Raw genomic sequence first — 72,089 nt, forward strand, 5'->3', positions numbered from 1 at the left:
AAGGTGCAAATGTAAACCTTTGGTAGGTTTCCTTACTCAGGAGCAACTATTTCTCACCGGTGGCAATGGATGGGGAAGGGTAACGTCCCCAAAGGACCTAATGCACATTTATCCAGATGTGGTACCCGAGGGAGCAATGACTGCACTCTGGAGTATGTGCCCTGGTCCTTTATCTCCCAAGTATTCAGAAGCCCCTGCTAAATCTCTTTCTCCTCCCCTCACCCAGATGATTTTCTTGGCATTTCTCTGGGCTCACTATTCCGGAGAGATTAGACTTTCCGGACCCTCAAGTTGTGAGGAAAATGTTGTGAAGTGTGAGAGGTAGTGGGATGAGCACCGGGCTTGGGGTCAGGGAACTGTACTCTAGGCTCAGCTCTGTCACCAGAAGGCGATGTGATTTCGACCCAGTCACTTAACCTTTCTGGGCCTGTTTCATCTGATGGACAACCAGGGAGTTGGTCTAGATCAACTTTCAGGTCCTTTCCAGCAGGAACTTCTAGATTCCATGATTCCATGAAAAATGGCTTCTGAGCCACTGAAAGAGTTCTCACAAAGTCCATACATTTTTATGCCATAGGAGAGGCCCTTGGCCACCATTAAGAGCTTATTGACTCAGATTACATACACTTCTAACAACACTGGTTTCACAAATTCTCAGACCACATGGGTTAGAAGCAGCAAATTAAAAAGGGAGGGGAAGAGCCGCAAAAGGTAGACACCCTGACAGAAGCCACAGCCGACACTGTTTTCAACTGAACAAACCCTGACAGAGTGCCTACCATGTGCTGGGTGGGCCCCATACTTAAGTGCTGGAACATAAAGATGAGCAAGGCAGCCCAAAGGGTGAAAATCCAGGGAGATGACAAAGTTGCGGGGGGGGGGGGGGGGGGGCAGAAGAAAAAAAATAAAAACAAAAAATCCCAAATACAAAAACGAAAACAAAGTAAAAAAGGGAGGGGTAACATATCTGCACATTACAGTTTCGGTAGTCTTTACTGATGATAGTCACCAATTCAGAAAAGGCTGAAATGGAGTAAACTCGGTTTAAGAAGGCAGAGAGAGCTGTCTCCTGTAGGTTTTAAAAAGACGTCCTTCAAAAATGATAAAAAACGGTTTAAAAAAAAGTTTTGGCACTTAGAGGGGTAAGCTGGCTGTGCGTTCACCCCGGCAGGCAGGCGGCTGTTCAGTGCCCGGCCACCCCGGTGAGCTGAGCTGCCACGGAATTGTGAACTGCTTTGGGACACTGGGCAAAGGCGTGTCCTCGCTTGCCACAGAGGTTGCACACGATGCCCTTCCGGCAGTAAGGGCTCAGGTGCCCCTCCTCCCCGCACCTGAAGCACCTGTCCTGCGTGCAGCTCCCGCTCATGTGGGTCCGGGAGCCACATTTAAAGCACGTCTTGGGCTGCCCCTTGTACCAACTGTAGCCCCTCTCGGCCCCGAGGAAGAAGGCCCCAGGCAGGTGCCTGACCCCGCCCTCCCCCTGGCGCAGCTCGATCTCGCACTTGTACTCCCCGGTCCAGATCCCAAACCTGTCGGTCACTTTCACGGGCACGGCGAGCACGTCGCAGTGGCGCTTGAGCCAGGTCACGATGTCCTCCACGTCCACCGTCTCGTTCCGGAAGAGGATGAAGAGCGTCTTCAAGCTGGACTTGCTCCGCCCCAGCACCACAAAGTTCTCCCAGCAGTCCTCCTGCTCGCGCTTCTCCTCGTAGACGCGTAGGAACAGGGCCAGCTTCTCGGCCGAACGGAAGCTCACGTCGAACTCGCGGCTCCCGGGGATCTGGATGACCGCGTAGATGTCGCTCGGGTCCATGCCGATGGAACGTAGAATGAGCGCGCCCACCACGAAGTCCCGGGTCGGGCAGGCGCCCTCATCACCCTGGAAGCAGATACGCACGAGGAAGCGACCCTTGCCCGGGCCCGCCGCAGGGCCAGGTGCCGCTTCCTGCTCATCCTGGGGGGGCCGCTCGGCCGCGTCCTCGGCCACGCCGGGCCTGGTAGGGGCCGCCATGGCCGCCGTCTCGGCTTTCTTCCTCCTGCCCGCCTCGGCTGCACCCTTCTTCTTGCGGGGGTCCGCCGCCTCGCTGGCCGGATCTCTCCGGCGGCCCTTCGGGTCCCCGCGACCGGCCGGGGGGAAGTCGCCGAGGCCCGGCGCCGGCAGGCCTGCTGAGGCGCCAAGCCCGCCGCTCGCGCTACCGCTGCTTTCCTCCTCCCGCCGCGGAGGCCGCTGCTCGCGGAACTCGCCCTTCTTCTCGGCCAGGTTCTTCACCACTTGGGCCCAGCCCATCTTCTCGCGGCCGCCCTCGGGCTCCTCGCCTCGAGCTGCTGGACGCGCCGCGGGCAGGAGCTGCGATCGCCCCCGCTTCTTCTCCTCCTCCGCGCCGCCGCCGGTGGCCATTTTACCTCCTTCCCAGGATCCTCCACTCGCTCCCGCTGCCTAAGAGCGCCCATCGCGCGCGCCCGCCCGGGGCTGTGGGGGGTTTTTTGGTTTTTTTTTTTCCTTTTTGAAATCCGACGCTTCTCTCCCCCGCCCCCGCCCCCAAAGGTATTTATATGCGGCGCATATTGGCCAGAGCCGGCCCTGAGCCCCCCTGGTAACGGTTGCACCACGTTTCTGCCAGCGCTCCCTCCAACCCCACCTCTTCTGTGCGGAAGCGGGATGGGGAGTTTGGAGGCTCGTCCCTTTCCCCTGCGCGGGTTTGGCAGCCTCGGGCCTCGCTCTCGAGGATTTGTGATTTCGCAAGCGGTCCTCGATGATTTCATTCGAGCAGCATTACTTACTAACGGCTCACAGCCTGAAGGCGGGACAGAGTTGAGGAAGATCTCGCCCATTTTGTTTTCCTTTTTCTACCTCTTGTGTTAAAACCTGTCTCTCTCCACAAACCGTAACATAATGCATTATTTTCTCCAGCGTTGGATTATGAACATTTTCAAGCATACAGAAAAGTTGAAAAAGTTTCACAGCGAACATTTTATCATTAACTTTTTTTTACCACTTCAACTTTATCAAAATTTTCCTATACTTTATCGCACATGCATCCATAGCGTTATTTATTCATTAGTCCTTATTTTTACACATTTCCAAGTACGTCATGTTTTATTTTTAATATTGCATTATTTTTATTTTATAGAAGATCTCCATCTTATTAATTACAACAATTATATTGAGCACTTTTTAAGAACATGGTAATGTGCTAAGCACGTTGCAAGCTTTAACACTTGGACAATCTTACAAAACGATGCTGTAAATTATACCCGTTTTACAGATAGAGAGTCAAGGGCTTGGAAATGGGTTACATCACTTGCTGAAGGCACATTAATAGGCAGCTTCAGGGCCTCACTTGTAAGTGGCTTATCTTTCTTCAACCGCTTTGCTTCTGAAATTGTGGATCAAGAACTCTGCATCAGACTCTCCAGGAAACCTTGTTAAGGAGCAGATTTCCAGGATAAAATCAGCACTGTGTAGCCTTTCTATTCTTCCCCCATCTGTCTCAGTTTATACTTTGGAGGTATTAATAAGTGTTGGATGGTTAACACGTGGGTTTAACCTCACTCCTGTCTGCTGCTTTGTTTTCTTTATCCCTATCTGTGTGCATTTCATGGTCCTTCAGTCACCTTTCCATGTTCCTTGCGGGGAGAGGGGGGAAGGTGGGTTCCAGAGTTAGGAATACCCATGGTTGAGTCTAGCTGCTTCAAATCTCAGCCCTGTCATACCGGGCTGTAGCCTCAGCTTGCTCATCCTTATCAAAGAACATTAATATCTACTCTTAGAAGATGATAGGGAAGGTTTAAGGTTATTCCTCCTTTCTGTGGATGTTGGATTCTTTCCTATTTCTCTTTTAATTCTGTTTACTGAGCATTTTGGAGAAAGATGTCCTTGTAAGTTCCTGGCTCATGATTTTTTTCCTTCACCCCAATGCCAGGTATCAGTCTCAGGGAAGCCAACATCCCTGACTCTCGTCCCATTTGGAACTTCCAGTTCCCTCATTTCGTAACATTGTCCACAGACACCCTTTCACCCACTCACTTGCACGATCGTACTCAGAACCTCCATAGTCAGCCTTCTCTGACACCATCCCATTGAGGGTCTGGGAAGTCTCCTTATAGCCCAGCAAGGGTAGAAGTCTAGGCTCCCCCTCAGTCTTTTACTAGTATGTGTCGGGGTGTGGCCTCAGGTTTTTCTGTAGTGTTTGGCTGGAGTTGCACGGCTATTGTCTAAAAGTTTTTTGCTTTACTAGGCTGCCCCTTTTCTTGTTCTTTGGCTAAAGAGGGCAGCCTTTTGTTGTGGCTCTTTTTGTCTGTTCCTGTTGGTCTTTCCAGATTTCTGCTTCTTCAGCTCCAAGTTTGGGATATATGAGGCAAAAAGATAACCTAGGCAACTTACCACCGTGTTGTTCCTGGTGTACGGAGGTCCATAGCTTGTTTTTTTTTTCTTTTCTTCACCTCTGAGTCTTCTCTTATTTGTTTTACCCAAATATCTATGGGTTTTACTTGTACTTGGTGGGAGGAATACGGAAAAATATGTATGTGCCATCTTCCTTGAGCAATTCATGTTTAAAATTTGTATTTTTTTACATTGTTGTGATAATGCTGTACATACCATCTCGTGTCTTTTTTTTTTCATTTAATATTATATTTTAAGCATTTATATTGTTATATACATAAAGTGGTGTGCTGGTAAATATTTAACAATTGGGTCCCCAGAAAATTGTGTGTATGTATATACACATATATGTATATATAGATTTATTATAAATTTCACTTATTTTTGTGAATTTACACGTGATAATTAAATATATAATTTTTTTTGGTAAATTCTATACAACCAATTATTTCTTACAAAAAAATTCCTTGATTTTTGCAGAATTCTTGTATCTCTAGCCAAGCTGTGGTTGCAGTTGATGGAGTGTTATTCTGTCCTGAATGTTGTTTGATTTTTTTGTGTTAATGAGCAAGACAGAAATGAAACAAGGACATATGCTGGAACTCAATGGCAAGATAACTTCTGTGTTGAATTGGATAGTAGGTTTTGAATACAGGAAAAATAGTTCCTTATTTTTTATACTAGTCACAATGAAATGACTACAGTCACATCACATGATTAAATTTATTCTGCATTATTTACATATTTTTCCCATCACTTTCTCAAGTCTGGACAATATTTCAACAAAGCAAGAAATTAAGTGCTGATTTGTGATGTTTGCATATTTCAATGGTATAAATACTCCGTATAAATTTTAGGTTCAGCCTACCAAGTTCTAGGAAACCACTGTTTTGGATTGTAATTGGAATTGCATTGCATTTATAGAGTATGTTAGGGAGAATTGCCATCTTGTGATACTGAGTATCCCCATCTTTGGGCATACTTGATTTTCCTTTATTTAGGTCTTATTTTATGAATTTCAATAACATTTTATAGTTTTCTTCATAGAAGTCTTGCATAATGTTTTGTATTTATTGTAAGGTACCATATGGCTTGATTGCTATTGTAAATGATCTCTTTAGAAATTACATTTAAAGGGTAGGAATATAACTGAATTTTGTGTGTTGATCTCATATCTGGCAATAATGCTGAAAAGTTAAAAATTTCCAATGGTTTTTGGAATCTCTTTAATTTTCTAGGTTGACAAGCATATTGTCTGTGAATAAAGAAAGTTTTGTCTCTGTCTTTTCAGATCTTATATATTTTTTCTTGTCTTACTGTACTACCCAGGACCTCTCGTATAACCAACATGTATTGGGCATGTTTGTTTTGTTTCTAACTTTAAAGAGATCTGTATGTATTTTGAAGTGGAGATTTGATTTGTGGATTGGGTTCTGACTCATGTCAAATTTTTACTGGCCTTATCTTCTATTGTTAAGATTTTGTTGGTATATATTTGGCCATCCTTTCAATCAACTCCATTTTCTCAGGTCAAATTTTGCAGCTCCATGTTTTCTATACTCTCTTTCAGTAATTTTTGGTTTTATTTCTTGTTGATTACCACTACTTGTAATGTTCACTGTGAATTGGATAAAAGGCTGAACATTTGTATTTATTTCTCCGCTATTTTTTGAAAAAAAATGTGAGCCACTCCCCTCAGCATTCTTCCGATGTCTAGGATTGGTCTGTTGCAGAGATCACTGAACCAGATGCTTCAAGGGCCAGGCAGGAACCCATGAGCAAAGCAGTCTAGCTGGGCACCAAGGTCATCTAGAGAGGTCACCCTTTACTCATTTATGTCACATTTTCTCCATGGAGGAACACGGGCCCAGGGTTGCCAGATGTCTGCTTTTCCAAGAGAGATCCGAAATCCAGTTTGGCTGTCTGAAACAAGGCCTGAGCTCTGTGGCTCAAACAGGTAAGGGTCTTGTGTCTTTCTTGTGAGGCCTCTTTTCTCTTTCTGTTCTTAGTGTACTGCCTTTCACGTGTGCCCCTCTTTAACTTTTTTAGGCCCCCGCCTTTGAATGTATTCTGCTCCTACACAACCAGCATCTGAGGTTTTCTTTGGCAGACTGCCCTTAAGTTATAACATGGAGCCACTTTTCAGAAGTGCTGAGTAATTGACTGACTGCCTTTGACCTATAGCTGATGGGGGGCAGAGTATGAGAACTGGGCTCCCTGGCCTTAGGTGAGAACAGCTTTGAGGTATAACTACACTCCAGAGATCCCCTGCAGGATCAGGCTGCAGCTACCTTTCATGGGACTTTGCCTGAGATCGCAGCCTTGCTTGGATATCTCCGTTTCCTGGTCCTACTTCCTTTCTTTGCCAGTCTCCCTAGGGAGCACATCCTTAATAAATCACTTGCCTATGAATCTCCATCTCAGGATCTGCTTCTGGGGAACCTAAGACATGTTTCTACTTCTACTAGACTGTAAGCTTGGGAACAGCAGGGATTGTGTGTTTTTGTTTTCATTGTCATAACCTCAGTGCCTCACATAGAACATAGTAGGTGCTAAAAAGATAGGTGTTGAATTTATGGTTAAGTTAATAGAGAAATGGAGGTCGGGGGGTACTGTTTCATTCTTTAGCCATAAACACAGTCTGTTTTATCTTGCTTATTTATTTGCTTTTATACTTATTGTCTGTCTCCCCCACTAGACTGTGATATCCATGAAAGTAGGAACCCTCTGGAGAACTTCAGTACCTTCCCTCTCTTTTCCCATTGATCCCTGGGACAAGAACACTGCCTGGGGATGAGTGAGATGCTTAATACATATTTTTGAATGTATAAATACATTAACCTATTTACTCATTAGTGACTGGGCATTTTAAAACTGTGAAATTTGGAGATTTTTTTTTTGTCACTTTTAAAGGTTATAAAAGAATATGTATTTAGTCAGGGTAGGCTAGATGATACTACAATAACAAACTGTAAAATTTCAATGGCTTAACACAACTAAGATTTACTTCTAGCCCACATTACATGTCAATGGTCCCTCACTGACCCAGTGTAGATATCTTGTATCTACACTGCTTGGAACAGAGGCCTCTGCGGTCCCATGGCAGGGGAGTGGAAGAAAGAGCTGGAAGCACTGCCCCTTAAGTGCTTCTTCCTGAAGGTGACACATATAACTTCTGCTCGCAGCCCATTGGCCGGAATGAATCACATGGACCCATCTAACTGCAAGGAGGCTGGAAGATGTGGAGTGGTACACGGATACTCAATGAGCAGTAAATGTCTGCCGCCTAATTACATTCGTCCTTGTACTTACACCATATTTTGTAAATACAAAATATTTTTGAGCAATACAGTGAAACCTTTAAAATATATGTTATAAATAATAGTATTACATACACATCTAAAATTTAAACAATACATAATGATACAAAGTAAAAAGTAAAATTCCCTAGTCCTCTCCCTTTCTTGCCAATCACATTCTTCAAAGATAGCCATTTGTATAATTTTTTCCATATCCTTTAGATATTTTTCCGGAACTGTATTAGTTATCTGTTGCTGTGTAACAAATTATTCCACACCTAGTTGCTTAAAAAGACAAACATATATTATCTCACAATTTGTGGGTCAGGAAATTGGGTGTTGTTTAGTTGGTTGCCTCAGGCTCAGATTCTCATAAAGCTGCAATCAAGGCCTTTGGCCAGGCTGGAATGCTTGACTGGGGCAGGGAGGGATGTACTTCCAAACTCACTCCTGTTGTTGTTGGCAGGATCAAGTTCCTTACAGGATGTTCCATGCCACATTGATATTCAGAGGGCCGCTCCCTACCTGGCAGCTGGCTTCTTTCAGAGAAAGGAAGTGAGAGGGATAGAGAGCACCAAGGTGGAAGCCACAGCCACTTTATAACTTTACCTCAGAAGTGACACCCCATCTCCTGCTGCATTTTGTTAAAAGGGAGCCACTAGGTGCAGCCCACACTCAAGGGAAGGGGATGGAAGTCGGGGTCATTGGGGCCATCTTAGAGGCTTCCTGCCACACCGACCATAACTGATTTGATCATTAGTCAGAACTGACACCTCAGTCCAGGTTTGTATTGACTTTTAGGATTTGCATTATTTTTTAAGGGTCAGTCAGGAAACTTCAGGGAGGCAGCATGACTGGGGGTGTATCTTGAAAGAAGATGCAAATTTTGGAGAGAAAGAGGGAGAGAATTTATGGGATTAGAATTATTGCTCCTAGTCACAGAGGAGGAATCTAGGTTCAGAGAGGTAAAGTGAGTTGCCCAAGATCACACAGCTAGTAGTGGTTTAGTGACAGATGGAATTTGAACCCATAAACGCAACTTCAAAGCTTATATGTGTAGTAACTGAAGCACTTCTGTAAACCAAGTTGAGAAGGTGGGGAGAGCTACGTATTGCCTTACGGGATTAGTCCCTCTAGGCACTCTGTAGTCGGCGTCGCGTTTCCTTGGAGATAGAGACCTGCGGGAAAGCGTCGGGTCTTGTTGGGAAGCTCCAGCAGCCTTGGTTACCGCGTCATACACGCAGAGACGAAGAGACTGGGGAAATCGAATAGGCATCCCAGAAGATCAGGGCCCTACGGATTCAAAACTCTCTTTCCGTTTTCCCCAATGGCGCGCGTTTTTCCAAAGTGAGTGAAAAAGAGCTTCGCCGATGGTGGAGTGCGCATGCGTGGTCCCGGTCCCGGCTAATCTTGCCTTGGTCAGGTTCTTGCTTCGATTTCACCCAGGGCTGCTGATCCCGCCCTCTCTCCGCCCTCACTTCCATAGCCCCACCTCACCTCGCTCTCTCCTCGCCTTCGTCCCGCTCTTGTTCCTGGTAAAGTGTAGTTTGGGTTTTGAGACCGGTCCTCGCCTGTTTCAAGTTTGCTGTTTGCTGCTCCTTTTGCTGGGTATGATGCTGAAGTTCTTTCCGGCCTCCGCTTCCTTCCAGACCCGACCACCCTGGGATTCGCTCCACAGTCCACAAACACGAGTCTCGGGTGAGTTCGGGAGGGCTTGGGCGCGGGCGGGTAGCTTGCTGACCCTGGGGCTGCAGCCCGCCTGCTCTCAACTCCCACGGCCGCGGCTATCCCGGCTGAGTTAAGAGACCGGAATTCTAGTTCCAGCTGTGCCACACATCTGCTCTAGGGCGCGGGGCAAGCCTCTGAATCACCTCAGTTTTCTCATTACTTTATCCACTGCCTCCTTCCACTACTTTATCAGAATGTAGGGGTATATTATGCTGTTTTCCTATTCATCTCTGCTGCTCTGGGTTCCTGAGGGTGGGTATTGGGTCTTTTCTTTATCTTCTGGTCACAGTTCTTACTTCACAGCCTGGATGTCCTTAGTAAATTCTAGCTGGCTGATGAGAAAGTGATCCTCTCTCGGAATCCTATGGAGGTAGGCTTTATTATTAGATCCAGTTTGTAAATGAGGAAATTGAGCCTCAGAGAGGTAAACTCCCTTGCTTAAAGTCAACGGATGTATCCAAGGGATTGGAGCTGGGATTTGAACCCTCGATGATGTGTGACTGATTGTGTTGTCTGGTAGGATTATGTTCCGTGGCAGCGGTCTACACAGAAAAGCAAGCCATCAACTCTGCCTCCAGTCCAACAAGCCAGCAGCCACAAGGAAGGAAAAATGAAGGGCTTGATCAGTGTTCAGCCAGGTGGGCAGAAGCGCTTGGGGGCTGGTGTGGAGGTTGCGGACAGGATGGAGTCCCTTTTGACACCATTTGTCAGTCCCTTTTGACACCATTTGTGTCAGAGTAGGCTAACTGCTGTAAGAAACAACCCCTACATTTCAAGTGTTAATACAGAAATTTATTTTTCATTTATGACAAAGTGCATTTGTGGATCTGTGGAGGGGTGCAGATTTGTTTTGTTCCATATGGTCATTCAGGAATTCAGGCTCTTTTGATCTTGTGGCTCGGACATTTTATAAGGCCTTGAAGTCTTCTGGATGGAGAATGGCTAAAGAAAACAGAGTGATCACACCAAGTGCTGGCAAAGATACAGAGAAACTGGGTCACTCATACATTGCTGCTGGGAACATAAAATGGCACAGCCACTCTGGTAAACAGTTTGGTGATTTCTTATAAACCAAATGTGCAATTACCATACAATCCAGAAATTTCACTTCTGGGCATTTATTCTGGAGAAATTAAAAATTTATGTTCACACAAAAGACAGTACACAAATGTTCGTTGTAGCCTTATTCATAATACTCCCAATCTGGAAACAGCCCAGATATTCTTCAGCAGATGAAGAGGTTAAACAAGGGGCGGTATATCCATTCCATGGGATACTATTCAGCAACAAAAAGGAAAGAACTATTGATACACTCAATAACTTGGATGAATCTCCAGAGAATTATGCTGAGTGAAAAAGCTGATCCTAAAGAATACATACTATATAATTCCATTTATATAACAGCCTTGAAATAAGATTATAGAAATGAAGAACTGATTAATGGTTGCCAGGGATCAGGATGGTAGGGCAAGGAAGTAGGTGTGTCCATAAAAGGACAACTAGAGGGATCCTTGTGATGGAAATTTTCTCTGTCTTGCCTGTCTCAACTTCAATATCCTTGTTGTGGTATTGTGCTATAGTTTTACAAGATATTACCATTGGGGGAAACTGGGTAAAAGGTACATAGGATCTCTGTATTGTTTTAAAACTACATGTGAATAAAAAATTATCTCAAAATAAAAAGTTTAATTAAAAAAAAAGATAAAACAGGGCTATTACCACTAATGAACATAGTCATTATTAAAGCTACAAATTCTTCCTTAAGTGGTAAAGTTCAACTTATGAATCTTACCATTTTTATGAACACTTGTAAGTGGGATTTTGGAACTTGGTTAATTTAATTCTCCTATACTTTTGAAGCTACATTTAAAAATTTAATATATTCAATTTTATTTTCAAATAATTTACTTTTCTGATTAACAAGACCCTTTGGGTATTTAAATAATTTTTGTAAATCTAATAAATAAGCTAAATATGGGTAATCTTATGTTCTCTTAAAAGTTCTGGAAGTATATACAAACTTAATAAGAGTGTCTTAAACCTTTCAATTTAAAAAAATGTAAATCAAAATCTCATTTACACATTTTATGTTAGAACCACAAGATTAATCTATTAATCACACTGTCTCTTTATTAGAGAAGTAGTGGGTTTACAGAAGAGACATACAGAAAATACAGAGTTCCCATATACCACCCTCTGTACAGTATTCCCTATTATTAATACTTTGCATTAGTGTGGTACGTTTATTACAATTGATGAAAGAATATCATCATATATTAACTATAGTTCACTGTTTACATTGTTTCACTGTGTTGTACAGTCCTATGGTTCTTTTTTTTTAAAATCTTATTCTGGTAATATATATATAACCTAAAATTTTCCCTATTACCCACACTCAAATATATAATTCAGTGGTGTTAATTATGTAAATGATGTTGTGCTACCATCACCACCATCCATTTCCAAAACTTTCCATCACTCCAAACAGAAATTTTGTACCAATTAAGCATCAACTCTCCATTTCTTACTGCCACCATGGCCCCTGGAAACCTATATTCTAGTTTCTAACTCTATGAAGTTGCTTATTCTAATTATTTTATATCAATGAGATCATACAACATTTGTCCTTTTGTGTCTGGGTTATTTCACTCAACATGATGTCTTTAAGATTCATCCATATTGTCATATGTATCAGAACTTCATTCCTTTTTATGGCTGAATAATATTCCATTGTGTGTATATAACACATTTGTTTATCCACACATTTGTTGATGGACACCTGGGTTGCTTCCATCTTTACCAAAAGACATTGATACCCAAAGAATTGAAAATTGAGAATACCCCCAAAAATTGAAGGCAGGGACTCAAATAGATATTTGCACATTGATGTTTTCACAATTGTCAAAAGATGGAATCAATCAGTTTCCTAAAAAACATAATTAAATAGCAGATATAAACAGATAATGAATAAATTTAACACAAAATTTAATCTCTTTAATTTATTCTGTCATCTCGATACCTAAAACTGTACTTCATCTTGACACTTAAGACTAAGATTTCTCAGGGTTAAAGATATTGGTCTGTTAAGGACATAATTAATTTCTTTCTCAAATGAACTGGGTTGCACCTGGAGCAGGGACTTTGGTGAGGGCTGAGAATAGAGCTGCAGTCACCTGAGTGATTAGTCAGATGCTGATATGTGACAGGATGAGAGGAAGCAGGGATTTCAGGAGCTTGCCCTCCAAATGCTTTATTGTAATCTGAATTCTCTTCATATGCTCATTATCAGGGCCACAGCCCTGAGAGAGATTTCGTAGAAATCCATTTGGAGTTTTGCACATCTATGCCTTTGTCTGGCACTGTGGTCCCAATTTTTAGGTCATTTAGTAACAATTGGCATTATATATATTTAGTACTATATATGTGCCAGGCATTATTGCAAACACTTTAATGTATAGTAACTTCTTATTTAATCTTCATGACATCCCTATGAGGTAGGATTGATGATTATTCCCATTTTACAGAAGGGGAAATTGAAGGACAGAAAGATCATGTGATCTACTCAAGGTCACCCAGCTGGTAGAAGGCAGAGCCAGGATTCAGACCCAGGCTGTCTGACTCCCTAGTTCTTGCTCTTAACCCCTATCCCATCCTACCTTTCCACGGGTCAGGTTGGTGGGAGAGTAGGGATTTGGACTCAGGCCTGCCAGACTCTGGTCTTCTTGCTATTCCATGCTGCCTCAGTTACTGACAAGACACAAACAGTGTGAGTTTCTGTATTGATTTCCTAGGGGTGCTGTAACAAAGTGCCTCAAACTGGGTGGCTTAAAATAACAACAACAACAAAAATGTATTCTCTCACCATTCTGGAGGCCAGAAGTCAGAGATCAAGGCGTTGGCAGGGCCATGCACCTGTCGGAGGCTCTAAGGGATCCTTCCCCGCTTTTTCCAGTTTCTGGTAGCCCCAGGCGTTTCTTGGTTTGTGGCAGCATAACTCCAATCTTTGCCTCTGTCTTCACAAGGACAACTTCCCTCTGTGTCTGTGATGTTCTTCTGCGTCCAAATTTCCTTCTTTATAAAAACACTAGTTAGATTGGATTAGGGCTCACCGTAATGCAGATTGACCGCTTTTTTTTTCTTTTTTTTGTAAACTTTTTAGTTTGAAATAATTTCAGACTTACAGAAAAGTTGCAAAAAATATTACAAAACAAAATATGGAACTCCAATAAGCTTTCTACCCAAATGTCCAGTTTTACCAACTTTTTACATTTTGCTACCTTTGCCTGCCTGTCTTCCCTCTCCCTTCCTTTCATCATCTTTCTCTCTAGTCTTATTTATCTATCTTCTAAACACTTGAGTAGATTGCATCCTACTCCTTTATCACTTAATACTTCCCTGTGTATTTCCTAAGAACAAGGATATTCACTTATGTAACCACATTAAATATCAAATTCAAGAAATTTAACATTGATGTAAAACATACAGTCTACCTCTCAATTTTTTCAGTTGTCCCGATAATGTCCTTTTGGGCATTTTCTCTTCCATTATTAGATCTAGTCCAGGATCACATGTATTGCATTTAATTAAATATGACCTCATCTTAACTAATGACATCCATAAAGACCCTGTTTCCAAATAGGGTCACAGTCACAAGAATTGGGGGTTAGGACATGATCATAACTTTTTGGGAGACACAGTGCAACTCACAATAGTCCGCAACTCTCTGATGGAAGGGTTGGGAGTCGGGGTGCTTGGTCTCTCATTGCTACCCCTCTTCTATACTCTGTGCAAACCCACAGTTACTGCTTTCCCCTGGGCCTGGCCCTCCCTTATTCAGGGCCCAGAGCGGAGCCTGGAGAACTTACTGATGAGCGTGAATTTCCTCCTCTGTCGCATTGTCCTGCATATTAAGGCTGTGACTAGATGGGGCAGTGGCCTGTGCCCCTTGACGGTGCATTCCCTGGGACCTGACCCCAGTCCTGCTGGAACCCTCACTGTCTCCTCGCCCTTTCCCTTCTCTCCACAGGGTTGTACTCCAAGTCCGTCATGACGTTGGCAGGCCAGGTGAGGAGTCAGCGAGAACCGCACAGAAAGAAGCTGGACCCTGGGAAGATGCAGGCCGACATGCAGCTAATGAAGGTATGGGGAGCATCCTCCCATGGGCACCAGGGCCAGTGCAGCTGGGCAAGGGATGGTGATAACACACTTACACTGAGCACTTCGCAGGTATCAGACTTGACTCATTTCCTCCTTCCAGCAACCCCATGGGCATGCTTATCATTGTCCCCATTTTATAGATGGGGAAACTGAGGTGTAGGGAGAAAAGGGACTTGCTCCAGTTCTCACACCCAGAGAATGGCAGTATGAGGGGGCAAAGCCAGTTAAACAAACTTTTGCCGTTGTGTTTAAGACTCAGGAAAACAATCACTTTTTATTTCACTGTATTGGAAACATGATCTAGTGGCATGTTCCTCTTACGATTTCTGGTCAATTAACTTTATGTGGAATACAATGCACCTTGAAAAGCAAAACCTAGAAACTTACTATTAGATATTTTCGCATCAGCTGATACAATTAAAAATATTTATTTTTAATTGTGGTAAAACATACATAACATAAAAATAATTTTAACTGTTTTAAGTGAACAATTCTTTGACATTTGAGTACATTGACAATGTTGTGTAATTTTCACCACTATCTATTTCCAAACTATTCTCATCATCCCAAACCAAAACTCATGTTCATTTAGTGATAATTCCCCATTGCCCCCAACCCTTGATAACCACTATTCTGCTTTCTGTCTCTATGAATTTTGCTTATTCTAAGTATTTCATATAAGATAAATCATACAATAATTGTTCTTTTGTGTCTCATTTGTTTCAATTAAGATAATGTCTTCAAGGTTCAACCATATTGTAGTATGTACCCGCACTTCACTTCTTTTTATGGCTGGATAATATTCCATTGCATGCATATACCACATTTTGTCTATCCATTCATTGGTTGATGGACTCTTGGGTTGCTTCCACCTTTTGGCTACTGTGAATAATGCTGCAATGAACATTAATATGCAGATATCTGAGTCCCTGCTTTCAATTCTTTTTGGTATATACCAAGGAGTGGAATTGCTAGATTATATGAAAATTGCATGTTTAACCTTCCAAGGAACTGCCAAACCATTTTCCACAGTGGTTGCACAATTTTTCCTTTCCACCACCAATGTACAACAGTTCCCATTTCTCTGCATCCTTGCCAACACTTTGTTTTTTTAAATAATAGCCATCCTAGTGGTTGTGAAGTGGTATCTCATTGTAGTTTTAATTTGCATTTCTCTAATGGCTAATGATGTAGGGTTTCTTTTCAAATTCTTATTGGCCATTTGAATATCTTCTTTGGAGAAATATCTATTCAATTCTTTGACCTTTTTTTTATTAAATTCAGTTTCATTGAAATACATTCACACACCATACAGTCATCCATGGTATACAATCCACTGTCCACAGTATGATAACATAGTTATGCATTCATCACCACAATCTATCTCTGAACATTTTCCTTACATCAGAAAGAACCAGAACAAGAATAAAAAATAAAAGTGAAAAAAGAACACCCAAATCATCCTCCCATCCCACCCCATTTGTCCTTTAGTTTTTATCCCCATTCCTCCACTCATCCATACACTAGATAAAGGGGGTGTGATCCACAAGATCTTCACAATCACACTGTCTTTGACCTATTTTTAAATTGAGTTGTTTGTTTTTTTGTTGTTAAGCTGTAGGACCTCTTTATATATTCTGGATATTAAACCCTTATCCGATACATAGTTTGCAAATATTTTCTCCCACTCTGTAGGTCTGTATTTATACTTTCTTGATAGTGTCTTTTGATGCACAAAAGTTTTTAATTTTGATAAAATTCATTTTACCTATTTTTTCTTTTGTTGCTCGTGCTTTTGGTGTAAAAATATATTATCTTCTACGAGGTCCTAAAGATATTTTCGTATGTTTTCTTGTAAGAGTTTTATGTTATCAGTTCTTATATTTAGGTTGTTGATCCATTTTGAGTTAATTTTTGTATACAGTGAGAGGTAGAGGCCCACATTCATTCTTTTGCGTGTGCATTTCCAGTTGTCCAAACACCATTTGTTGAAGAGACTGTTCTTTACCCATTGAATGAACTTTGCACCCTTGTCGAAAATCAACTGGCCATAGATGTGTGGATTTTCTCTGGATTCTCAATTCTAATCTATTGGTCTATGGGTCTATCAGTATGCTGGTACTATACTGTTTTTAATTACTGTAATTTTGTAGTAGGTTTTGAAATTTTGAAATCAGGAAGTGTGAGTCTTCCAACTTTGTTGCTTTTCCTCAAGTTTGTTTTGACTATTCAGCCTCCTTGTAATTCCATATGAATTTGAGGATCAGCTTTTCCATTTCTGTGGAAAAGGCTGCTGGAAATTTGATAGGGATTGCATTGAATTTGTAGATTACTTTAGGCAGTATGACGTCTTAATATTAAGTCTTCCAATTTATGAATATGGGATGTCTTTCCATTTATTTAGGTCTTTAATTTCTTAAAGCAATGTTTTGTAGTTTTCAGTATACAAGTCTTTTACATCCTTGGTTAAATTTATTCCTAGGTATTTTATTCTTTTAGATGCTATTGTTTATGGACTTGTTTTCTTGGACTTCCTTTTTTGATTGTTCATTACCGGTGTATAGAAACCCAACTGGCTTCTGTGTGTTTATTGTGTAACCTGAAACTTTGCTGAATTTGTTTATTAGGTGTTTTAGTTTGCTAGGTTCCTGAAAGCAGATACCATTAAATGGGTTGGCTTTTAACAATAGGAATTTATTAATTTACATTTTTGTGGCTGAGAAAAATGTCCAAATCAAGGCATCATCAAGGTGATGTTTTCTTCCCTAAGACTGGCTGCTGGCAATCCTTGAGTCCTCTGCAAGGCATGTAGTGGCATCTGATGGTCTCTCCCTTCTCTTCTGGGTTTCATTGCTTTCAACTTCGTGTTTCTATGACTTTCTCTCTGAATTTCATTCTCTTATGAAGGACTCCAGTAAGAGGATTAAGACCCTGCCAGAGTGACATGGGTGACACCTTAACTGAAGTAGCCGCATCAAAAGATCCTACTTACAATGGGTCCACACCCACAGAAATGGATTAACTGTGAGAACATGCTTTTCTGGACTACATACAGTTTCAAACAACCACATTAGGTCTAGTAGCTTTCTTGTGGTTTCTTCGGGATTTTATATATGTAGGATCATGTCATCTGCAAATGGGGACAATTTTACTTTTTTCTTTCCTATTTAGATGCCTTTTCTTTCTTTCTCTTGCCTGATTGCTCTGGCTAGAACTTCCAGTAGACTGTTGAATAACAGTGGTGACAGTGGGCATCTTTGTTCCTGATCTTAGGGGGAAATCTTTCAGTCTTTCACCATTGAGCATGATATCTGCTGTGGATTTTTCATAAATGCCCTTTATCATGTTGAGAAACTTTACTTCTATTCCTACTTTTCTGAATATTTTTATCATGAAAGGATGTTGGATTTTGTCAAATGCTATTCTGCATCGAGATGATTGTGTTTTTTTTTTTTCCTTCATTCTATTAATGTGGTATATTACACTGATTGATTTCATGTTGAACCATCTTTGCCTTCCTGTAATAAATCCCACTTGGTCTTGGTATATAATCCTTTTAATATACTGTTGGATTCTGTTTGTCAGTATTTTTTTGAGGATTTTTACATCTATATTCATAAGAGTATTGGTCTGTAGTTCTCTTTTCTTGTGCTGTTTTTATCTGGCTTTGGTTTCAGGGTAATTCTGGCCTCATAGGATGAGTTAGGAAATAATCCCTCCTATTCTATTTTTTGGAAGAATTTGAGAAGGATTGGTGTTAAATTTTCTTTAAATGCTTGGCAGAATTCAGCAGTGATACTATCTGGTCTTAGACTTTTATTTGTTGGGAAGTGTTTAATTACTGATTTAATCTCTTTCCTTTTCATGGGTCTGTTGAGGTTTTCTATTTCTCCTTGTGTCAGATTAGGTAATTTGTGTGTTTCTAGGAATTTGTCCATTTCACCATGGTTTTCTAATTTGTTGGCTTGCAGTTGTTCATAGTATCCTCTTACAATCTTTTTTATTTCTGTAAGGTTATTAGTAATGTCCCTACTTTCATTCATGATTTTAGATATTTGTCATCTGTCTCTTTTTCTTTGTCCATCTGGCTGAAGGCTTGTCAGTTTTATTCATCTGTTCAAAAAACCAACTTTTGGTTTGTTGATTCTCTCTGTTGTTTTCATATTCTCTATTTCATTTATCTCTAATCTTTACTGTTTCTTTCCTTCTACTTGAGTTTTCTCTTCTTGTTCTAGGTTCTTTAGGTGTGAAGTTAGGTTATTGATTTGTGATCTTTCTTCTTTCTAAATTTCCCCCTTAGCATTGCCTTTGGTGCATCTTATAAGTTTTGGTATGCTGTGTTTTCATTTTCATTTGCCACAGGATATTTCCTAATTTTCCTTGTGATTTTTTCTGTGATCCATTGATTGTTTCATAGTGTGTTATTTGTATTTGTAAAATTTCCATTTTTCCTTCTATTATTGATTTTTAGCTTTATTCCATTGTGGTCCATAAAGATACTTTATGTGATTTCAGTATTTTTAAATGTATTAAGATTTGATTTGTGGCCTAATGTGGTGTCTGTTCTGGAGAATGTTTCATATGCACTTGAGAGGAACGTGTTTCCTGTTTTTGTTGGGTGGAGTGTTCTATGTATGTCTGTTAGGTATAATTGGTTAATAGCATTATTCAAGTTCTCTATTTCCATATTAGATGTTCTATCAGTTATTGAAAGTTGTGTATTGATGTCTCCAACCATTATTGTAGAACAATCTATTTCTCTCTTCAATTCTGTCAGTTTTTGCTTCATATATTTTGGGGCTCTGTTCTGAGATACATATACGTTTATAATCATTATAGTGATTACTTACTGGATTGAATCTTTTATCAATATATAATATCTTTCTTTGTCTCTTAGAATTTAAGTCTGTTTTGTCTGATAATAATGTAGCCACTCCAGCTGTCCTTTGATTACTGTTTGCACAGAATATCTTTTTTCCACTCTTTTTCTTTCAACCTCTTTGGTTCTTTGACCTAAATTTAATCTTTCGTAGATTGCATATAGGTTATTCATGCTTTTTCATCCAACATGCTAATCTCTGCCTTTTAATAGGGGATTTTAATTCATTGACAGTTATAGTAATAACTGAGAAGGGAAGAATTTACTTCTGCCATTTAGCTACTTGTTTTCTGTATGTCTTGTATGTTTCTTCTTCCTCATTTACCCCATTACTGCCTTTTTCAAAATTTTTTTTTGTATTTAGTTGCTTTTTTGAGGTATAGCATTTTGATTCCCTTCTTCTTTTCTCTATATTTTTTTTGGTTATTTTCTTAGTGGTTACTTTTATAATTATAATTAACATCTTAAACTAATAACAACCTAGATTGACTAGTACTGGCCTAGTTTCAGTAGTTTACAAACTCTCCAATCCTGTAGATCCATCCCTCCCTTTTATATTGTTATTGCCTCAGATTATATATTTTTGTATTATATGCCCATCAACATAGATTTTTAAATGTTATTTTACACATTTGCCTGTCAGGTTAGATAAAGAGGAAGAAAGCAGTTCCCAACCAAAAGTACAATAATATAGGATTTTATGTTTACTTACATAATTACCTTTACCAGTGTTCTTTATTTCTTCATATGGCTTTAAGTTACTGTCTAGTGTCCTTTTATTTCAGCCTGAAGAACTACCTTTAGCATTTCCTGAATGCCAAGTTTTCTGGTAATGAACTCTTTCAGCTTTTGATTATCTGTAAATGTCTTAATTTCTCCTTCATTTAAAAAAAATGCAAGTTTGATTAAAAGTATACACAATAATGATCATTATTAAAGGTTTTAATATTCTAAAATATAAAGCCATATCTAACAAAACAGTATTTAAATGAAAACAAGTATATTATTAACTATAACTAGCAAAATGTAAGTATTTAGGTATTTAAACTGAATATTAAAATTTTAACTCATAAAATCAGTAATGGTACTTTGAAAGTGTTACTTACTGTTGAGCAACAGATAGTGCACAGATACTTTTTTGACATAGTTTTCTGATAGTTCTTAAAGAGAGTGTTTGATATTATATAGTACACATGTGATATAATAAATGTGACATTACAAAATTCCTAAAAAACTGGAAATGTTTTACCCTAAATAGTACTTTCCTGTATTATTTTCACTTACCTTTTTATGTGATGCATTAGCATATACAGAATGTCATATAGTCATACTAAATAGAATTTCAATTTCAATTTTTTTTTTTTTTATTATATCAACATTTTGAAAACTAAACTGTACTACATATTATGGCACTGCTTATTTTTACCTAGCATTCCAGCTATATTTTCTTTGGTAGGCTTTTCCTCTTGTAAGCTTAATCACAGATTAGTGATAACATATATGTGTTTAAGATGAGATATTCCTCTAACCATTCAGGTCACATTTTTTCAAGAAGAAATTAAATCAGTTGCAGACAGGAATAAACTATATCAAGATCACATATAGAATGAAAATAAAACAGAAAGGATTAGGGATGACGATAGGAAAAAATACAATTGTAAAGGTATTAGTTCTGAAATAATCTATTACTATTATACAACATAAGCAGCATCACCAATCTGAGGATATTTTCTTTCATAAGTATATCAGCTCTCTATTTCCACTGTGAAATTCTGCATAGATGATGAGTAGTCATTTAGTGCACAGGGACATTAAAATATTCATGACGTGGCTCCTGCAGAGATTTGCCTGCTCAGTTGCCTTGAGGACATTTTTCTTGGATGTCTCCTGAACTTCCCCTCTCAAGAGAAATGCATCCAAAATAAAATAAGCCTTCTCAAAATTAAAGATGGCTTCAAGTTCACACACACTGCCAAAATACTTGACCAGTAATTCCATGTAATGATAAATTATTTCAATGGTAATTAATTCATTGTCCTGATCTTCAGTAGCACAGCAGAAATACAGATTATTTTTTTTTATTGTGAACTTTAACATATATACATAACAGTGATAACTTTCAATGTAGGATTTCGCAAGTAGTTAAGAGAGCAAAGCTCAAAGAATATCATGGGTCACAGTTCCATAACTGCAGCCATTTCCGTTATTGTAAAATATAACATACGTGCAGAAAGGTGTCATCTCTTGATGTACAGCTCAACAAGCAGTCACATAGGTAATTTCAAAAATTGTTATGGGTTACAGTTCCACAATTTCCATTCTTTCCTCATCATGCAATACAATGTATGTACAGAAAGGTGGAGACCTTCAAGGCACAATTCAATGAGCAGCTATAGAGCAAATCCCAAGGGATGCTATAGGCTACAGTTCCACCATGTAACATAATAGATCCCAGAGCTCTTATCAGTTGCTAATTATTCATCCCTAGTATGTAGAGTTGGTAAGGTATTCCTATTAAATATAGTCATTAATACGTAATGGGTAGTTTTTCCATACCAGTCTGTTGTTAACCCTCTGCAGCACCTTGTAAGTATATCATGCTAACACTTATTTAGGTTTGTGGTGCTACTCTGTGGGTTACTTGCCTTTAAACCACCATTTACGAACATGTTGACCTTCAATGCGTCATTGATACTTATAATCCCATTAACGTACCATAGTCACTCCTGACCATTCCCATACCATTAAGATCACCCTCTGTACATATCAGGTTATTATTCCCCCTTCAATAGGTTCTGACTATCTCTACGTCCCCTATATTCTACTTTTTAAGACACTTATTTTACATTATTCACAGAGTTCATGTTGGTGGTAACATACAATATCTCTCCTTTTGTGTCTGGCTTATTTCACTCAGCATTATGTCTTTAGGCTCATCCATGTTGTCATATGTTTCACGACCTGGTTCCTTCTTACTGCCATGTAGTATTCTATCGTGTGTATATAACTAGCATATCTTTAGTAAACAATCTTCAGATCTCACCAGTCAAGAAAGCTGCACATTTTAGGTTTACGTTCTAAAATGGTTTGAACGAGTTCCCTTGTGATCCTTTTCTTCTTTTTGTCTGACAGTGGGACATACAGTTTCTGCAGTTGAAGCTTTTCCCTGATGACTAAAAGGCAACATAAGCTGCATTGTGGCTGCGGGCTGAGGGTATGGTGGAGCTTGGCCAGCAGCTGCAGCAGTGGCTGAGGGGAAACCCCTGTCGCTGTGCTAAGGAGCGGCCATTTTTCTCTCCTTCATTTTTGAAAGGTCATTTTGCCAGAAACAGAATTCTTGATTGACAGTTTTTTCTTTAAGGACCTTAAATATGCCATTCTACTGTCTTCTGCCACCATGGTTTCTAATGAGAAATCTGCTGATGCTCTTATTGGGGAATCCCTTGTATATGACATGTTGCTCCTGTCTTGTTGCTTTCAAAATTCTCTCTTTGTCTTTGGATTTTGACAAAGACACTATAATGTATTTTGGTATAGATCTCTTGCTTGGAGTTAATTGAGCTTCTTGGCTTTGTATATTCTTGTGTTTCATCATATTTGGGAAGTTTTCAGCCATTATTTCTTCAAAACACTTTCTGCCCCTTTCTCTTGTCCTTTTGGTACTCCAGTGATACATTTATTGGTAAGCTTGATGGTATGGTATCCCACAGGTCCCTCAGGCGCTATTTTTTTTTTTTTAATTTTTTCTTTTTGCTCCTCACACTGATTAATTTTAATTGTCTGGTCTTCAAGTTCACTAATCTTTTCTTCTGCCTGTTCAAATCTGCTGACTAATGAGTAATTTCATTTTAATTACTGTACTTTGCAGCTCCAGAATTTGTTTGGTTCTGTTCCGATTTGCTAGAGCTGCCATTATGTAAAATACCAAAAATGGATTGGTTTTTATAAAAGGGGGTTTACTTGGCTACAAATTTACAGTTCTATGGCCATAAAAGTGTCCAAATCAAGGCATCAACAGGAGGATACCTTTGCTGAAGAAAGGCCGATGGCATCTGGAACACCTCTGTCAGCTGGGAAGGCACATGGCTGGTGTCTGCTTGTCACAAGTTGTGTTTCAGCTCCTCCCTCAGCTCCTATGCATCCTTAGTTTAGTATCTCCAAGCAACCTTCTGTCTGCATCGCCAAGCATCTCTAAGTGTCAGCCTTAGCAAGCGTCTGGGCCTGGAGTTCTCTTAAGTAGCCAGTGAACTAATCTAGGCCTACCTGAATGGGTGGGGTCAAATCTCCATGAAAACATTCAGTCAAGAGGTCACACCCTAATCAAAAAGATTAAGGAGTCTGCCCCCACAAGATTGCATTAAAGAATATGGATTTTGGGAGGACATAATATTTCCAAACCAGCCCAGGTTCCTTTTTATAATTTCTGTATCTTTATTTTTGTTTAGGCAAAGTATTCCTAATTTCCTTTAGTAATTTGTATATGGATTCCTAGCTCATTGAACATATTTCAGACAGTTGAGTTAAAGTCTTTGACTAATAGTTCCAATGTGTGAACTTCCTCAGGGATGGTTTCTGGCAAATTCTTTTTTTCTTATGAATTGGCCACACTTTCCTGTTTCTTTGTGTGTTTTGTAATTTTTCTTGAGAACTGAGTATTATGTTGTCCTAACTCTGGAAATCTATTTCTGCCACTCCTCTGAGACTGTCAGTTTTTGTTGTTGATGTTGATGTTGTTGACTGGAGCTGCCAATTTGTGAATTTCCAAACTGTTTTGCTCCCAAACAGGGAATGGAAATAGAAAAGAGGAAAAAATAGATACTGTCATTTTAAGATTCCTCTGCTGCTTTTGCCTGAGGGGTTTGGAACAGTGGCCACCCTTAGGGCCTTCCCCCAGCAATCTGAAGTAGCTGACCTAAAACAGTGATTAGTGATCCAGTCTTACCCCTGCCCCAGTCTTGATTTTGCAGGAGGAGATGCTTATAGTCCACCCTGACATGTACACACTGCACCAGGATCCCAGGACTGCAGTCCCCACTGCTGCCTGCCACATGGCTGGGGGATAGGGAATGGTGGACATTGCACAGAGGGTGAAATTCACCAATGTCTACTGTAATTTACCAGCCTTGTCATTCGGTTTTTCCTTGGATGCTGCATATGTTTCACTAGACTCCAGAGTTTCAAAATGGATGATTCAGATGATTCCTTCCAGTTTAATAGTTGTTTTGGTGGAGGGACTAATTCCTGGAGCCTCCTACGCCAACATCTTCCCACAGTCCTTCTCCAACTGATACAATTTTAGATCATTAATTGTCTTGCCATCTGTTGCTTCATGGTTTCTGTAATTATCCGAATAATATTTCAAAGTATTTGAAATGACTTAAAGACACAAGTTCTTTGGTATCCATAGCAGAAAGTAAAATTCTAAATACTGTAAATATTATAAAATACTATAGAAAAATTCTTCACTTTAATTTTTTATTAGCTCAATGAACAATGACTACTACATAAAGAAATAGGAAAATTCATTTGATTTGAAAACTTTTTCTTTTTTTCCTTTAAATCTTCAGTTTTGCTGGCAAAATGGCTTAGCGGTTACCCAGCATTCTTAATGGAAGAATTCATGTTTCTGATGTTATTTCTCCCCCTGGCTTTAGAAGGGTGGTTTGTGTGTTTTTGTTTGATACAGAACATGAACTTGGACAATTTGACTCCAAAGTGTGTGCTTCTAACTGGTTCCTAATTCTGTCTTTTATAATCGTTAATTTGTTTAGTTAACTGACCTATGTTATTACCTCTGGGCTCAATTCTGATTGTTGGGATTCAGCAGTGATGTGGCTTTGACCTTATACGGTAGCTCAAGTTCTATTGGGGAGACAGACAACAAACAGGGCAAATAAATATATAGACTTGTGATGATGATAAGAGATATGAAGAAGACTATAGGTTAAGGGGCTAGAGAGGCACAGAGGAGAGAGTGGGAGAGAGTGTTTTAGACAAGGGCCACCAGGAAATGCGTGCTATTTGAGTCAAGTCCTGAAGCAGCGAGGAAGCAGCCATGTGGACACCTAAGGGAGCAACCTTCCAGGCAGAGGGAACCACAAGTGCAAAGGCCCTGGGGCTTGTGTGTCTGGAGCAGGTGAGTGAGGAAGAAAGATGGTGGGGTGTGGGAGGGTGGGGGAAGCAGCTTGTGTATGGCCCTGTAGTCCATGGTTAGGCCTTGGGTTTTTTTTTTTTTAATTAAATTCAGTTTTATTGAAATATATCCCATACCATACAGTCATCCGTGGTGTATAATCAACTATTCACAGTACCATCATATATTTATGCATTCATCACCACAATCTATTTCTGAACATTTTCCTTACATCAGAAAGAATCAGAATAAGAATAAAAAATAAAAGTAAAAAGAACACCAAAATCACCCCCCCATTCCACCCTATTTTTTCATTTAGTTTTTGTTCCCATTTTTCTAGTCATCTATCCATACACTAGATAAAGGGAATGTGATCCACAAGGTTTTCACAATCACACTGTCACCCTGTGCTGGTTTGAATGTATTATGTCCCCCAGAAAAAGCCATATTCTTTGATGCAATCTTGTGGGGCAGATGTTTTGGTGCTGATTAAATTTGCATGGAAATGCACCCCAGCCAACTGTAGGTGGTAACTCTGATGAGATATTTCCATGGAGGCGTGGCCCCACCCATTCAGGGTGGGCCTTGATCAGTGGAGCCATATAAATGAGCTGATGGGCAGAGGGAACTCAGTGCAGCTGTGAGTGACATTTTGAAGAGGAGCTATAGCCAAGAGGGACACTTTGAAGAAAGCACAGGAGCTGCAGATGGGAGACAGTTTGAAAATGGCCGTTGAAAGCCAACTCTTGCTCCGGAGAAGCTGAGAGAGGACAAATATCCCAGGTGCAACTAAGAGGGACGTTTTTGAGGAACTGCAGCCTAGAGAGGAATGTCCTGGGAGAAAGCCATTTTGAAACCAGAACTCCAGAGCAGACGCCAGCCACGTGCCTTCCCAGCTAACAGAGGTTTTCCGGACACCATTGGCCATCCTCCAGTGAAGGTACCTGATTGCTGATGTGTTACCTTGGACATCTTATGGCCTTAAGACTGTAACTGTGTAACCAAATAAACCCCCTTTTATAAAAGCCAATCCATTTCTGGTGTTTTGCATTCCGGCAGCGTTAGCAAACTAGAACACACCCCTTGTAATCTACATTGTTATACAATCATCTTCAGGAGTCCAGACTACTGTGTTTGGAGTTTGATAGTTTTAGGTATTTACTTCTAGCTATTCTAATACATTAAAACCTAAGCGATGTTATCTATATAGTGCATAAGAATGTCCATTAGAGTGACCTCTCGACTCCATTTGAAATCTCTCAGCCACTGAAACTATTTCATTTCATTTTGCATCCCCCTTTTGGTCAAGAAGATATTCTCAATCCCACGATGCCAGGTCCAGATTCATCCCCAGGGGTCCTAACCTATGTTGCCAGGGAGATTCACACCCCTGGGAGTTGGGTCCCACGTAGGGGGGAGGGCAGTGAGTTCACCTGCTGAGGTGGCTCAGTTAGAGAGAGAGAGAGGGCCACATCTGAGCAACAAAGAGGTACTCAGGGGGAGATTCTTAAGGCCTTGGGTTTTTACGCTAAGACTAGGAGACTCTGGAGGATTTTGAGCAGAGCAGGAACATGCTCTGACTCAGGTTTTCACAGAAGTCCTGGAGTGGCTGCTGCTGCGTGGAGAATGGACCGTGTGGCTGAGGGGGAAACAGGGAAAGGAGCAGAAACTATCCAGTTGGTCCATTCTTGGAAATAGAGTAGGGTCCTGACTGCCCCTCAGCCTCAGGACTATTGTCCATTTGATCTACCACTCTTGAGAGAGCACCCACTGTGTGCCAGGAACTTTGCTGAATTCCTGGCACATAGTAGGGATACAGCCATGAACAAGGCACTCAGAGTTTGTCTCCAGTATTATGCTGTCATGGAACTTACACCTTAGTGGGGAGACACATAATAAATTACCCCTCCCCCCAAAAAATAGTCATTTGTTCAACCGATATTTATCAAGCTCCAGGCACTGCCTATGTGCTAGAGATACAGCTGTGACAAAACAAACAAACAAAGCTCCTGACCTCCTGGCTGTGACATTCTAGTGGGGGGAGACAGTCAAGAAAGAAGACAATAAGAAAAATGTCTATTATGTTAGATGGTCATAAGTCTAGAAGAAAAATAAATTGGGAAAGAGGGAGACCGTAATTCCAAATTGGGGTAAGGGTCAGGAAGGAAACAAAGCAGGGTTTCTGTATTAGATCTGGTGGTCGGGGGAAGAACCATTTCTGGAGAAGAGGTCATTAACTTCTGTTTATCAGAATCACTGGGATTGGGGTTTGTGTTTATGATAACAGATTTCTGGTACCGGCCCCAGTGATGCTGGTAGTGGGCCTGGGACCTGGAGACTGGCATTTTCCACAAAATGTGTCTAGTTTCTCCCTTGGCCATATTTTGAGATAATCTGGTCTGGAGATATGGAGGCAAGATAGTGGAGTTGCTGTGAGCCTGGGCTATGATGACAACAGCTCTGCCATTTTCCTGTTATGTGTGACCTTGGGTAAGTCATGGAACCTCTTCCAAACCTCAGTTTCTGCTTCTGTAAAATGGGACTGATAATAGTGCCCCACTCCTAGGGTTTCTTTGAGGGCGAAATGAGGTAATGCATGCAAAGTGCTTGGCACGGTGTCAGGCCTGTAGGAAACACTCACTACATTTTTGCTGTTAATGTTAGTATTATGGGAGGAATAAGGGAGCCAATGGTTAAGGGAGCCAGAGTTGCTGACAAGAGACAGAGAAATGAAGGAAGAACAGAAGGAATAAAGAGAGTTAAAGATGTGGTGGGGTGAAGGGTTACAGCCAGAGTAGTAACCGCTAGTGTTCACTGAGCTGACCCTGAGTGTGCAAGGCAATGCCACGGGGTGGCTTGATCATGAATATTACCTCAAGTCATTTTTACAGCAGCTTTCTGAAGCAAGTATTACTTTACTCACCTTTAGAAGAGTATAATGGGAGCTTTGGGAGGTTAAGTTGTCCAGATTACCTTAAATGGTAAGTGATAGAGCTGGGATTTGAACCAAGGTGCCTCTAGGCCTGGTTTTCAAGTCTGAATCATTAAGTTGTTCAGCCAGGCCCTGTTGTTATAAGTCCTTTAGTTCCTTGCCTTAGTGAGGTGGCAAGATGGACAGTAGGAGTCAGGAGTCTGGCTTACCAATCCCAGGGCCACCACTTCCTGGCTGCGTGACTTTGGACAAGTCACTTAACCTCTCTGTGCCGACATTTATCTGTAAAATAGGGTTAATAAACACAGAGCTTTTGGAGGATTAACTGATACCACATGCTGAATGAGGCACAGTGCCTGGCACATAATAGGCCCTCAACAATCATTAGTTATTATTGTAAATTTTATGGTGCTGCTGGGTGTGACCTCATGCAAGTCAGCTAACCCCTCAGGCCCTCATTGCTTCCATAGGGGCGTTGTCTTAAATGAGGGAGTACTTAGCTCCGCTGCCTGACAGGAAATGGTGGCTGTTATTCACTCTCTATCCCCGCTTCTCCTCCAGTCATGGCCAGCCATCTCTGCCACTTTCTTACCTCCCTGGGGCCTTTTATATTATTACTATGACTGTATTTCATTGATTCTAAGATTCCATTGATAAGATACACTTTTATTTACCCCCTAATAAATAAAATATTTGTCAATTAGACTGTGAACAATTAAGATGCTAAGATTAAGAGATGTAAAATTACGGGAAAAAATCTGCGTTTAGAATGGTTGAAACAGTAACGGAGCGCTCCCATTTCGAGGTGCAGACAATGGGGAACCGCCGCCCACTCGGGCCTCATTTACCAGTCATGGCCACTAGGGGGCGGGTGTCCGGCTGGAAGAAACTGGCCTCCTGGTTCTCGGCGGCTCCCGCGGGGCCCCGGGGCAGTGCCACCTCCTTCCCCTCCGCCCGCAGATGATGCTCAGGCATCGGCGAACGTCGCTCCAGGAGCTGCGCAGACACGAGGACTTCCTCATTAAGCTCAACCAGGATCTGGTCAAGACCATCCAGGAGATGGAGGACAGCACGGCCCTCAAAGTGCGGAAGATGCTGCAGGAGCAGAGCATCCTCGGGGTGAGGCCCCGCACCGTGGCCCCGCAGCCCCGCCTCTGCCTTCTGGGCAGCCTGCGTGCCCGCGACTCCCCCTTACCTTCCTGAGCGCTCGGGCGCCCTCTCCTGCTCTCTCCGGGACACACGCTGCTTCCTCTATCAGGAAAATACATACCCTCCACCCTTCACCCCACCCACCTGGGCTTTGAAATCAGACTGAAGTGGGGTCCCATCCCAACACCACCACTTACTAACGGGGACTTGAGTGAGTTAACCTGGCCTCTCTGAGCTTGTGTCCTCATCTGTAAAATGCGGTTCAATAGCACCTACTCCAAAGGTGGGTTGTACCTGGCACACAGTAGGTGTAAAGCTGCTACCCACCACCATTAGCAAACATGTATGCAGTGTAACACTAAGTGATTTCTGTATATCTGTATAAATCTTACAGCAACCCTATGGGGTGAATACTATCATCCTCATTTTACATATGAAGAAATGGAAACACAGGCAGTTTGACTAGCAAGTTCCGGAGCTGGGATTTGAACCCAGCTGCCAGGATTTTGGCTTTTTCCACTGTGCTATTTATTACTACCTCATCCCGTTGGTGGCACCTGTAGTTGTGCTTGAAGGTTGATTTTGCAGAGGACCTGGCAAGCATCCTATAGAAGAGGCTTGGTGATGTTGGATGAGAGGGCTGAAGGTTCACAGGGAACCTAGGAGTTTGGGCTGGAGAAGAGTCAGAGAATATGGTTTAATTTGGAGAAGTAAGCTTCCTCTGACTGCACAGCCTTCCCAGAGAGTGAGGGGTTGAGTGCACCCAGGGCCTGCAAGATGAGAGGAAAATTCAGACTTCTTGGGGGGACAGAGGTCAAAAAGATCTGTAGTTATTCTGCCCAAGGAAAGTTATTAGAACATTCTCCAAACTTAGACAAGGTTGTTCTCTGATTTTTCCCCGTGGGTCCATCTACCCTTTTTTTGTTCATTCTGAGTGCCGCTAATGGGCTGAGTCCTTGGAAAACAGTGGTCAGCAGGACACCCTCATTGTCCACATTGATCCCACATTTCAGTGGGGTCACAGACACTTAGGACTCTCATGGGGGTGAGGCTTGGGAGCTCAGAGGGGGAGGATCAGGAAGTCTTCCAGAGAAAGTGATGCTTGGGTTGAAACCTGCTGGAGTACGTGTTAACTGGTAGGGAATGGGAGAGTATTCCAGGCAGAGAAAACTGCAGAAAGCCTGGGGTAAGAGGGAGCATAGCTGGTTCAGGGAGCCACATGTTGTTTAGAGTGACTGAATGATAATGGATGAGGATGGGATTGGAGAGAAATGAGAGGTTAGCATAGGCCAGATTAGGGAGGTCCTGGTCAGCCAAGGTAAGGAGGTGGCACCTTATCTGCAGGGCAGTGGGAAGTAGGTTTTGTACTGTTTCAGATGGGAAGCAAAGAGAACTTGAATGAGATAGTGGCAGTGGGGATGGAGAGAAGGGCATGAGTATGAGTGTTGTTTGGGGGTAAAATCTGTATGACGTGGAGACATTTCGGATGAGAGAGGGGAGTAGGAACTGATGCCTGGGTTCGGCCTGTGTGACTGGGATTGTGTGATCAGCTCAGGTTGGGTAGGAGGAGAGGGCAGGGTATGGGGGGTGGTAGGTGACTGTTCTCCACCCTCTAGTTTGGCTGCCTTGCCTGGGTGTGGGGCTGGTTTGGGGTCTCCTCTGAGGAAGTGCTGAGTGACCACGGCAGGCTGCACTGCCCTTCTCCCCGAGAACCAGCGTTTTTGCAGTGCTGGCAGAGGCTGGAGGATGTTGACCCCACCTCTCCTGCAGACCGTCATGGACATCTTGGAGTACTCGAACAAGAAGAGGCTGCAGGACTTGACGCGTGAACTTCAGGAGTGGGAGGAGAAAGAGGAAAATAAGATAAGCAGTAAGAATCCCTGGGGCAGACTCCGAGACCCTCACCCCTGGCCCTTCCAGGAGGTCAGCTGCAGGGCATTCACCCTGTACCTTTCAGAAAAGAATTGCTAAAATGCAAATCTAGTAGCTTACTTAGTGAGCACTGGACGCTTTCCAGGCCCTGCATATCTGCTTTTTTAATGGCACACTCTCACTCAGTCCGTACAACCACCTCCAAGGCAGGGGCCATTCCCCCATTTTACAGATGAGGAACCTGAGGCTAAGGGAGGCAAAGTAGTCTGCCCGAGGTTACACAGCTAGGAGCCAGAATCCAACCCCAGCCTGGCTACATTTCCTGCCAGGGCTCCTCAGGGAGTCAGTGGCTGGGCCAGGACCCAAGTTTATTGGCTTCCCTCTCACCAGGCTTTGTGGTCTCTTTCCCCTGAGCAGACTGAGCCTTTTGAGGGGTTGAGGGGAGGGACAGCATGTTGGGTAGCCTCTGACCTTGGAGATCCTCTCTATGGAGGGATGCAGGATAGACTTTATCTTAACTCTGCTGTGGTTGTGCCTGGGAGCCAGGGTTGCCCATCTCCCCAGTCTCATTTCCTTGGGAGTGTGTGTGTGAGGAAACAGGTCCAGAGAGGGATGGGTCTTGGAGAGGGTCATGCAGCAAGTCAGGGGCAGAGCTGGGGCATATCTGGCACCCAGTTTAGTTTCTCTTACCTTCCCAGTATTGCCTCTTCTCCTCCAGGGGTGGAGGACTCTCTAAGGGCCTAACTTTTCACCACTTCCCAGCCTTGTGTGAGTTTGCCTCAGCCAGACACCAATCCATGGCCAAGGAGAGCCTGGTCTCTGAGGCTTCCTGGGAGGGGTCATTGAGGGAGGATCCTGCCTCCTCTCCCTCCTGACCTCCCACCTTCTCACCCCCACCCCCAGACCTGAAGCAGCAGGGGGAGCAACTGAATGCCAAGATCAAGAAGATCCAGGAGGAAGTGAACTTCCTGAGCACTTACATGGACCATGAGTATCCTGTCAGGTCGGTCCAGATTGCCAACCTTGAACGCCAGCTGCAGCAGATGAAGGACAGACAGCAGGTCGGTGAGCCTCTGCCCCTGCCCTCCTGGCCCATGCAGAGGCAGGGCTGGTGACCAGTGCCCTCCTGCTGGTCCCCAGGATGAGTTGGATGACCTTAATGAGATGCGCAAAATGATCCTGGCGTATTTGTCCAACAAGATTGAGAGGAAGAAAATAAACCTTCTGAAGTCTCTGGTTGTGGTGGGTAGCCAGGCTGCTGTGGTGGGTATGTGGGTCTGTTCCCAGCCCTGCTCTCTTCCCCATCCTCTACCTCTAGGCCCCCCCACCCCACCAGTCTTCACCATGCACTGCTGCCCAGGAAGAGACTGTTGGGGCCAGAGCTCTCCTTTCTCCACAGAAAGCCCAGCAGCCCCATCAGGAGGCCCTTCTACAGAAGATCCGGGATAACCAGGACCTGGTGAAATGCATAGACAAGTTCAGAGCAGTGAGTAGGCAAGGAAGGTGATGGCCCCTGTTCTAGTTTGCTAATGCTGCAGAATGCAAAACACCGGAGATGGATAGGCTTTTATAAAACGGGGGTTTATTTCGCTACACAGTTACAGTCTTAAGGACACAAAGCGTCCAAGGCAACACCTCAGCAATCGGGCACCTTCACCTTAGGATGGCCAATGTTGTCCGGAAAACCTCTGCTAGCTAGGAAGGCAGCCGGCGTCCGCTCCAAAGCTCTGGCCTCAAAATGGCTTTCTCCCAGGATGTTCCTCTCCAGCAAGCTTGCTCCTCCTCAAAACATCACTCACAGCTGCACTAAGTTTCCTCTCTTTGAGTCAGCTCATTTATATAGCTCCACTGATCAAGGCCCACCCTGAATGCTCAGGGCCACGCCTCCATGGGAACATTCCATCAAAATCATCACCCACAGCTGGGTGGGGCACATTCCAAGCAAATCTAACCAGCACCAAAAACGTCTGTCCCACAAGACCACAAAGATAATGGCATTTGGGGGATACAATACATTGAAACCGGCACAGCCCCTCTGTGAGGCAGCACAGGAGTGGGTGGTCCCCAGCACCTGTGGGAGGCAGGTTTGTCCTGATGTGGTGCTCAGGAAGTGTCCGGTTCTGGTGATGGCCTTCCTCCTCGCCAGTGCCATTGCTGTCACTTGTCATTTATTTGGGAAGGGGTTTAATGCTGGCCTAGGCCTGGCTTCATTAACCAACATCATTGCTCATGACCTGTTAGCAATGTCGTCAAGCATCACCCACTCAACCAACATTCATTTTACTGCCATTAACCATCACCATCTTCACCCCTTAATTCTTGTCTTGACCATCACTCATTATCATTGTTAATGAACATTTCCATCACCTTCCGCTCCCATTGAATTTTCACCGTCTTGCAACTTTCTCATTTATCAGTGTGAGGGACCTTTATCATCTCCACCAGCCCCCAACGATTCTCACCATCAAGTAATGCCATCCTTTGCAACACTGTCACCATTCTCCATAATCCCTTCACCTTTATCGGCATCATCCAACATTGTTACTAAGTCCTGAGACAGCCCTGCCCTGCCCAGGGACGCTCCTCTCCAGAGTCCGGAGTGGCCCACTGATGAAGCCCGTGACATTTTCCCAGATGTCTTTATTCCTAGTCCATTTTTCACTTTTCTCCCTTTGGGGGACATTTGGCTTCTCATTTCTCCCCTGCTATGTCTCTCTCCTCAGTTTATTGACCAGTTTCAGGAGGAAATTCCCACATTGAAGGCCGAGGTGGAAGAGCTCCAGGCCCAGCTCAAGAAACCCCGAGAGATCATATTTCAGGATGTATTGCTTCGGAGACCCAAGTATGTGCTCTTTTTGCAGCTGTCTCTTAGACTAACCATGCTCTGGGCTTGTAGAGCCCCCCATTCTTAGGGAAGGCAGCCATTGTAGAAGGCAGACCTGGGGTTTTGCCTCCACTCTGCTACTGACCATGCACAAGTCCCTTCCCATCTCTGAGCCTCAGTTTCCCATCTGCATGCAAGCATGCTGGGATAGGTGATCTCTGAGGACCCTTTCAGTTTCCAGGTTCCATGTTTCAACCAAAGCAGTGTACCCCTAAGCTCCTAGGTTGTTCAGAAAGACAGAGTTGAGTGGGTGGTTGGCTCTGGGGAAGAATGGCTGGAAAGACTCACTGCAGGGAGAGAAGTGTGTCTGCTCTGCTTTGCAGGCTTCAGGGCCCAAAGGAAGGACTCACTTCCTTCCCAAACCAGTTTTTTGGCTTGGAGACTCCACCAGAGTAGGCCACTCTGTGACAGCACCATGGCTTTCTGGAATGCCGCCTTCCATCTGTGGCAGATCTTGGCATTTGTGAATTAAACATTTTTCTTTATCGTCATCTTTTTCTCTGTCTCCTTCTTCTCCACTCACTCTCCTTCCTTTTCCCCTGATTCGTTTTCTTCATTATCCTCTTCTTTTACTTTTTTTAAAAGCAGCTTTGTTGAGATGTAATTCACATACCATACTTTTCACCCATTTGAAGTGTACAAGTCAATGGTTTTTAGTAGAGTCACCGAGTTAGGTAACCATTACCACACTCAATTTCATAAGATTTTTAGCACCTCAAAAAGAAACTCCATACCCTTTAGTTATCACTCCCCTTCTTGCCAACACTCCCCGCCCCCAATACGCCAGCCCTAAGCAACAACTAATCCCCTTTCTGTCTCTGTACATTTGTCTATTCTGGACATTTCATATAAACAGAATCATATAACATGGTCTTTTGTTACTGGCTTCTTTCACTTAGCATAATGTTTTCAAGGTACATCCCTTCTGTACCTTTGGCAAATTTGATGTCATGAAGATTTACCCCTTTGTTTTCTTTTAAGAATTTTTGCTCTTTTGTTGAGGCCTTTGATTCATTTTGAATTAAGTTTTGTGTTTGGCATGTGATAGGGATCCAGCTTCATTCTTTTGCACATGGATCTCCTGTTCTCCCAGCACTGTTTGTTGAAAAGACTATTCTCCATTGAATGGTTTTGGCACCCTTGAAGAAGATTAGTTTACCATAGACACGTGGGTTAATTTCTGGACTTTAAAATCTATTCAATTGATCTACATGTCAGTCCTTAGGCCAGTACCACATAGTTGATTATCCTCTTCATTTTCTTTTTCTTTCTTTTTTTTTTTAATAATTCAATTTTATTGAGATATATTTACTTACCATACAGTCATACAAAGTGTACAATCAGTTGTTCACAGTACCACCATATAGTTGTGCATCCATCACCAAAATTAATTTTTGAACATTTTCATTACCACACACATGAAAGTAATAAGAATAAAAATTAAAGTGAAAAAGAACAATTAAAGTAAAAAAGAACACTGAGTGCTTTTGTATTTTTGCCCGTTTTTCTACTCATCCATCCATTGGACAAAGGGGAGTGTGGTCCATATGGCTTTCCCAATCACATTATCACCCCTCATAAGCTGCATTGTTATACAATTGTCTTCAAGATTCAAGGGTTCTGGGTTGTAGTTTGATAGTTTCAGGTATTTACTGCTAGCTATTCCAATTCATTAGAACCTAAAAAGGGTTATCTATATTGTGCATAAGAGTGCCCATCAGAGTGACCTCTCGGCTCCTTTTGGAATCTCTCAGCCACTGAAACTTAATTCATTTCCTTTCACATCCCCCTTTTGGTCAAGAAGATGTTCTCCATCCCGCAATGCCAGGTCTAGATTCCTCCCTGGGAGTCATATTCCATGTTGCCAGGGAGATTTATACTCCTGGGTGTCAGATCCCACACAGGGGGGAGGGCAGTGATTTCACCTGCCAAGTTGACTTAGCTAGAGAGAGAGGGCCACATCTGAGCAACAAAGAGGCATTCAGGAGGAGACACTTAGGCACAATTATAGGTAGGCCTAGCCTCTCCTTTGCAGCAACAGTCTTCCCAAGGGCAAGTCCCATGATAGAAGGCTCAGCCCATCAAACTACCAATCCCCAATGTCTGTGAGCACATCAGCAACCATCGTATTCTCTTCTCTTTCATGAAAAATACTATCAAATTTATGAAGTGCCTATTAAGTGCTCTGCATTGTGTGAGTGAAAACAAACCCTGTTCCTACCATCCACTATAGAGCCAAGGAGGGTACTAGACATTGATGATGAGCCACAAATAAATATAAAGTTGCAATTGAGATAAAAATTGTTGAAGGAGATGTACATGGTGCTGGGAGAGTGTATCCCAGGACAGTGATGAGTCTGGGGCAGTCAAAGAAGAGTTCCCTGAGGATGTAATATTTGAGCTAAGATCTGAAGGATGTGTAGGAGTTCACTGGGCAAAGGGGGGCCGGAGGGAGAGCTGAAGAAAGAGCATTTCTAGGTGGCAGTGCTGGGGTCTCTGGGGACATGATAAAAAGGCACCCATACCTACCTGAGCTCTGAACACATTGAAATAGGACTGAAAGGGATAAGGCAGATGTGGGCCAGATTATCACTTTTATTCTGATAAGGTGATTTTAGAGAATGTGGGTCATATTTCCAGGCATGTTGACTTCTGAATATTGAACTCAGAATTCAGCAAATTGAGCCACCTGGTCATGGTGGAGCTGGGCGGGGGTGGGGCCAGCCCCTGGAGCAGAGGAGTGTGTGTGGTCCTTGTGGGCTGATCGATTCCTCCCTCCAGCTTCCCTACTCAGGTAGCTGGGCCCCTTTCCAGGGGCAGAGTGAGTAAAGGGGCAAAGAGAGGCCAGAAACACCAACTGATGTGCTTCCACCTGGAAGGAAGCACCAGGAGTGGGGGAGAAGCTTTCCCTTCTAAAATGTGGGAATAGCATGCTGCTAAGCAGGGTGTCTCCAACTAGAACATGCAAAGCAATCACCTGGAAATCTTGTTAAAAAGCAAATTTGAAATTAGTAGGTCTGCAGCAGGGCTCAAGAGCCGGCATTTCTAGCAAGCTCCTGGGTAATGCCGCTGCTGCTGGTTGTGGCTGCACATTGAGCACTGAGGCTGTAGAGGATGTGTGGCAGGAGGGATCTTGATGTTTATGTGGACCTGAGTCAGGCCAGTGTGACTGGAATGTGAGCGATGGGGAGAGTAGTTGGGAAGAGGCAGGAGGGCTCGACTCCTGGGTTCCTCCATGTAGTGCCCATAGGCCAAGGTGAGGGTTTTGGGCTTGATCCTAAAAGCAAAGGATTTTCAGCCGGTGACATGCTGAGATTTATATTTCAAGAAAGTCACTTTGAAAAGAACATGGGGAAGAGACTGGAGAGGAGCCAGAGTGGTTGCTGGGTCTCGCTGGGTGCAGTGGCAGTTGTCCAGGGAGAGTTGGGAGCTGCCTGGCCAAAGTGAGTAGCAGAAGAGACAGGAGATATAGATGGATTAGAGAAATATTTCAGAAGGTGGAATCTCTAGGACTTGGTGATGTTTGGATTTGGGAGGTACAGGAGAGGGAGGTGTTGAGAACAATCCCCAGGCTTCTAGCTTTTGTAACAGGGTGGGTGATGGTGCCAAATCAGAAGGAAGACGGGATGGAGGTGAAGGATGCATATGTAGGCGCGGTCAAGAGTGGACTTGGACATGTTATGTTTGATTTACTGAAAACATCAATGCGGAGCCATCAGATGGGCAGCTGAGTCTATGATTGTAGATCTTAGAGGACAGGTATTTCCTGGAGATGGAAATTTGGGTGTTGCCAGCAAAGAGATGCATTTTTCCTACTATTAACAAAAATTTCAAATATTCAGAAAAGTACAGAGAATGTAAAAATGAATACCCAATTGCACATCACCTAGATTTAGAAAGAAAGTTATATTATTTGCCATATTAGTTTCTTCATCTTTGTGTTCTTTCCTTTTTCTTTTTGGCTGAAGCATTTTAAATTACAGGCATCCTGACATTTCACCCCTAAATGTCAGTGTGCATCAGTTGATTACTGAAGACATGCAAGTGGATGAGATCCTTTGGGAAAAATTTTAGAGAGTGAATTTAATCCTGCAGCCTCTTAAATGATTATGCGGGTCACCGAGACAGAAAATATGTTGCAGATGAGAACCTAGCCCTCTTGATACTTTCATGAAAAGAAGAATGCCTGTCTTTTACTGAGCACGTGTTTCATGTCTACACAGTCTCATTTAACCCCCACCAATGACTGAAGTTCCATTATTAACGCTCATTTAATAGTTGAGGAAACTGAGGCTTGCCTGGGGTCTGGCACGTAGTAGGTGCCAACTGAAGGGGAAGGGTCAGAGAGGAGGAGCAGCTTGCTCGGGGGGCAGAGCCAGGTTGCCAACCCAGTTGTCCTGACTCCAGAGAAGGCTCCAAGGGCTCCATATTTCACAGGCTGAGTTGTTGCTCCTTCTTTACCTCAGACCTCTTTAGGGAAACATTAGTCCCACCAAACTCATTCCTTTTCCATTTTTGACTTTTTTGTCTGTACATATATGTGTGTCTGTATATATGTGTGCACTTGTGGGCTGTGGGGTCACAAGTTTTTTTTATTGTGGTAACCCATTTAACATAAAATATTGCCCCCCCCCTTTTTTTCCATTTTAAGTGTACAATTCAGTGATACTAATTACATTTACAGTGTTGTGCTACCATCACCATCACCCATTACCAAAATATTTTCATTGCCCCAAAGAGAAACTCTGTCCCCATTAAGCGGTAATCCTCTGTACCCTTTCTCCCCAACCCCTGGTAACCTCTAACTACTTTCTGTCTCTGAATTTGCTTATTCTAGATATTTCATACAAACGGAATCATACAATATTTGTTCTTTTGTGTCTAGCTTATTTTTCTCAACATGATATCTTCAAGGTTCATTCATGTTGCATTTATCAAAAATTCATTCCTTTTTATGACTGAATAATATTCCATTGTATGAATATACCACATTTTGTTTATCCATTCATCTGCTGATGCACACTTGGGCTGTTTCTACCTTTTAGCTCTTGTAAATAATGCTCCTGTGGACATGAGTGGACAACTATCTGTTTGAGTTCCTGCTTTCAGTTCTTTTGAGTATATGCCTAGAAGTGGAATAGCCAGGTCATATGATAATTCCATGTTTAACTTTTTGAGGAATTGCCAACCTATTTTCCACAGCAGCTGCACCATTTTACATTCCCACCAACAATGTACAAGAGTTCCCAATTTCTCCACATCCTTAACAATACTTCTTATTTTCTGTTTTTTAAATAATAGCTATCCTAGTGGATGTGAAGTCATCTCGTAGTAGTTTTGATTTGCATTTCCCCAAAGTCTGATGAAGTTGAGCATCTTTTCGTGTGCTTATCTTCTTTGGAGATTTGCCTATTCAAGTCCTTTGCCCGTTAAAAAAAATTTTTTTTTTTTTAGTCTTTTTGTTGTTGAGTTGTAGGAGTGCTTTATATAGTCTGGGTATTAAGCCCTTCTCAGATATATGATTTGCAACTATTTTCTCTTATTCTGTAGATTGTCTTCATTTTCTTGATAATGTCCTTTGATGCGCAAAAGTTCATGGGTTGTGTTTGGAATGGGGCTACCCCAGTACTTAAGAGTAGGACTACCCTAAAGAGAAGAACTACCCTGAGGGTGTACCCCTGTATCCCCCAACTCGGGCACCCCATCTTTGCTTCTCATACCACTTCCTCCTGCTTCCCACCAGGTGCACTCCAGACATGGACGTCATCCTCAACATCCCTGTGGAAGAGCTGCTACCCTTCTAGATGGCAGTGCCATGCCCCCCGCCCCTTTTCCTGCACATGGGGCCTTGAATTGTCTACTTCTAAGCCCCGTGTTCCCATCCAGACCCCCTGATCTGCAGTTTCCTTCCTTCCTTCCTTTCTTTTCCTCCGTCTTTCCCTCCCTCCCTCCCTTCCTCCCTCCTTCCCTCCCTTCCTTCCTCTTTCTGTCGTCTTGTTTCTTTCTCTCTGTATTTTTTTCTTTCCCTTCTTTCTGGACAGGTTGTTGCTGCTGCTTGAGTCCGGCGAGAGTTCCCAGCCAACTGTGCTATTCCTGTTTACCAATAAAGCTGGATTTGTTCTTTACCAGTATTTGGGGTGATCCCCAGCTAACCCTTACAGAAGATGTTATCTGAATGGACTTCATCTTAGGATAAGGGGTGGGCAGCTGTGATGACTGAATCTGGGGCTCAAATATTCTCTAACAAAAGTGTTGAATGGACCTCCCTGCTCGAGTCTCCATGGCTTTGTGGCTCTGGGCCTCTACCTCCCTGCTGCAGTGGGAGCTCAGCTTCCTTCCAGTTTGTTCCCAGATACGAAGAAACCAGTGCCAAGGCCACAGAGGAGATTCCTTGAGTTTAATGCACCTGGGAACTTGCTTGACCTTCATTGCTAATGGCCATCTTTCTCCCAGTCCAGCCATTTATCTTTCCACTGCTTTACCCCATCTATGTAAGGGAATGCCATCATCTCTTGGGGTTGTGCAGTTGCTTGTTCATGTCATTCCAGAAAGAGTGTATATGTTCCAGAATTTCCAGCCAAAGGCTTAAGATTCCTTGTGACTGGACCAGCTAATATCACATGCCTATCTTGAACTAATTCAGGAGGCTCCCAGTCCTTGGAATGGGTAGGGGGTAGCTGGGTGGAGCACTTGACCTGGACTGAGCCAGTAGGCACTCTCAAGAACAACTTGGAGCTCTAAACAGATATCAGCAATGTTTGAAATAATAATAGCAAGCAGCTAAATAGAACTTGCTGTATGTTTTGCATATATTAACTCATTAAATCCTCACAACAACCCTATGAGGTAGGTATTCCTATCCATTTTTCAGATGAAACCAAAGCATTGAAAGATAAAGTGATTTTTTCAAAGTCACAAGGATAGTCGTTCGTGGAGGCAATCTTCTCTTAGCCACTGTACATATAATGAAGGCATGAAGGAGTTCTGGAGGCAAACTAAGAAGTAAAGCCTGATCATATAGATTCCCTCACATTATACACAGTCATAATGCCTCTAGATACAAGAGATAAACTGCACACATGTACACAGCTGTATATAGATCTTTTCCTATTTGCTCAAAGCCATCTGTGGGTAATCCTCATATGCACAGACATACTTCCATTCATGTCTTAATAAAGGGGTTCCAACACTCTGTGGTCAGGAATTCTTTGTATTAGTCCTCTATATCTCCAATAATAATGTTGCATAACAACTCCAAAACTAAGTGGCTTGCAGCAACAAGAATTTATTTATTTTTTTATTAAGATTGTTCACCTTCCAAAGATCCAGAGTGTATAATCATTTGCTCATGGTACCATCAGACAGCTGTGCATCCATCACCACAATTAATTTTTAGAACATTTTCTTTACTCCAGAAAAGAAATAAAGAAAAAAAAAAAAAAAAAAAAAGGAAACTTAAATCCTCCCATACCCCTAACCACCCCCCCCAACCATTATTGACTCATAGTTTTGGTATAGTACATTTATTACTGTTGATAAAAGAATGTTAAAGTACTACTAACTATAATATGTAGCTTGCAGTAGGTATACTTTTCTCCCTATATTCCCCTGTATTGTTAACTTCTAGTTACAGTGTCATACATTTGTTCTAGTTCATGAAAGAGATTTCTGATATTTGTACAGTTAATCATGGACATTGCCCACCACAGGATTCACTGTTCATACATTCCCATCTTTCAACCTCCAACTTTCTTTCTTGTGGCATACATGACTCTCAGCTTCCCCTTTCCACTACGTTCACACCCCATTCAGCACTGTTAGTTATTCTCACAAAGTGCTACCATCACCTCTGTCCATTTTCAAACACTTAAGTTCAACCCTGTTGAGCATTCTGCTCATAATAAGCAACCACTCCCCATTCTTTAGCCTCGTTCCATATCCTGGTAACTTACATTTCATGTCTATGAGTTTACATATTGTAATTAGTTCATGTCTGTGAGACCCTGCAATATTTGTCCTTGTGTGTCTGACTTATTTCACTCAATATAGTGCCCTTAAGGTTTCCTCATCAACCCATTTTTTTTTAAGACAGTTTGGTTCCAACACCATACATTCCATCCTAAGTAAACAATCGATGGTTCCCTGTATAGTTGTGTATTTATGTATTCACCACCCTCGCTTATATCTATATACGGACATCTCCATTTCTTCCACAAAGAAGGAGGGAGAGTCAAAGAAGGTAGACAAAAGAAAAAGAAAGAGGAAAAAAACAAAACAAAACATGACAGCAAGAAAGCAACAAAAAGGAAAGATAACATTAAACTGAAGTAGAATGAAGAGTCAGACAACAGAATTTATTCTTATACTCAGTCTGCAGGTCAGCTGTACTTTGGCTGGACTAGGATTGGCTTGGCTAGGTGCCTGCTTCAGGTTACAGATCAGCTGGTCATGGTTCCAGACTGTGGGTTAAGCTCAGAGGTACCCCTTTTGTTCTGGGGCCAGCTGAGGAATGCTTTTCTCAAGGAGGATCACTGGAGCATGAGAGTCAAATCTAACTACTTAAGACCTCTGCTAGTATTTTGTTGGTCAAAGGGAAATACACTCCAACCACAGTGGTAGGACGGGGTGTGAGTGTGAATATTTGCTGAACAATAACCTAGACTATCATACTTCTCTGCCTCTGTTAGTTTTCTATTGCTGTTTTAACAAATTACCACAAACGTAGTGGCTTAAAACAACATAAATTTTTTATCTTACAGCTATGTATGTCAGAAGTCTGACATGGGTCTTACTGATCTAACGTCAAGGGATCAGCAAGCCTGCAATCCTTTTTGGGGGCTCTGGAGGAGAATCACTTTCCTTGACTTTTCCGGCATTTAGGGACTGCCTGTACTCCTTGGCTTTTGACCTTCCAGCTTCAAAACTAGCAACTGTAGTTAAATCCTCACATCACATCACTTTGCCCTCTTTTTGCCTCCCTTTTCCACTTTAAGGACCTTTGTGATTACATTGGACCCACCTAGAAAATGAGGATAATTTCCCCATTTTAAGATTAGCTGATTAGCAACCTTAATTTCATCTGCCACTTTAATTCCTCTTTGCTGTATCATGTCATATACTCACAGGTTCCGGGGATAGAATGTGGACATCTGAACAAATAGTGTCCACAGTCCTGAATCATTGTTCAGAACTGTAGGGTGTATTTCATACGGTGCATCACCTAGACTCATGTTCTCAATGCTGGCTCAGATTTGATTTCAGTTGTTAACTTTTCTTTCTGAGAATTAATTGGATCTGAGGCCCAGAAGACTGAAACGCAGCCAGAGATTTTGGATGGTACTTGACTTCACTTCTTGTCTCCAGGTTTCTTTAGACACAGAATCTTCTTTGTTGGGGTAGTTTGCTTTCTGTTTGTGATGTGTGTTGCTGTTTCTGTCCAGCATCTACTCTGCCTCTCGTGATAATTTCTAAATTTCCATTTGTGGATCCACCTCAACCCCATTCTCAGGAAGTGGAGTCTATCTCTGGATTGGAGGTGGAGTTTATGACCTAGAATAAGCCAAATCAGAACGCTGATTGGCTCGTACATAGTACATGACCGTAATCAGGCCAATCAGGGCCACAGAGCTTCAGGTCTTGAACTTCATTTTGTGCTTTGGGGTGGTAAGTAAGCTCTTTTTCTCATTGGATTTGGTATTGAGTTGATGTATTCTGCTAGTTGCTTTAAACCGTCATGCATAGTCTGATGTTGAATCAAATACAGCAGAAGGTAGCCTGTAACCATTGGAGATGAAAGGAAGACAGGTTCTGATGACATAATAGGGGCCTGAATCCAACTGCCCTTGAAAATTGTCCATGGCCTTTCAGTTGTGTGAGCCAAGAGATCATCTGAAGAGTACTGATTGATCCATATCCTTAATCGCTCCTTTTTATAATTAAGCCACAGGGTGTAGTACTGGTACTGATAGAAGTCCAACAAGTTGAAATTCAGATTCCTTAAATCCCAAGTTTTTTTTTTTTTTTGGATTTGCAGAAGCAGCTCAATGTATTCTTCAGCAGATTTATATCACCAGCTTGCATTTCTACTATCTGAGTCTATGAAATCAAGTGAATTTCAGTACTGTGTTTTAGAGACACAGGGTACACCAGATGATAAAGGCACGAGCATGGAGAAATGTCACAATGTCTTTCATTTCCTCCCTCTTATTGTTTGATAAAAGATGATGCTGTGGAAGCAGGACTTGAAAAACTGCTGGAACATTCTCTTCTGTGTTTTATTGCTATAGTGACCTCAGCCTTTTCACAATTAATAACAATTTTTTTTTTGCCCCTATTTTTCTGCTCATCCATCCGTACACTGGACAAAGGGGTGCGTGATCCACATGGCTTTCCCAATCACATTGTCACCCCTCATAAGCTACATTTTTATACAATCGTCTTCACGATTCAAGGGTTCTGGGTTGTAGATTGATAATTTCAGGTATTTACTGCTAGCTATTCCAATTCATTAGAACCTAAAAAAGGTTGTCTATATTGTGCATAAGAGTGCCCACCAGAGTGACCTCTCGGCTTCTTTTGGAATCTCTCTGCCACTGAAGCTTATTTCATTTCCTTTCACATCCCCCTTTTGGTCAAGAAGATGTTCTCCATCCCACGATGCTGGGTCTAGATTCTTCCCCAGGAGCATGACAAATTGTTAAACATTCTTTACTGATAGAGCCAAAGAGTCATGGGTGTTAAAATTAGGCCCAGTGTTTTTGCTAAAAATATCCAGAAGCACATACTTAGTTCACAGGTCAGGAGTTGGATGCTCCTTAGAGGAGCTCCTTGTTTAAATATAATGGGACCAAGAATTGGACTTGGGAGAGGTTGAATGCCAGGTGACGGAAAGGTTCTCTCTGTAAAACATGTTGGAGGGACCTCCCCAAGCAGCTCACCTCCTTCACAGAATTGTTTTTGACAGCCATGACATCTTTAAATTAAACAAGGTTTTGGAGGGATAATAGTCAGAGGCAGCTGTCCATTAGGCAGCGGGAAATGCCACAGGACAGCTAACAGCTTTTGACTTGAAAGGAAAAGACACTCCAAGTGGGAAGAAACCTAAGTGGTTCAAAGCCTTCGTTCATGAACAGAATAATTTTTTCCCAACATGTTAACAAAAATTTCAAACATACAACACAATTGAAAGAATTTTACCACGAACACCCTTTCCTTATTGTGTTTCCCCACTACCCAGATTCTACGCATTGTAGACATCAGTATCCTCCCTACTAAATCCTTCAGCATGCATGTCATTAACTACAGTTTGAGACTTTTAAAATAATGTTTTTTCTTTTGACTTGAATTTATATTCAATGAAATGCACAAATCTTTAGTGTACATTCACTTGGTTTTGACAAATGCATACACCCACGTAAACCAAACTTAAAAGATGTCATCAGAGAAGATATACACATGGCAAATAAACACATGAAGATATGTTGAATATCAGTAGCCATTAGGGAAATGCAAATTAAAATTATGATATACCACTACACACATACAAGAATGGCTAAAATAAAAAAAATACTATCAAATGCTGGTAAGGACATGGGGAAACTGGAACTTTCTTACGTTGCTGGTGGGAACGTTAAATGGTACAGTCACTCTAGATCAGTTTGGCAGTTTCTGAGAAAGTTAAACATCCATTTACCAAATGACCCAGGAATCACACTCCTGGATATTTTCCCTAGAGAAAAGAAAAGTTAGGTTCTTAAAAAAACCTGTACATGAATGTTCTTAGCAGCTTTATGTGTAATAATCCCAACCTGGAACAACCCTTCACTGGGTGCATGGCTAAACAAAATGTGATACTTCCATACAGTGGAATACTACTCAGCTAAATGAAAAGGAAGGAAATGTTGATGCACATTCAACAACCTGGATGGATCTCAAGGGCATTATGCTGAGTGAGGAAAAAACAGAAAGCCAGTCTCAAAAGATTACATGCTATGTAATTCCAGGGAATGCCTGGGGAAAATGCATTGAATTTTAAATAGAGTGGTCAGGGAAGGCTTTGCCAAGGTTACCCTTGATCATGGACCTAAACAAAGTGAGGAGGGGAACCAGGTGGATGTTTGAGGAAAGAGTATCTTAGAATCAGCAACTGCAAGTGCAAAGACCCTGAGCCGAACGTGTCTGAGGTATGTTTAGGAACTAACTAGGAGGCCAGTGTGGCCGGACTGGTTTATGGTCAGCAGCATTATAGGATAATTTATTACCAGTATTTTTTCCTCATCTACCGAACTTAGATATTGGATCCTACCTTTTTCTCTGATGTAAATTGGGTAGATGAAAGCTATTTTACTAAGGATTTTGGTGTATATCATTTTAAGAAGAGACATAATGCTTATCTCTGGCTATTTAATTATTACTCATATTATCTCAGAAAGCAGTTACTATTCTTATGAAGATTTATTCTTCAGTTTTATGAGGCAAGTGAGAGCAGATCCAGTATTTAGAGAAACATTAAGGTCTTTTGTATATGGATGATATAGTTGAAAGAAAGCATTCATTCATTCAGCAAACATGTGCTGGGCACACCATGTGTAAGGCCCTGTTCTAGGCTCTTGAGATATATTTGTGAACGAAACAAAGATCCCTGCCCTGGGGAGCTTGTTTATTAAGTAGGGGGAGATAGAGAATAAACAATAAACATTGTAAGTGAGTAAATTATGGCTTTGTTAGAAGGGGATAATACCATCAGGAAAAAACAGGGTAAGAGGTTCTGATTTAAGTCTTTATATTACTTACACATAAGTACTGTAAAGGGCTGAGCTGAGCAAGGGGAGCTGAGCTGCCAGGTGTTGGAGTAGCCAATTAACACACCAGTCCAAGCTGAAGGTAGCAGTCCAGACTTGGATCACTTCTAGTCATAGTATAAGCAAGAGGTTAAAGCAGTAGAGCTGGGACCCCTTTGTCTCATTTGCCCCCATTGGATGGCGTGAGTGAAGGTCAGATGGATCTGACATGGGGAAGCATCTAACCCTGAATAAAAGGCTCCTGCTGCTTTATGGACTTGGGGTCTGGGGATAGGGAGAAGGGGTAGGGCGAGGTGTGGAAAAGTACTTATTATGGAGTCAAAGTGAGGAAAAGTGTCTTCAAGGCCTCCCCATCCTCTACCCATGAAGAATTCTCAGCAGAGGAGCCTGAGGAAGGCCTTAGCTTCAAGTCCCTAACAGGGAGGCCTCTGAATGGAGGGGCCAGGGCTAGGAAAGCTTAGTCTTAGTTTCCTAGTTGCTGAAACAAATACCATGTAGTGTGTTCGTTTACCAACATGAATTTGCTGGCTCCTGGTTTCGGGCTAGAAGTCTTGCTTCCTCTTGGGGTTGGTATTTTCTGGCTGGCCGGCAATCTTTGGGGCTCCTTCGCTCTTCTGTCATATGGTAATGCACATGGTGGCATCTTAACTCTTCTAGGTTCTGTTGACTTCTAGCTTCTGCCTGCTCCCATAGCATCTTCTCCTATGTCCAATTTCCTTTACTTGCAAGGACTTAAGCCATATTGGATTAAGGCCAATTTCATTCTATTTGGGCACACCTTAATTTATAACATCCTCAAAGGTCCTATTTACAAAACCCCACAGGACCAGGGGTTGGAATCTGAACGTACCCTTTCGTGGGGGACATGATCCAATCCCCAACACATGCATAAGACCATGACAGGCCAGGGGGGCCTGAGTCCTTGCCTGCAGCACCCTTCACATACGAGTCTTTGCACGGACCTATGCAGTGCCCTGGTTGTGCCAAGTCTATGTGGGGAGGGCAGCTCTCCCCTGTGAGGCCTTCCAGGGAAAACCTTTGTAATTGCCCTTTGTCGTGGTTTGAAGCTGTTATGTACCCCAGAAAAGGCCATGTTCTTTCAATCTGTTCCTGTGGGTGCAGACCTATTGTGAGTGGGACCTTTTGATTAGGTTATTTCAATTGAGATGTGACCCACCCCATTCAAGAAGGGTCTTAATCCTCTTACTGGAGTCCTTTATAAGAGGATAAAACATAAACAGAAGCTAAGAGATGAAACTCAGAGACATACTCAGAAAAGTTAAGAGAAAAAGCCATAGATAAGGAAGCCAGAAGCTGCAGCAATGAAACCCTGGAGAGCAGGACAGCAGACGTCCCCATGTGCCTTGCTATCTGACAGAGCAGCTCGAGCTCTGGGTCTTCAGAGAAGGTATCCTCCTGTTGATGCCTTAACTGGGACATTTTCAAGGCCTTAGAGCTGTGAATTTGTAAGCTAATAAATCCCCCTTGTTAAAGCCAACCCATGTCTGGTATATTGCATTTCATCAGCTTTTGCAAACCAGCCCCTCAGGTGCATAATTAGATACAAGTCTAGGAACTAGACTATCAGGGTAACTCTTTTCCTATTATGTCCACACAATCATAGACTGTTATTTGAAAGATCTTTTCTTTGACGGAGGAGAAGCTATACTGTAAATGTTATTGTCTCTATTTTGTGTCTTTTTTTAAATTAGTTGTGGTAATCTTAACTCACATAACAAACAAATCATCAAGTTCAGCAGTTCAACCTAATAGTTTATTTCTCACATACATTCCAATCCAGAGTGTGGGTATTTGTTTGCTTCTCTGTTTTCCATGGATGGCCCCCAGTGGATGGAGGCTCTGTCGTCTTCAACACGTGGCTTCCCCGGTTTCCCTGGTATCAGCATCCTTCTGAAGGATACTTGATAGAAGAGGGTGGGATACCCCCGGGGGGAATTTATAGTTGGCTGTAAGTGGTAACTTCTACCTATATTTTGTTGGCTAGAATTCAGTGACATGACCATCCTTAGCTGCAAAGAAGGCTGTGATATGTAGTTTAGGTGTGTACCCAGGAGAAAAAGTAATTCGCTTCAATGAGCACCTAACCTGTTTCTGTCACATTTTCCTATGGAAAAATACTGAATGTCATTTCTTTTAGTAGGGAAGAGGGGTAGTGTGTTCTCTGTGCTACAGGTATTGTAATCTCACATTCAGCTGTCCTGTGACTAAGGTTGTACCTGGAGAAAGTAAGATATGGAGATGATGACATTTCATGTGGTCAGAAGCTGTAGACAGCTGTAGTTGTTCCATGTAAAGGCTTGTCATTTTTTCCTTAAAAAAGGAGTACCCAAATTTTTGGTTATAATTTTTAAAATTCTTTTCCAAATATGAAAGCTTTTCAATTATTTTTTTTCTCTTTTCTTCATTCTTCCTCTCACTTATAACATCCTGTTAGTATCTTAAAAAAACTTTTTATTGTAATAACAGAGAAACAATCCAAAGTTTCCTATTTTGACCACTTTCAAGTGTACAATTCAGTGATATTAATTACATTGTCAGTGTTGTGCTACTGTCACCAACATCCAATACCCCAACTTTTCATCACCTCAAACAGAAACTCTGCATCTGTTAAGCAATACTTCCTCCTTCCCCTCACTTCTGTAGGCTGTATTGGAGGAGTGGTGGTTCATTCTCTTCTTTTCAGCTTAAAAATCAGGGCCAAAAGAGGCTTAAGAAAAGGAAAAATAAACCTTTAGCCTTGGAAGAGAACATCTTATAAGCAGTTACTAGGCCATGTTCTGGGCATAATGCCATGGGAAATATAGTCTTGTCATTTTCATGGCTTGCTGCCAATTTGCAACCTGCTGGCTTACAAGTTCAATTTTCCTCTGAGTATACGATTATACTGAAAGGTAGAATATTAAGGACAATTTAATTTCCTAATAGCATTTTAGGTTTATTGATTAAAATCCATCTTGAAATAGGTTAATGGTACAACTTCTTAACATATTTCCCCACTCTCTGTCCCCTTCCCTCCTTCCCTCCTTTCCTTCCTGGCCAAGGATGCAATCATCATACAATTGTCTTTCAAACAAGTTCAAAATTATTTTTCTTCTTAAAAGGAACAGTCTTTCCAGGGGGAAAAAAGCAAAGAAAGTAGACATTAGCAGAAGAGATAAGGGATATGGATATAAGGATGTGAATATAAGAAAAGTGTTGGGGGAATTAAAGAAATTGAAGAAATGCAGATTTAAACCACAGGAGATATCACTACACTGGAATGGTTAAAATTAAAGAGAGTGATTGTACCAAGTATTGACAGTATGTGGAACAACTAGAACTCTCATATACTGCTGGTGGGATGTATAATGGCCAACCCCTTGGGAAATCTGCTATTTTCTTAAATAAACATTCATCCATCACATAATCCATCCAATCCACTCCTACGTATTTACCTAAGAAATGAAAGCATAGGTCTGTGCAAAGACTCGTATGTGAATTTCAGAGAAGCCATATTAGCAATGGCCCCAAACTGGTAGCAATCAAAATGTCCATCAAAAAGTGGTTGGATAAATGTATGGCTGATATATCTGTACAAAGCAATAATACTCATAAATAAAAGGAATGAACTATTGATATGTGCAAAACAATAGGGATGGATTCAAAATGATCTCTTTTGACACATGGTAGTTTAATATTGAACATTTAATGCTACTTATTCAATATTTTCTTTCTTCCATGAGTTCTACCTTTATTGCCATATTTAAGAATATATTCCCTGGCTCTCAACTCAAAAATTTAGCCTTGATAATCTTTTCATTCTTTCTTTTACACATTGTAATTATTTTAAACCATCTGGAATTAATTTTGGTCTAGGTAGGTAGACCAAAGGTAGGGAATTGGCATTTAATGTTTTGGTGTGGATATCTGGTTTCTAGGGCTGCTTTTAATTGTTTAGGCCTGAGTGTTCTGACCTTTCCTTCTTAGTTGGAACTTGGTGCCTGTCACAAAAAATGCTATACAAATTTAATGGGCATCAAATGGTAAGAGGAAATGCATGAATGATCTTATTTTCCAGCCTAGTAGAGAAGTCATCATTTTTCTGTGTCATATGAAGAGACATTTTTTTGCATAATGGCTACCACAGTATAGATGCAATTTTAAATAACGTAATTAGTATGTACCATTATTCCACAAGCAGTTCCATTTTTACATAACTATACATTTTATTTAGTATATATTATTTCATTCTGAGCTGTACTTTATTGAACTTTTGGGCTTTTCCCATATTTAAAATGGGAAACATGTTATTGAAAACTTTTCTGCCCATACTTTTTGCTTCTTTTGGATAATTTACCATGGACAGAACCGAGAAGTAATGTATACTGGACTAAACAATAGAAGTTCTGTTATTTGTACTTCTCTCCATGAGCATTTCCGATATGATTTTGCCAATTTTATAGCATGAGTAGGCACATGTCAGTCAGCAGACCATGGCGGCCTTGCTTTCAGGCTTATTACCAATGTTGGGTCTGTGTGTTTCTGTCCATTTTATTGCACACATGAATAAATGAATACTTCATTAGTCAGTCTTCCTGAAAAGCCAAACATCCTCTTTCAGCTCTTTCTTCTCCGTCTCCTTTTATTCTATGGCAGTCACGGGGGGTCCACTCTTCTCTCCCTTCAAGTGAACTGCTGTGGGAGGGGCTGGTTTCTCCACAACCACCACCACATTCACTCTGATGCCCTGTCCTCCTGGGGCTGCTTCCAGCCAACGAATGAACCCAGTGGGATTCCAGGGCCTGGCCATCCTAGTCCTAGGTGGGATGCCTCTGAGCCACACCCTGTGCTTTGGTCCTCCCCATTGGCCTGGAAAAGGCTTTCTTAGAACAGCAGTCTTAGGATCCTCCTATCCAATCCTCCTTTGGTCCTTCTCTCCATATTCATAGCTCTCAGACCTGCAGTGCAACCTGCAGGCTCTTTCCACCTCCTCCTGCTCCCTGTCCTCTGTCTACCACAGGTATCTCTCCCCAATAAAGCTTTTGTGCATCTGCTGTTTGGAGGACCCACACTGATACATGCCCCTTGGATACACATTGACATGACAGTGGTTAATAGAGGATGCAAACAGAACCCAAATTATTTATTTAATGAATGACATAGTCTTGTAGATGATAGGAGATTTGGGGTTATTTATACAATGAAGACCTGGAAGAAGGAAGCCTTGGCTATTTGTCATTAATTTCTGGGAGAGTTTAAAATATTGGACATGATGTTGATTTGAGTTCTGTTCATCATGGACTTTTTGGTGGATTCGGAGTCACTTTTCCTCGACTTGGCTTTCCTGTGGGTTTGCTGCGTGTGGTCTTAGATTTCCTGCTACGTGGTGGCGCGATAGGTTCTGCCAGTACAGGACCCTTGACGCAGCAATTTCTATATAAGTCACACATGAACAATGTTGTTTCATCTCTTTTGCATATCAGCCTGCAGTGTCCTGGGTAGACACGCCCACATCTCGTCCCACCCCCACTGGCTGCACGGGGAGGAAAAGACCAAGAAGTAAGGTTAGAAACAGCACAGGGACTCCCGAGGGGTAGGGGCCAGGTGGGTGCAATTATCTTTTTATTCAGAAACTATACTTAAGATACTGGGACAAATGAGACCTGGGAGGACAGGGAAAGGGAGACAATGTCTCCCTGGATTATGGCCTTTGGGAACTCTGAGAAGCGCTTTCTCTTCATTCAGTATCCGCACCCTTGGAACTAGTGAAGTTCTATAATTTTGCCATATTTGATACTGCAGAATCGGATGTGCTGGTGAAACTAGGGATGGGGATCCAGGTCTTCATTGTCTGGGAGGAGACTGAACACTTGAAAAGGGGATTGGAACTCTTCTCACTCACCTCATAGATTCCCCTCCTACGGTGCTTATGCCTCATTTGTTTTCAGGGGGTATGAACTGATTTATCCCCCAAATCATTGGGGGACAGTAATGGTTGCCACCGATGGTGTTTTTGCATTCAGACACTGCTGGGGGCACCAGGGTCTACCTTCTAGTCAATGCCAAGAGCTTTACCTCAGTGCTCATAGCACCGGCCTCTTCTGAGCCCCCGTCCCTATTCCTTGCTTTTTCACATCCATTTTTCGGGACCTCCTCCATCCTCTCAGCCTCTCTCCCTACCTCTGCTTTCTCTCCTCACCCTAGGGTTCCAGTTGAGCACCTTGCTTGCCCTCCTCTGTGAACTTGCCCTCTGGGGTTCCTCTCCCCTCACCCTATCTGCCTGCCCTCTGGTGAGCATGGGAATGGAACCCCCAAATCTCTTCCTTCTGGGCTGTATCTCCTCTGAACATATCCCAGGGCTGAGCTCAAAGGATGAAGATGGTGAAGAGAGGAGTGGTTTCAGTGGTCTTAGGAATTTAGGTATAACGCATAAAAAGTAAAACAGATATTTTGGGCCCGAGCTGACACTGACTGTAGTTTTAGAATATGGAACAAGTTTTGGGACTGGATTTTGCACAGGATTGTATAGGATTGTGGCTGGTTGTATGAGGTCTTGAGGCCAGTGGAACTCACTTTAGATTGGAACTCAGTGGGGTGAACCTTACTTCCGCCCAGGCTGGTTTGCCTGTCACCATAGCAACCATACCTGGTAGTGCTTTCAGCCCTAAGCTCTCCTTTCTCCTTACCTGGTGTTACCTGAGCCAGGAATCCGAGGGCAGTAAAGACCAGGATCCTGAACTTCATGACTGAAGGGGTGGCCTGGAGCACAGTGGTGGTTTGCTGGGGTGAGAGCCCTCTGTGTAATGCGCCTGGAGCTCCTACCTTTATAGGCGCCACAGGATGCCAGGATACTGGGCAGTGAACCAGAGGGAGAGCTCTCTGTCTCCCAGAGCAGCAAGGTTCACAGATGTCTACTGGACTGTAGCCTGGATTGATTTATTGAGTACCTTGTGATCTAGTGTGTCAGGAGGGGGAGAACAGAACAAAGCAAGCAACAGTACACACCACCCATCTTTGAAACTGTACTTTCTAGCCGGAGTTGGTGAGGGTGTGGGGAAATGAGCAGTGTCTTTCACCGTTGATGGGTTTGTTAATTGGTACAATTTTGCTTTTGGTGCACAATTTGTCAATATACTTCAGAAGTCTTAAAGTATGGCTACCTTTTGACCCAGAAACTATTTCTTGGATGTGTATTTAATGGAAATAATCAGAGAAGTGCACAGATATGTTTGTAGCAACATTGTTTACAATGGCAGAAAACACAAGCAACCTAAATGATGATAGAGCATGATATATTAGAACATAATATATATAGAATATAAGAGAATACTTTGCCATCATTAAGAATGATGATCAACTGTATAAATTTGATTTAATCTTTGAAAAGGAAACATTTATATGTCTATATGTATAATGTCTGAGGTTTTTTTTTTTAATGGGGGTAAGATTATGTGGACTTTCATGATTAGAAAAAGACCAGATGTTTTTATAGGAAAATCACTTTTGATTTGAATTTTAATATGAACACTGTCACTCCCAATTTTTGCTTTCTTCTCTTAGTGTTTATGATTTCTGGAGGATAGGGAGTTTGTCATCTCCACATTCCTCTCAAGAAATGCTTTTTTTTCATAGCATGTTTTTGAGTCTGTTTATCCTCCAGATTAACCTCTGTATCCAATTTCTAGTTTTCTTAAACCGGTTATCCAGTGTGGTACCTGTAATATAAAGGAATGATTCCGGTATGTGTTGATATGGCCAACGGAGCTGACGGGCTCTAGCATCTCCCTTTTTCCTGATCCCAAACCCAGAACGTGGCAAGAAAATGCCTCTAGACTCCAGCAGTTGCTCAAATTTGTAAGTATCTGTTATATTCTGTAATTTCTTCAATTAGATTAATGTATGTAATCCCCTTCATGCCCCTGGCAAACCTATAAATATAGAACTAAATACTTGGTGTTTTTGTGCATATTCTTTCACAAAGTAATTGCATTTTTAATTTTTCACTTGTTAAGTAATAATGCCACTTCCTTTTTCTTTGTTTCCATCTAGCATTACAGTCCCTTGGTTCTCATCAATTTGAGCCACCCAAATTTCTCCAATCTATTTCAAAAAAACTTTTTATTTGTAAAGAATTAAAAATTTACGATAAATTATAAAACAAAAATTGTTGAAGGGAGAGCCCCATACCCTTTTTTCTGTTTTACATATTGTTAAGTTTTTACCTCTTTTGCTTTATGATTTACTCCTCTTTCCCATCAAACTCCCCAATTCCCCTCCCTTCCCCTTCCCAATCTCTTGTTCTTTGGAACAAGAAAATTCTATCCAGGTGTTGTCCAGGCCAGTTGCACACAGGCCAATATATCATGTTGTGATTAGTCAATCCCAGTGGTTGACTTAGAATAGAAAGTTCCCTACATGCAGGAATATATAAAATAATTGTCCTTGACTTGCTATTTAGCACCCTAGGAACCATTTCTCTTGGTCTGGTCACCCTAAGTCCCTAGTAGGAGAGAGCTTCAAGTACTACTTATTTTTCCAGTTATCTGTTGCTGAATAATAAACTAGCAGAGTGGCTTAAAGCAACAATCATTCATTTGGCCATGTGACTTGTTCTGGCCAGTTGAAAAGTGACAAGTGTGATTCCAAAGGAGAATTGATAAGTGCTTGTGCATTGGGGTTTGCCTTCTTGGAATCTGATCACCATATAAATAAATTGGGCTTTTTTTACTGGAGGATGAGAGGTCAAATGGAAGGGACCTGTCTATCAACCAACACCAGGGCTCTATGCCTGCAAATGAAGTAATTTTGGACCCGTTAGTTCAGCCAAGCCACCAGTTAAATGCAGCCATATGAGCCCAGGTGAGATCCATGAAAGAGTACTCAGAACTGTGAAAAATAATAAGTTGTTATTTAAGCCCTATGCTTTAGGAGGTTTGTTATGCAGCAATAGATAATAGATTTGTTCATGCTTCCTGTTGCTATACTTCATGACTTTTATTGTGTTTTTAAAACGTATTGTGTATTTTTTGATGTAAACCTTCCAACTTCATCCTATTTCTGGGCTGCTTTAGTTTTTCTTATATTTTTCTTCCTGAGTCATTAGCTGGACATAAAAGGATATCACTTGGAGCTTTGTCTGGATGTTCAAAGGATTTTTTTCCTTTTCAATAAAGCTCTAAATTTTTCCTAGGGTATATTTTGATGTTGGTCATTTCCTAAGGCAGATGCTGAATCCTTTCATTATATAGTTATATGTCTTCTTCTTTTTTTTTTTTTTTCTTCCAGGAAATATTCTTGAATTAAAAGTCAAAAATTTGACATTTTCTATTGCTTTGTCTTATTGCTTCTGGGACCATAATTATACATATACTGGATCTTCTTTGCTGGTCTTCTCTATCTATAGTTTTCCTTTGAATCCTTTTTCATTGCTTTAAAAATTCATCTTGAAGTTTGTTACTTTCTAGAACTTACCATCTTTATTTTTGTGTTCATTTTATCGTACATTTAAAGGGCATCTCCAAAATTATTGAAAATTTTTTTCTTATTATTTTTTTTCTTCTAATTTTTGATTCTCCTGTTGCTCAGGCACATCATTTCCAAGCTATTTTCCTCATGACTTTTTAAAGCACTTCAATTATTTATAAATATTAGGCTAGAGTTTCATCAACTTTGTGGTTACATTTTCTTGATTTCTCTCACTGTCAGAATATTCCCAGTTTCCTTTTTAATTCTTTTCTTAGAGTGTGGTTAGATTGTGTGCCAATATTCCTTCCAGTGTTTAGACTATGTGGCTTTTCTGGATCTGTTAAGTGAATGTACCCGTGGGGTGGACGAGCAACCATTGCTTTAACTTTTCCTGATTTGCAGCTTGAGAGTCCCCTCATTTGATGTTAGCATAAAGACTTCAAAATATGATTTCTCTAGCCATCAAGGCGATTTATAAGTTGTAGTTATTAAGACACTATGGGACCAACACAAGAGTAGATAAATAGACCAATGAAATTTGAAAAACTCTGACCTATCTGAATAGCTAAGTCTGTCTCTCTTGGACATAAGGCTGGTTAAGGAAGATTTTTTGGCCTCTGGCCATTGTCCCCCCAAGAGATCCACACACTTGCCTCCAAAGCGAGTGCTCTAAGCTTCAGAGGTTGTATTTTTCTTTTACAGTACTCCCTGTGCTTCACATTCTATTGATTCCACCCCTACCATTTGAAGTTTCTCTCTCCCTTGGTCTCTTCTCTCTCTTTCTCTCTCACCCCTAGTGTTCTTGCTTGTCATAATTTTGTTTCTTTTTCTAGAAGATTTCTCCCAAGGTGAGGGAGGTTATTATTTTCTGTAAGGGAATTTTTAAAGCAGTATTATTCAGATGCAATACACATGCCTTAAAATTCACTCATTTTAAGTAAAATTCAATGAACTTTAGTATATTAACAGAGTTATATAACAATCAGCATAATCTGATTTAAAAATATTTAAAATGTTTTAAAATGATTTTCTTATTTACCATTTCTGGCAATTTCATTTCTTTCTGAGGATTTGAGTTACCGTCTGATGTTGCTTCCTTGCTCCACTGTAAAGTTCCTCCCTTCCCCTTCCTTTGTGCTGTTGTTAAATATATCTCTATATACTGTAGGCCCAACAATCCAATTTTTTTTCTTTTTTTTTAATTGTTAACTCTTATTTTTATTTATAAACATCACCAAACATTTCCATGAAACAATCCAATTTTATGGGTATTGTTTTATGCTGATTTTTTTTTTTTCATTCCTCCCTCCTATGTCCCCCTTCCATGCCTCACTCATTGTTGGTGAAAGGAATCCAGTCTAAAATAATGAGCAATCAACTACCCTGATGCTTGGGGCAGGATGGGCCAGGGCTGGAGGTTAGAGGTAAGGTCAGAACTATTTATAAAGCTTAATGAAAATGCAGATGGACAGTGCTGACTCACAGCCCCAGAGCTGGGCTCAGGCATTATTGAAAGTTAGGTACATGCCACTGGGCCCTTCTTGTTAGAATCCTGCCCCTTGCCCCCGTTGCCGACCCCCCTGCTCATTCAGCCCTGTAGGTGTTTATATTAATCCTGCCCTAGGCCCTTGCCCAGATGCCATTTCAGAGTCTACCTCCAGACTATCAAAAATCCTAGATCCCCTCTGTAGCCAGTAGTCATCCAGAGGTTTTGTGGGGAGGTCCTGCCCTTCAGGGGAGCATATACAGGCTCAAATAGATGGGCTCCTCATTTAAAGAGATTTCAAGGAAAGAATGCTACAAGAGTGCTCATTTACATGTTTTAACGTCTCACAAATCTACCTAGAGGGATGGATTTCCTGAGGTCTAACCTAAATCCCTCTTGCTGCACTGATTCACTTTAGTCACTATTCTGGGAAGAAAAATGCAATCATTAAGTCACTCACCAGCCTACTGTCCTCCAGACTAACTCATCTTTGTTCTTTTAGCTTACTCGACACTTGTTCCTCCTTCTAAATTATATTCCAATTCCTTAAGTTCTTAAACCTGTCCTGGAACACCAAACTCTGATGAGGGTTTTATGCCTTTGTTGTTGTTTTTTTTTTAATGCAATTTTATTGAGATATAATCACATAACATACAATCATTCAAAGTGTACAATCAGTTGTTCGCGGTATCATCATATAGTTGTGCATTCATCACCACAATCAAACTTTGAACATGTTCATTACTCCAAAAAATAAAATAAAGATTAAAATAAAAAAGAGCATTCAAAAGATCCCAATCCCCTCCTCTCCCACGTTGCTCATTTGCTTTTTTAAATACAGCTTTATGGAGATATATTCACACACCCCACGGTCATCCAGTGTACAATCAACTATTCATAGCACCATCGTATATTTGTGCGTTCATCACCAGAATCAATTTTTGAACCTTTTTCCTTACTCCAAAAATAAAAATAAAAGTGAAGAAGAACAACTAAATCTTTCCATCCCCTCCATTCCTCCCTATTCTTCATCTAATTTTTGTCCCCATTTTTCCACTCATCTGTCCATACACTGAATAAAGGGAGTACAAGCCACAAGGTTTTCACAATCACACAGTCCCACTGTGCAAGCTATATAGTTATACAATTGTCTTCAAGAATTAAAGTCACTGGGTTGCAGTTCGACAGCTTCAGGCATTTCTCTCTAGCCATTTTTAGTGAAACTAAAAAGTGATATCTATATAGTTCATAAGAATACCCTCCCAAGTGACCTCTCCACTCCATTTGAAATCTCTCAGCCACTGAAACCTTATTTTGTTTCATCTCTGTTCCCCTTTTTGGTCAAGAAGAGCCTCTCAGTCACACAGTGCTGGGTCCAGTTTATGCCATTGTTTTTACAAATCAATTAAGAGAAGAAAAGAGAAGAAATATGTAACTATACTTTCTTTTCAGTTACCACATAATTGCCATTCCCATATTCTTTGCTTTGTACATGTGGATTTCAATTACTGTCTGTTTTCTCTTCCCTTCAGCCTAAAGACACCCTTTGGAATTTCTCGAAAGGCAGGACTGCTAACAACAAATTCTTTCAGTCTTTGATTATCTGGAAATGTCTTCAGTTATCTTTCATTTTGAAATAGGGTTTTGCTGGATATAAGACTCTTGGTTGACATTTACATAGGATTCTTGGTTGATAGCCTTTTCTTTACATTGCTTGAATTATAATTATCCATATGGCTACCTTTACCAGTAGTCTTTTTCTCTTTATACCCCTTAGATCCACTGTCTAATGTCCTTTCCTTTCAGTCTGAAGAACTGCCTTTAGCAATGCTTGTAGGACAAGTTTTGTTAGCTTTTTGAGTTTAATTCCTAGTTTATATAATTTTAAACATTCTTGTTTTCCAAGAAATGTCTTTAATAATATAATCTTTCATCTAATTCCCACTGTATTTTTATGTGTATATGTGGAACTCTTATTATAGTTCATTTCCAAAATTTTGCAATTTAATTTTTTTCTTTTTTTGACCCATAAATTGTTTAGAAGTTATTTTTTTTTAACCCACTCCACATAAAAACAATATCCTTTTTTTTAAGCAATAATTTAATTATATTGTGGTTAGTTTATGTGGCTGAATTGGTTTATTTTTGGAATATTTGAAATATACATGCATTAAAATAAATGATCAATTTTATATTAATGTTTCATATATGCTTTAAAATAATGTATATATTTTAATTGTTAGTAGCTCTATATGTGTATTAAATCAAGATGTTTAAAATGCCTTTCTAATCCTTTAAGACAGTGTGCTTGTGTATTTTTTGTTTACTTTAATGATTCCCGAGAGCAAGGTATTAGAGATTCCCATCATAATTGTAGGTGTTTTCATTTCTTCTTATATTTCCACCAGCTTTAAATTTTATACATTTTGATTTGTATTTTTGAAAATTTATTAATTTTATTTCTTTTCCATGGATTATAGGCTTTATCAGTAGAAAAACCCAACTTTATGTCAGTCTGTCTTTTTAGCCAGAACCGTAGGGATTGGGGTCAGAGAGATGGGTTGATGTTCTGAGTAAGTCTATATCTAGACTTGTGACTTATTTTGGCCAACAGAATGTGGTGGAAGAGATTACCTGCTGGTTCTGAACCTTGGCCTAGGTCTCAGGAGAACTTACATTCTCTGTAGTCTCTTAGAACCTGCTCTGCTGCCATGAGAACAAGCCCAGGCTAGCTTTGGAACAGAGACGAACCATTCCAGCTAAGCCCACACCCCAGACCTTCCTGCTGCAGCAAACCCAGCCACTGACTGCAAACATGTGAGGGAGCCGACCTTTGAAGAGGACATCTGAGCTGAATGCAGACCCAATTCCTGCCTCACAGAATTGTGACATAGATGTTTTTTGTTTTAAGCTACTACATTTTGGAGTGGTTTATTATATAGCAGAAGCTAACTGATACACAAGAACTCCTACATTTTTTTTTGGTGCAGTTTTATTTCTTTAAATAATTCTAAAAAATCTGTGGGTTTAGTCTGCTATTTTGATTTCATCGCAGTTTTTTATTTCACTCTTCCTCTTTGTCAAAAGATGCATTTAAATCTACAGTTTCAAGTATTGTGAATACTGCTTTGGATAAATCATATATATTTTGTCATTATTTTTATGTAGTGTCAACATTGATATTTATATAAGCAGTATTTTTTTTTAGCTTATTATTATGGAACATAGAAATGTCTGTGAAAGCCAGGTGGTTATATATTGAGCCCCCATGTACTTGTCATCTGGATCCAACAATTGCCAACCCATGGCCAATCCATTTATTTTCTCCTCCTTGGATTTTCCTTCCTTTGAAACAAATCCCAGATATCATAACATTTCACCTACATATATATATATATTTTATGTATATATATATTTTTTCCCAAAACAAACTCTAGTGCACCAAAAAGAAAAAAAACACACAAAAACAAATTCATTTATGTCCAGTCAGATATAAAGAAATCTCTTTGACTTCTGTGCATATACTTCCTCAACCCAAGATTAACCATGTTGAAGTCAGGCCACTGTGCCAGACGTGCTCTGGGGATGGCAGGACCAAGGACAGGACGGTCGCTTGAAAATGGGAACGCTGAGAATGGATGACAGACCACACTGGACCCGCCGACCAAGGGCATTCCTCTAAGCCCTGGACTGGCTCTGGAAATGGAAGAGGGAAATTGGAAGCAGGGTCCCTTTCACGTGAACAGACCGAGCCTTCAGGGGTCAGAGATAAACTTGCCTTCCCCAAGCCCCTCCTCCCCCAGGGGAGACCCCTGAGCCACAAGGCGGAGACCTTCGTAGCAGCGCTTGGCAGTTACTCTCTCCCTCCCAGGTGGTGGGATACTGACAGGCCCTGCTCACAGGCATCACCCTACCCCGCTGGGAGCATAAAACAGGAAGAACCGGGGAAGTGCTGGGGAGAACACGTCAGAAAGGGGAGGGATGGAGTCCTGGGATGCCCAGCACCTAAAGCACAGTCTTCTGAGCCAACCAGCTGAAGGATCAGGGCAGCTAAAGGCAGACAGAGAAGTGACACAGCCAGAAGCTCCATCAGAGCCAGGGACAAAGAGCTGCTGGAAGGGAGTGGGGGAGGGGAGAAAAGGGGAGGAGTCTCCAGAGTCCCCGCCCCAATCCCCTTCTGCCGTTGGCTACCCTTGCTCCCCATGAGGAGGGGGTATGCAGGCTGGGGTGAAAGCACAGCAGGACAGCCAAACAAAATACAATCGCAGTAGCAACAGTTTCCCCCTCTGCCCCACCCCCAAAAGAAATATCCTCATTCCGACTAGTATTTAGGGAAATCCGTAAGAGACTATTCTATGTAGTGACTCTAATCCCATACACACAACAGCTGCCTGTGTTGGGAACTTTTCAAATCAGCGATTGCGGAAACAAATAGTATTTGCAGCTTCTTATGGTGCCTGGGTAGGTTTCACCAAGAGTTTGGTTCAGTCCCAGTCACATTTGCCTCCTGTCTTCCACCGAGAAAAGGGTGAAGAGCTGGGGGGCAGGGGAGAAAGGTGCTCAGGTGCTGGGTGAAGCTTACTGATACAGCAGCCTAGACTCTTTCTCTTTTTCGGTCAAGAACAGTGACTATAAATTAGGAAAAACAAGATTATGCTGGCCTGTGGGAAATGGGGAAGGGAGGCAGGGAGCAACACAGCATTGGAAAGTCCTGTGTCAAGACAGAAGACAGACGGACAGACAGACAACCACCCAGACTGGGTAAGTGTCACAGACAGCTCCCACCCCAAGCTCCCTTCCAGTTATTCTCCAAAACCATTTCGGCACACTCCCTCTTAGAATTGCAATTTCTGTCTCCCACCCGTCCCTAAGGAGCTGGCTCTGTGGACAGGTGTGTTGGTTGTTTTGTTTGCCGGAGGTCCTTGTGCTAGGTGCTCCTGTACAGGTAACTTGTCCCTTGATATCAGATGAACATGGCCCCAGAGGCTCGAGAACCAAGGAGGTCAGATTGGGAATAGCGCCCACTCCCACACCCTGGGGTCCAAGCCTGCTGGTTCTTGCTATCTTGCGGGATGATGTCACGTTTGGAGGGAGATACACAGTGCCTCTCCATCCCTGGGGGTGATGGGGTGGCGGGGGGGAGGACTTTGCCGGGACTCTCGAGTTGGGGGGATCAGGTCTAAATGCTCAGTCTCCTGTGCAAATCTGTCTCTGTCCCCAGGAGCTGCTATCAAAGTCCATTTCGGGGTCCTCTTTATGGAGCTTCTCCAGCAGTCTTGGAAGAATCATTCCAGACACATCAAGAAGGGCTCATAGTCAAAGTGGCCCTGATTCTCTCCAAAAGGGTCATGCATTGTCTGGTCTTGAAGATGTAGGAGATCTTTGCAAGCCACCTTATAGAAGTCATAATACTCCGGGAAGGACTTCTCCGTCACCCACCATAGTGGTTCAGGGCAGGGAACTTTCCTTCCATCAGGTCACAGACTGCCCGCCACTCTGATGGTGTGTCAGATACATTCATTGTAGTTTTTGCATTCTCCTGGATCTCTCTCCTGTTTGGAGCCAGGCTCACTGTGATAGGGGTTCTCAGTCATGAGGGGCTGAATGGAGATGAGCACAGAAGGGATGCTGTGGGCTGGACTCCAGGCGGGGCCAGTCCACAAACCTAGAATACTTGAGCAGACTTTCCCACTGCGGCAGAAGTTGGGGTTAAACCTCACAGTGTTCTTGCCTGTTGTCATCAGTTTGACCTGAGGTGGGTGGATGGGATAGTCAGGCAGACAAAGAAACACGAACAGGAAGAAGCCCCCTTCACAAAGAGTGTCAGATGGGCCTGTGAGCAATGCATGAATCTTAGTCATGTCAACAGTATCAGGGTCAACAAACATTCCTGGAGGAGGCTCCTTATAAACGGACGTGATGTCCCTGGCATAGCTGATGATCAAGCTGCCAAACACTGTCCCAATGCCAGCCTCTGAGGCAGTCACACCAACTGTGGTGGCCCCAGCACCAGTAAACGTGGATGCTGTGTCAGTATCCTGGGAGACAACACTGGTCTGGAATTCCCATCTGGACATGTGGAGCAGGGAGCTGCTGCAGAAAGGCTGTTCATATGGGATCTCTGGCTACTCAGGAACAAGGAAGACACAAGCCTGATTAGATCCCTGCTACAAGAGTGGATCAGAGCTGGAGGAATGAGTAGAACCCACTGATCTGCATTTATTCAGTCTGCTCTCCCACTGCCCTGGTCCACCTGTTCGGACCAAGGCACTTGCCCTGCTCAAGGTGACTGATGACCTACATTTATTTTAATGGAAATCTCTAGGGGATAAGGACTCTTTAAAAAACACACCTATAATACTGTTATCAAACTTAATAAATTAACAATATTTCCTTAATATTATCAGCTATACAGTAACTATTCAAATTTCTCCAAATCTCTTTCCCTCTCTTATACAAAATCATGGAATCAGAATCCACATAAATTTCACATGTTGTAATTGGTAGATATATCTCTTAAGTCTCTTAAGCTACATTACCCTACCATCCCTCTGTTTTTATTTTCCTTGCATTGTATTGGTTGAAGATTCACATTAATTTTTCCTGTAGAATTTCCCACATTTCAGAATTTGCTCACTGAATCTGCATGGTGGTATCTAACAGTCTTCCTCTGTCCTAGTATAGCCTAGAGATTGACAGAGTGTGAGCTTGATCAGATGCAGCTTTGATTTTTTTTTTTTGGTCAAAACTACTTTGAAGGTGGTGGTGTGTACTTCCGTCAAAATGTCTTATTGTCCTTTTATTGTGATTTTGGCAGACATGACACTGCCTAGATCTATTGATGCATTGCAGGTTACAAAATGGTGATATTTAAGTTCTATTATTCTCTCTTCATTATTAGCTGGAAATAGTTCTAAAAAGAGAAACTCCCTCTCATCAACAGTATCTTATCTGAGGTACAGTTTTTATGCAGGAAAGTGAGGATAAATTCTTTACCTGCATTTACCAGTTTTAAATGTGTTTTCAGGCTCAGTTATTTGCAGTTATTTTTTGTTGAGGCTCACATTTCCCCATTTTTGTCAAGAAATAGCCTCTTCAGGTTGATTCTCAATTAACATGACCCCAGTAGTCTTTGATAGGTTACCTTTTTTCAGTGCGATGAAATATTCCGGGTATGACATTTTTCCTTCAGACCCCAAAACAGCAATTTCTTCAAGGAAACTTTGGAAAATGGTATCTAGAGACCACAATAAGGGCGCTAGGAGCAATCATTGCTACTAGGTTGGTGATCAGCATTTCTAGGTCTTTTCAGTGGACAGAGGCAGAAAACATTTTAAAAATAAAATATACATCGTGAGTTTATACTAAAACTTCCAATTCAAATTTAGGACCACAGGACTTTAACCAAACCTTATCTTTTTTATACCCATCAATGACACTAACATTCATTTGCTTTATCCCACAACACATGCATAAAAAAATCAATATGATTATTGAAAACAGTTAAACATTTTTGCAGTTATTTTTGTCCTTAGGCTATATTCACTCAAATTACTCTTTTTAAGGCCCATTCAGATAGCTCCTCTTTGAGTGATTATACCACCAATCCAAGATACAGGTTTATTTGATTCCTTTGCTTTTAATTTTTAGGGATTATGTTTTAAATTGTGATACTTTTATATTAGATAAAAATCTAAATGATACCAAAATTTAATCTACAAAACAGGATATGTTCAGAGAAGCCTAGTGTCTATACATGTCCCCTCCGCTCTCTTTCCTCCCCCCTTTTATAGAAATCCATTAAAAAATTTTCCTTCCTTTAAAAAATAGATGTACCTAATGCTTCTGGTTTTGCCTCCCCTCTCCACATTACCCTCTTCTTAGTGTGGAGGAGTCCAGGTTACTCAAGGTCATCAAAGCCAGGAACCAGGTACAACAAAAGCCATAGGTAGAAATGTCATGCCTGAGGACATGGCCTGGGGCGGTGCAGTGGGCTGGGCAGGGACAGAGCTACCTGTGCCACTTGCCTGGAGCTCTAACCTATATTAGACTTCAAATGAGGTCAGAACTTGGGCAGTGAGCTAGAGAAAACCCAGGAATCTCTGTCATCAGGTGAACAGATTTGGTCAGACCATCTAATTGGCTGCTGCATAAATTGGCTGAGTACATGGAAAATGACACCCGATCTGGAAATATGCTTCCTGGGTACTGTTGGCAAAGCAGAGACAAAACAGGGATAAAAGGGTACTGTTCCTGTGTGCTTAAATTGATACAACATATTTTGAAGAGCAATTTGTTAATGTATGTTCGACACCTAAAACAAAATCAAACAACACAAAACTGTGCTTGCCTGTATTTAAAGAAATATGTTTATTGTGTTTACATATACAGCACAATTTCCTGTCACAACCTCTTTCATGCATACAATTAATGATGTTAATCACATATACAATATTGTGCCACTATCAGTGACACCATCTGTTCTGGTTTGCTAATGCTGCCCTTATGCAAAATACCAGAAATGGACTGGCTTTTATAAAGGGGGTTTATTTGGTTACAAAGTTACAGTCTTAAGGCCATGAAAGTTTCCAAGCTAAGGCATCAAGAATAGGGTATCTTCACGGAAGAATGGCCAGTGGTGTCTGGGACACCTTAGTTGTCTGGGAAGGCACGTGGCTGGTGTCTTCTTCCTTTACTTCCAGATTGTGTTTCAAAATGGCTTTCTCACAGGGACATTTCTTTCCAGGCATCTGGAGGTATTTTCTTAGTTTCTCCAAGGCAACCTCTGGAGTAGCAAAGTCTACTCTCATTGGCCATCTTCAAAATGTCTCTCTTGGCCGCAGCACCGAGCTCCTTCTGTCTGAGCTCTTATAGGGCTCTAGTAAACTAATCAAGGCCCATGCTGAATGGGCAGGGCCACTCCTCAATGGAAATAATCTAATCAAAAGGTATTACCCACAGTTGGTGGTTCACATCTCCATGGAAACAACATAATCCAAAAATTCCAACCTAATCAATGCTAATACGTCTGCCCCCACAAGATTGCATTAAAGGACATGGCGTTTTGGGGGGCATAATACATCCAAACCAGCACAGCATCCATTACCAAAACCTTTTCATCACCCCAAAAAGAAACTCTGTACCCATTAAATGCCACCACAATCAGGATACAGGTCAACTCCATCACTTCTTAAAATTCTCTTGGTCTCCTGCACCACATCAGAAATGAATTTTCCCACCTCCTGCCCTGGAAGTCTTGGCCTAGCTGACAGATCAGCGGAAGCTGAGAGGGGAGGGGTAAGTCAGTATCTTATAGCTCAGCAGGTATTTTTTGTGTTTTGTTTTATCCCACTATTTTAATATGGTGTTCAGTATGAATTCTCTAGAGAGTAAATACTTGTTTTTTTCTTTATATTACTTTCTCATATTTTGTTTTGGGCTAAGAGTATGGAGTGTATAATTTCTGGCTTTAATTTTATTTTTAAAATTTTGATTGTGAACTCAATCTTTGTTAGTTTCTGTGACTCTTCCATAGATTCTGGAGAGAATTTTTTTTCTAGAATGTTCTCTGTATTAATTACTTCAGGTTTGTTAACTGTTTAGTAAATTTCCCTATGTCCTTATTTTTTCTTGTTTGTACTTGATTTATTGCTTTCTGACAGAGGTGGAGGTCATTTATCTGGAAGAAATTTTAAGAGAGATTTTGACTGGGAAAAATCTTTCAAAAAGACTTTATAAACAGAAATGTTACAATACCTTCTTTAGTATCCTCCCACTTCTGTCCCGCTCCCTTCACTGTGGGTGGAGGGGTTGGGCATGGGAGGTGGTATTTTGTATTTTCCAGGGCTCATTTCTCATCTCTTGATGGTTCATGATTGACAAAATTTTGGTATTGTTTCTTCAAGAAGCAACTTTTCTAAATTTGTGTATTAACAGAACTGTTTCTTTTTATAGTTATATTCTTAATCAATTATTTGGAATAGCAGAAGGATAATTAATAAACTATTAATCATTTTTGGGCCATTTATAGCCATTCTGCTCCATGGATCCTTGTGAATCCTCGACAGAGAGTGGGGAAATGAGTAGAAAATTGGAAAATGTTTTTCCAGTGTGAGTCTGCATGCTTTATAATTATCATGCCTCTGTTAGAATATTAATATTTCTCAATAATGTGTTTATTGTAGAAAAAATTAGGAAGTAGAAAAAATAGGTATTAAAAAATCATCCATAATCACATATCTTTGTATAACCTTTTAGGGTATCTCATTATCAAAAAAGCATTTATGACAATAAATCAATAATTGCTATTTTCCCATGCTGCTGTCTGAGGACAATAAATCCTAAGAAACTTTATTACCCGCTGACCTGGTTATGAGTGTAAGAATGTGAATACGAGAGGAGAGAGCAAATTGTCTTCATGTAGGAAGGGTGGGAATTGGAGGAGGTGGGAGTTGGTGGAAGACTAGAATGACTGGAGGCCCGGGGCCTGGGAGCTGGGCAGGGGTGGGGTGGCAGGTGGCTGAAAAGGAACCTGAGAGAAAATCAGAAATGTTTAAAGGGAACTGTTATGAAGATTTGCTGCATAGCAGTGATGCAGACTTCTACATCTTCCCATGTAGTCTTCAGTAAAATATTTATGCCTCATGACTGCATTGTATTTTGGGAAGCACTGAATTTACGCTTTCAGCAGATGGAGCAAATATAGCAGCTGTTGATAGGACCGCAATATTTTGGGATTACCTATTTGTGTGTGTATTTGTTACAAAATGGGTTCAATCATATATACAAGATTCTTAAATTGCTCTTTGAGTGAATAATACACTATTAGACTCATGTTTTATTATTGAAAAATAATACACTTATCATTTTTAAGGGTGACATAGCATTACACTTTATGAAAATATCCACTTTATTTAACCATTCCCTCATTTCTGACATTTACGTAGTTTCCAGGATTTCATTATTTTAAACTATGCTGCTATGATTATGTTTGTGCATACATTAATCTTTTTGCTATGGATTTTGGTTATCTCCTCAGCATACATTCCTAAAAGTGGAATTTCTGAGTCAAAGAACATGAACATTTCTAAGGCTTCTGAAAGGTATAGCTTAGTGTCTTCAAAATTTACCCATTTAGTCCTAACAGGAGAGTCTGATGACAAGACTTGTTTCTATTTATACATTGTCAAACTTGGATTTGGTAATCTTTTCATCTGCGAAAATCTGATAGTTAAGAACCATACTTCATTGTAGTTTTAATCTTCATTTATGTTTTTGGCCATTTTAGGGGTTATACTGATAGTTCATGTCATTTGTCCATTTGTTACTAAAGGTTTCATATTTTCCTTAATGAATTTAACTTGTTATATTTTAAAAGTATCAGTACTTTCTCATACATGTCTTGGTTTGTCACTTGTCTTTTAACTATTTATAATACCTTTATTTTTCTATTTCACTTTGGGATTTATTTTATTTTTAAGCTTTTAATGAGGTATAATCACATAATAAACTGAACATATTTAAAGTATACAATCTGGTAAGTTTTTACTTACGCGTTTACCCATTAAACCGTCATCACCATAAACATAATGAACATATCAATCAGCTCACAAAGTGTCCTCAAGCTCCCTTGAAATTCCTCTCTTCTGGCCTCTCCATCCACCCCTTACATCCCCAGGCAACCACTGATCTGCTTTGTGTAATTAGAGCTTACTCTGAATTTTCCAAAATTTCATGTAAGTGGAATTATACAGCATTTATTTTTTGGAAAATAGTTCTAAAGAAATGCAGGTTTAAACCACAGTGAGATACCACTACACTGATTGGAATGGCTAAAATTAAAGAGAGTGACTAATACCAAATATTGGTGGGATGTGGAACAACTAGACCTCGCATACTGCTGGTGGGAATGTGCAACGGCCAACCACTTGGGAAAACAATTTGCTATTTTCTTAAACATTCACCCACCACATAATCCATCCATTCCATTCCTAGGTATTTACCTAAGAGAAATGAAAGCACAGGTCCATACAAAGACGTGTACCTGAGTGTTCAGAACAGCTGTATTAGTAATGGTAGCAATTGAAATGCCCATCAAAAAGTGGATGGATAAACGTATGGCTGATATATCCGTACAAAGGAGCAGTACTCATAAATAAAAGGAATGAACTATTGATATGTGCAACAATAGGGATAAACTCAAAATGATATCTTTTGACACACAGTAGTTTAACATTAAACATTTAATGCTGCCTATTCAATATTTTCTTCCGTAGTTCTACCTTTATTGCCATGTTCAGGAATATATTTCCTGGCTCTCAACTCAACATTAATTAACATTAAATAACGTTTTTTTGAGTACCTTTCTGCCCATATCTTTTTTTTTTAATTCATTTTTATTGAGATACATTCACATACCATGCAGTCATACAAAGCTCTATAATCTTTTCATTCTTGCTTTTACACATTGTAATTATTTTAAACCACCTGGAATTAATTTTGGTCCAAGGAATGAGGTAGGGAATTGGCATTTAATTTTTTTGTACGGATAGCTGGTTTCCAGGGCTGCTTTTAATTGTTTAGGCCTTGAGTGTTCTGACCTTTTCTTCTTAGTTGGAACTTGGTACCTGTCACAAAAAATGCTATACAAAATTAATGGGCATCAAATGAAAGGAGGAAATGCCACGTACAGAAGGCATCATTTTCCTATGTTTCATTATGTCAATGAAGAGACTTTTTTTTGCATAAAAGCTAGCACAGTATAGATGCAATTTTGAATAATGTGATTATCATGTATCATTATTCCACAAGCAGTTCCATTTGTACATAATTATACATTTTATCTAGTATACACTATTTCATCCTGAGCTGTACTTTACTATTGAACTTTTAGGCCTTTTCCATTTTCTCAATATTTTAAATAATGTTTTTTTGAGTACCTTTCTGCCCGTATCTTTTTTTTTAATTCATTTTTATTGAGATATATTCACATACCATGCAGTCATACAAAGCGTACATTCAGTTGTTCACGGTACCATTATATAGTTGTGCGTTCATCACAAAACTAATATTTGTACATTTTCATTACCACACACACAAAAATAATAAGAATAAAAATTAAAGTGAAAAAGAACAATTAAAGTAAAAAAGAACACTGGGTGCCTCCCCCCCCCCCCCCCCATTTTTCTACTCATCCATCCATACACTGGGCTAAGGGAGTGTGGTCCATATGGCTTTCCCAATCACATTGTCACCCCTCAAAAGCTACATTTTTGTACAATTGTCTACAAGATTCATGGGTTCTCGGTTGTAGTTTGATAGTTTCAGGGATTTACTGCTAGTTACTCCAATTCACTAGAACCTAAAAAGGGTTGTCTAAATTGTGCATAAGAGTGCCCACCAGAGTGACCTCTCGGCTCCTTTTGGAATCTCTCTGCCACTGAAGCTTATTTCATTTCCTTCCACATCCCCCTTTTGGTCAAGAAGATGTTCTCCATCCCATGATGCCGGGTCTAGATTCCTCCCCAGGAGTCATATTCCACATTGCCAGGGATCTGCCCATACCTTTTTGGGTCTTTTGGTTAGTTTGCCATGGATAAAACCCAGAAGTAAAGTGTGCTGGATTAAACAAATAGAAGTTCTGTTATTTGTACTTGTTTCCACGCACGTTTCTGATATGATTTTGCCAGTTTTATATTATCAGGCACGTTTCAGTCACCAGGACCATCGCAGCTGATTCTTTCTTCTGCTTGTTCAAGACTTCTGCTGCATGTGTCTAATGCATTTTTAATCTCAATTTTTGTGTATTTCATCCCCATAATTTCTGTTGTTTCTTTTTAAACTTTCTAATTCTTCTTTTTGTTCACACATTATCATCTTAATATCCTTTAGCTCTATATACATATTTAGTATATTTCTATCC

General features: G+C 41.2%; 2 protein-coding genes and 2 pseudogenes across 6 annotated transcripts in view; 1 reads left to right on the forward strand and 3 right to left on the reverse strand.

Moving 5' to 3' along the window:
* Positions 1–2,443, reverse strand: part of ZCCHC3 (zinc finger CCHC-type containing 3) — a 2,765-nt gene extending 322 nt beyond the window's left edge. Inside the window, exon 1 of the mRNA XM_037811509.1 lies at positions 1–2,443. This exon is cut by the window's left edge and continues 322 nt beyond it. Within this exon, the coding sequence (XP_037667437.1) occupies positions 1,184–2,398 (1,215 nt within the window). The 5' untranslated portion in view covers positions 2,399–2,443 and the 3' untranslated portion in view covers positions 1–1,183.
* Positions 2,444–8,860: 6,417 nt separating this feature from the next.
* Positions 8,861–41,706, forward strand: C19H20orf96 (chromosome 19 C20orf96 homolog). Of its 5 annotated transcripts, XM_037812135.1 has the most exons (11): positions 8,861–9,030; positions 9,333–9,381; positions 9,932–10,049; positions 14,438–14,550; positions 29,473–29,631; positions 31,432–31,531; positions 32,437–32,594; positions 32,674–32,775; positions 32,933–33,019; positions 34,257–34,375; positions 40,161–41,653. In XM_037812135.1, the coding sequence occupies exons 1-11, from the start codon at positions 9,011–9,013 to the stop codon at positions 40,219–40,221; spliced, it is 1,086 nt and encodes a 361-aa protein (XP_037668063.1). In that variant the 5' UTR covers positions 8,861–9,010; the 3' UTR covers positions 40,222–41,653. The 5 variants fall into 5 exon arrangements, with proteins under 5 accessions (XP_037668063.1, XP_037668067.1, XP_037668065.1 ...); XM_037812139.1 differs by lacking the exon at positions 9,932–10,049 and having other exon boundaries at positions 40,161–41,706; XM_037812137.1 differs by lacking the exon at positions 32,674–32,775 and having other exon boundaries at positions 40,161–41,703.
* LOC119515896 lies at positions 21,243–22,709 on the reverse strand (annotated as a pseudogene).
* Positions 41,707–63,347: 21,641 nt separating the features above from the next.
* On the reverse strand, positions 63,348–64,086 carry LOC119515811 (annotated as a pseudogene).
* Positions 64,087–72,089: the final 8,003 nt, after the last annotated feature.

Source organism: Choloepus didactylus, chromosome 19 (assembly GCF_015220235.1).
Source record: "Choloepus didactylus isolate mChoDid1 chromosome 19, mChoDid1.pri, whole genome shotgun sequence".
In the NCBI taxonomy this organism is placed as follows: Eukaryota; Metazoa; Chordata; class Mammalia; order Pilosa; family Megalonychidae; genus Choloepus; species Choloepus didactylus.

What these genes read in the sequence shown, in the direction of transcription:
- C19H20orf96 (XM_037812135.1), top strand. Translation starts at nt 9,011, where the DNA reads ATGGCGCGCGTTTTTCCAAA. An exon ending in AGAGGAAAATAAGATAAGCA is followed by an intron (nt 31,532 to 32,436) that starts GTAAGAATCCCT and finishes CCCCACCCCCAG; the next exon opens with ACCTGAAGCAGCAGGGGGAG. An exon ending in GCATAGACAAGTTCAGAGCA is followed by an intron (nt 33,020 to 34,256) that starts GTGAGTAGGCAA and finishes CTCTCTCCTCAG; the next exon opens with TTTATTGACCAGTTTCAGGA.